The sequence below is a fragment of the Bacillus rossius genome, chromosome 7, assembly GCF_032445375.1.
Source record: "Bacillus rossius redtenbacheri isolate Brsri chromosome 7, Brsri_v3, whole genome shotgun sequence".
NCBI lineage: Eukaryota > Metazoa > Arthropoda > Insecta > Phasmatodea > Bacillidae > Bacillus > Bacillus rossius.
In genome coordinates, this window is record NC_086335.1 from 58,813,856 (window position 1) to 58,885,944 (window position 72,089).

General features: G+C 38.5%; 3 protein-coding genes and 1 long non-coding RNA gene across 8 annotated transcripts in view; 3 read left to right on the top strand and 1 right to left on the bottom strand.

The window, feature by feature from the left end:
* The first annotated feature begins 564 nt into the window (after positions 1–564).
* LOC134534126 (nucleolar protein 56) lies at positions 565–20,914 on the top strand. Its single transcript, XM_063372222.1, has 10 exons — positions 565–730; positions 2,124–2,328; positions 2,743–2,910; positions 4,728–4,926; positions 7,164–7,351; positions 8,376–8,628; positions 12,615–12,763; positions 16,175–16,296; positions 19,028–19,100; positions 20,653–20,914. Exons 1-10 carry the CDS (start codon positions 728–730, stop codon positions 20,742–20,744), a joined length of 1,452 nt encoding a protein of 483 aa, XP_063228292.1. The 5' UTR covers positions 565–727; the 3' UTR covers positions 20,745–20,914.
* Positions 20,915–22,574: 1,660 nt separating this feature from the next.
* Positions 22,575–47,830, bottom strand: LOC134534125 (uncharacterized). Of its 5 annotated transcripts, none has more exons than XM_063372219.1 (15): positions 47,783–47,830; positions 46,123–46,256; positions 44,347–44,517; positions 42,487–42,604; positions 38,089–38,317; positions 36,265–36,407; positions 35,357–35,453; positions 34,049–34,158; positions 30,286–30,418; positions 27,442–27,647; positions 26,867–27,061; positions 26,366–26,470; positions 23,727–23,848; positions 23,441–23,543; positions 22,575–22,746 (listed from the first exon to the last, which is right to left on the bottom strand). In XM_063372219.1, the coding sequence occupies exons 2-15, from the start codon at positions 46,239–46,241 to the stop codon at positions 22,672–22,674; spliced, it is 1,926 nt and encodes a 641-aa protein (XP_063228289.1). In that variant the 5' UTR covers positions 46,242–46,256; positions 47,783–47,830; the 3' UTR covers positions 22,575–22,671. The 5 variants fall into 5 exon arrangements, with proteins under 5 accessions (XP_063228289.1, XP_063228288.1, XP_063228287.1 ...); XM_063372218.1 differs by having other exon boundaries at positions 47,660–47,825; XM_063372217.1 differs by having other exon boundaries at positions 47,549–47,825.
* A 4,029-nt stretch (positions 47,831–51,859) lies between these two features.
* Positions 51,860–54,340, top strand: LOC134534461 (uncharacterized). The gene is made up of 2 exons (XR_010075499.1): positions 51,860–52,329; positions 53,328–54,340. It is a non-coding gene; the product is annotated as an uncharacterized LOC134534461 (long non-coding RNA).
* Positions 54,341–66,237: 11,897 nt separating this feature from the next.
* The window catches only part of LOC134534129 (testis-specific gene 10 protein-like), a 28,430-nt gene continuing 22,578 nt past the window's right edge, over positions 66,238–72,089 (top strand). Inside the window, exons 1-2 of the mRNA XM_063372224.1 lie at positions 66,238–66,525; positions 71,886–72,089. The exon at positions 71,886–72,089 is cut by the window's right edge and continues 125 nt beyond it. Coding sequence (XP_063228294.1) covers positions 71,913–72,089 — 177 coding nt within the window. The 5' untranslated portion in view covers positions 66,238–66,525; positions 71,886–71,912. The remainder of the gene's footprint in view (positions 66,526–71,885) is intronic.

Consider the following 72,089-nt stretch of genomic DNA (forward strand, 5'->3'; position numbering starts at 1 on the left):
GTTTGGGACAAATCGCACAGTGAAACATGATTTAGCAAGGACTGAATTATTATTTAATGAAAATTAATGTTTAATAAAAACCTGTGGAAAACATAATTAAAATAATTTGTTGTAGTGCGGCGGAAGGATATGCCACACCCGGCCGGATCCTTCCGCCGGCGCAGCACTCGTTAACGGCGATCGCCTCGACGCACTCACTACACTTAGCTGCGCGCACGGGCGCGTTCGGTGCACACGCTTCTAGGAGACGTTGATGAGGCATAGCGGTCTATGCGACATAGAGGAGCATTGGCGGTCGGCGTCAAAGTAATGGTCATGTTTGCATGATCACTTCTAATGTTTGTGAATTTTTTTTCTGTAAATTGTTTCCCTATATTTGTAAGAATCATTTAACTTTGAAGTGTAGAGTATGAATTGTGGAAATGTTCAAATTTTTTTGAAGTGATTGTTTTTAACGTCGTAGATTTTAATTCGTACTTACTGTCATCTGATATCAAGTTTCATTACTGCAAAGTTGGGCAGAACAATATGGCTATGTCGATGATCGTTACCTGATAATAATCCGACTATTTCAAAATGCATTTATGATACCACTGATGTTTTACTATGTGTAGTTATTCTTTGGTTATATCAAAATGTAATAAATGGCGTCGTTCACGTGTTCATAATAAATGAAATAGATTTAGTGTTTACATAAAATTTGTTAAATAAGAGCTGAAATTTTAGGATGGTAAGGAATGTGTGTTTTAAAATATATAAAATATGATGTAGTATTTTTTAGTGGTCTACGGTACGTTTCTGAATCTTAATTGCTGTTTTCGTACCTAGCTGACCTGGACTTCATTTTTTTAAAATTAAAAACGACTTAAAAAGTGTAAGTTTGGTTACTGCCCCGATTCCAGATCGGGTCCAAATTCAAGTACACAGTTAAGTACTTGGTGACAACATATTTCATCTACCCTTTTGGTGTTCTAGAGCAGAACATTTCGAATGGTTGTAATTTTTAGCGTATATGAAAAGTATTAAGCCGGAACTATATTAGCCTCTCGCACCTCATCCTTTCGTTTTTCATTTGCCGAGCGATTTACAACACTTAACTCGTCCGCCCAAAAAATTTTCTATTCTAACACTGCCAACTGTTAAGAAAACTTAAATTTTTAAGAAAATTTATGTTGTGTAATTGGAATAATTAGACCAGCTGTTCCCATTTTTTTTCGTCCAGGGAACCCCATGATCGGCTTTTCTTTTCGTGGAACATCATCTAATTCAAAGAAAGTTATTTGATAATAATTGTGCCTGCTTTATATGAGATTCGTTCTGACTCGCAGAACCTCAGGGTTCCGCGAAACACCTTTTGGGAACCGCTGAGTTTGACATTATTCTAAGCTATACACTTGTAGCTGATTAAACTTAATTTTTTCCATTCTGATAATTATTTATTATTTCCACATTTACCATGTATAATAATTACACTTATGTAATCCAGACAGTTTTTATTTAGAAATAAGCAGCCTTTAATATTTGTTTTAATGAAAGTTAAAGTTTATTATGGGAGCAGCTAAACAATAAATATGCTATAATGAACAGTTACCATTTCAGCCATTTATCCATTCATCAGTCAAAAGTACGAAGTTACCAAACTTTTGATGAACGAACAGCTGAAATTTTTGTGACCATCTAATTGGCTGCAGGTCAAATTGACGGATGGATGGTGGAGGCGATGGACTAGTGTAATTTCAGCTATAGTCTAGTCGAAATTTCAATAGTCTGTGCTCTGTGGCCTCAGTATTTCCATCTGTCAATCAGTTGACCTGCAACTTACGTTTTGCTGTAGTAAAAACCTTTTTTTGTCAAATCATTTTATAAGTGTGATATTAATTTACTGGATAAAATTATTTTTTAAAAAATATTTAGTTGCTGGGAAATTTTCACATGTTACGGTTGACATTGTTTGATATTACAATTGCAAATGTCAGGGATCTGTGCTGAAAATAATGACGTGCAATTAAGTAAAAATTCACTGTAAGGATATTGCAATATGATGTTTATTTGTTTTTTTCTCTGAGATGACTGTCATTGTTTCAGCTGGCAAATCTGGTGATTAGAAAATTGTATGTTTTCAGGCGGAGTTATTTGTGTTGTTTGAACACGCGGCAGGGTATGCCCTGTTCAAGGTCAAGGAGTTTGAGGAAACAGCAATGCTGCTGCCGCAAGTAGAAGAATCCGTCACGGATTACAGCCGTTTCAATAGCATTGTCAAGCTTGTTGGTTTCTCTCCGTTCAAAACTGCACTGAAGGCACTGGAGAATATTAATAGTATTTCCGAAGGTGAGTTACTTTTGTGTTTTAAATTGTTTTGGAGAGTATATTTTAAAGGTTTATTAATTATAATGTAGTATTTCGTATGGCGGAACATAAAATTTTTACGTGTAGTCTACTAAAAAACAGGTGTTTACGCAGAATTTTTTTTTTTTGCGGGGGGGGGGGTTTAGAACCTTTTTTCCCTGCTTTTTTTTCTTTTTCATTTTCTTTCTATTTGTTGGTTCCCTGGCACACTTCCCTGAAAGAAAATGTCCTCTAGATTTTCCTAGCAAACTTTTCCCTGTCAGATGGAGGCATGAGGGTTTTTCCACCTCCAATACATGACTAATTTTTTGTAAGGTTTTTATTGAGAAAGTTGGTATGATACTGGACTTGGTTATATATATATATATATATATATAAATATTTTTTTTTATTTAGGTGTCTTGCCAGAGGATCTGCAGTTGTTCCTGGAGACGTTCTTGCCGAAGCCGGGGAAGAAGGCCAAGTTCACTCTTGGCGTGGGCGAGCCGAAACTGGGGGCAAGCATCAACGAAGCCATAAGCATTCAGTGCCAGCACACGGGAGCGATCCCGGAGATCATCCGAGGTGGGTCACTCACTGGTGTTCTCAGGTCCAGGCAGTTATTGTTTAAGATGAGATTTCAGAAACGTGGCTGTGTCCCCAACTAAATAAAGCCCTGTGGAGCAAGTGGCACAATGGTTAGACTGCTGGTTGCAAGCCTGTAAATGTCTGCCTCACCTGTCACCCTGCTTCCCATGGAGTGCTTGGACGTTGTAAATCGATGCCTGATGCGTGCAAAATTAAAATTTGTGCAATATGATTCGTGCCTGTAACTTCGCAGTGCTGCATTTCCAGACAGATGTTCCTTAAGGGGCCCACCTAGTCAGGGGTGTATTAGTGTTAGTGAGGCGGGATGATAGGTTCCAACCTCCCAGGTGCTTCTAGCGTGTTTTCGCCTCTAAGTGGAACACTGTAAACTGGCGTGCAGTCTTCTCATCTTGCATGGTACAACTGTGAGATCTGTGTGGTGACCATAATGCTATATGACGGAGAAGGAAGATAGAGATGTACTGTAAGAATCTTGAGTGGTTTCAAGAGTCTATTGGATGTTTCATGCCTAAAAATTATTCAGAAAATACATGTTTTAGCCTTTTCACTGTTATATAAATACAGTTCGGAGTGAAACACAGAACCAGACCTACTTGTCCACCCTTTTAAAACAGACACCACTCGTGTATCTTGAGTAGTTTTCAGTTGAATAAGGGCCCTTAAAAGTCTTTAAATTTCACTAAGAATCCTTAGCTGGTGAAAAAAAAAAAGTGATATAATTACTGTCTCACCTGGGAAAGGACATCTGCCGATTTTTCCCATCATAAGAATACATACAGAAAGCACCAGAAAGTCTCAGTAGCTGGAAAAATGCCTTTGAAAAAACAAACACAGACAATTCACGCAACTGTCTCTCGTTCTTTCTTTCACCAAGACACTACCAAATGTTCTAGCAATGCAGTTACAACTTCCAAATAAATTCAAACGTAAAATACAAGTATAAACAATACGTAAAGTAAATAAAAAAAACTGAGAAATGCAATTGAACGAATAACAATCCAGCGAACCAAGTGAAAACCGGTAAAAATATCTAGTTGATTTGCTTTTTCTGGATAAAATAACTGAATATCAAAATTAATTGTGAGAATACGTATTTCTGATGATCGAACACAAGCATGAGGAAGATAGGTACAGTAGCTGGGGAGGGCAACGGACTATCGCAGGAGGAATGTGTTGACTCGATGTAAGCTTTTGGACATACACCATTGCTTAGCACTAAGATTGTGATAGATCAATCGTTTTCTTTTCCAACTTCCTCAGAGAAATATGTGCATACCGGGTCCATACCGGGCATTGATATTATCTTTGAAAGATTTGTGCAATGGTGAGTGCATGACTTGATGTAAGCTTTTGGACATACACCATTGCTTAGCACTAAGATTGTGATAGATCAATCGTTTTCTTTTCCAACTTCCTCAGAGAAATATGTGCATACCGGGTCCATACCGGGCATTGATATTATCTTTGAAAGATTTGTGCAATGGTGAGTGCATGACTTGATGTAAGCTTTTGGACATACACCATTGCTTAGCACTAAGATTGTGATAGATCAATCGTTTTCTTTTCCAACTTCCTCAGAGAAATATGTGCATACCGGGTTCATACCGGGCATTGATATTATCTTTGAAAGATTTGTGCAATGGTGAGTGCATGACTTGATGTAAGCTTTTGGACATACACTACTAAGCAATGGCGTATGTCCAAAAGCTTTCCATCAAGTCACGCACTCCCATCGCACAAATCTTTCAAAGATAATATAGGAGTGTGTTGGCATGACGTGTTTGCGCCCGCAGGCATTCGCGTGCACTTCCACAAGCTGGTGAAGGGCCTGACCGACAAGTCGTCCAGCATGGCCCAGCTGGGCCTGGGCCACAGCTACTCCCGGGCCAAGGTGAAGTTCAACGTGAACCGAGTGGACAACATGATCATCCAGAGCATCGCGTTGCTGGACCAGCTCGACAAGGACATCAACACTTTCTCCATGAGGATACGGTTAGTTCCCCCAGGTGTACACCGCAACGGGATCATGAGTGAGATACTTTGGCTATTTATGCTTCAAACAAAAATTTTTTTTTACTCGATTGCTGTGTAGCACTTGTGGAAATGTAAATTGTCAAACATGCATGTTGCATTAAAGATGCAACTTTTCGCTCTTTGATTATCTGAGATAACAAACTGTGATGCAACTGGAGAGTTGATCAGACAGTCGGTTGTTTTCAGTTTGTAGCGATCGGCGCTATTGAGTTTGTGCGCGTGGGTTCAGTTACCCACAGTTGGCTAACATGGTAGCTTTGGTGCTAGAGTAGGCGACTAAACACAGTTTCTGCTTGTGTTGATAATGGAGTTGTTTTTTAATAATGTTTTGCGTTACAAGTAGGGTCTATGTAGAATGTGCTAGCATTCAAAATGAACTCCAAGTACAGTGAAACCTCGTTTATTCGTTCCCGCATTGTAGAATTTCCCGGTTTTATTGTTTAATGTCCGTGGTCCCAAAAAAATCCTGCAAGAACAATGTTAAAAAAATCCCGTTTCCATCGTTTACGAATATTTTTTAACCCGGTTTAACGGGTTGAACTTTACAGGCTTTTTACCGATTTCACATTCAAATTCCCGAGAAATATTCCAGTTTACGCGTGTCTACACGACACGCAATACCAATATTTACATATGGCGGCCATTACTAAAAGAAAACGAATAAAGTGAGCATGACACTGTTGCTAACAGGTTCACCAACTTCTATAAAACAACAGACGAAAGCTAATGCTCGCACGATAGTTCTTGCTTTGTGCGATAATCGACACAACAATATAACCGTGGTCGATATACTGTACATATTAGCTCAACGTAAACACGTTTCTATTTAGCGGCAGTGAAATCCTGCGAGAAACATAGACGAAATTGTTCATCCTAGCGTTTCCGTGGCCGGCCGTATATGCACGAGATTTTCTTTGTTTACGGTAAATTAGCTTTACGCATTTAACTCTAATGCACGTGTGAAATTTGTAATGGTTCATTGTAATGTATCGGCCTACAAAAGAGGTTAAAACCATTAAAGAGCATTTAGAAATTATAAATGCCGTTGAAAAAAATCCAGGCGAAAAACGGGTTGATTTGGCAAAGCGCTATGGTATTCCTCCATCGACTCTTAATTCTATCTTCGCTAGATTTTTGAGACGTAATTCGCGTGAAAGTATTGTATTGGATTAAATGGGAACCAAACGGGACCTGAAGAATATAGTGCAAATAATGGGAAAACGTAAATAACGGTAACGTAAATAAGGGGTTTTGCTGTATGTGAACATTGTAAATAAATTTGCCTATACCTATATAAACTTCTTTTTTGCAATTTAAAGCAAAATATTGCAAAAAAAATTCCTCAAAAATTTTAAAAAAATTTTTCTTCCCAGTGGATGGCACATTTTGTTCATTTAAAAAAATTAAGGAAGTTTGCTAATAAACCATTAGTTATTGTTCAAAACTGAGACTACTGACCCAATGACAAATGCTTGAGTTCTATGTACTTGTTATATTGTAGAGCACAACATACCAGTTGCACATTTTCCACCATAACCGTAACTTAGAAATACACTAAATCGAAAAGAAAAAAATTTCAATTTTGAAAATTTAAGGGTATTAACCCCCCGCCCCCTTTTTCTGTTCCCCAGGGCACATTTTTCTTCATGACTCAACCTTTTGGACTGGAAACACTCCAAATTGCCCTTAGGGGCACAGTGGACCCCGGTGCAAATTCCCACCATGTCCTAACCTCACGGATACAATAAAAAGGAATTATTACTACCCATAGCTTGTTTTTTTTTTTTTTTTAACCATCTGACCCCTTCCCCTCCCCCCCCCACTAAGATCTTAAGCTATCAAAATATTGTATTGTCAGAGGTCCTTTATATGTATGCAAAATTTCAACACATTTGGATTTTGAAAAGTGGGTAAAAATGTAATGGAAAGATTTTAATGCATTGTCCATTTATTCATACATACAGGTAAAGCTAATATAAGCACATGGTAAAAATTATTTAGCTTTCAAAATTCAAAATTGATACGTTCTTGCAAATTGTAGAAGTTTTTGTAATGAAGTTGCACATGTTTAATTGCGGTTGTGTACACATTTAAAAATCAGCCTTTCGTAAAACAATAAGTAAGTAAAATTTTCATTTAAGGTCTTGAAAAAAGTGGTAAATTGGTTCACCTGGTATTTGTTGACATGATTGCAGGGAGTGGTATTCGTACCACTTCCCGGAGCTGATCAAGATTGTGCCGGAGAACTACATGTACGCCAAAGTAGCGAAATACATCGGCAACCGGAAGGAGTTGTCGGAGGATAATCTGGAAGCGCTGGAGGAGATTGTGATGGACAGCGCGAAAGCTCAGGTCATACTTGCTGCATCCAGGTCTTCCATGGGTAAGGAAATAAGTGCAGTAATTACACATGCAAATATATTTTTTTAATTCGATTAATTATTAATTAATTAATTATTAATTAATTAATTATTAATTATTAATAATTAATTTTGCATGAATGGTACGAATTGTACGTATGAACTGTTTCAACCCAGCCAAACCATAGGGATTGGAGTTGCCTGTCTTTGTTATACACAGCAAGGTTTTGTTTGGATTTGTTATTGCGTAATTCTAGTTTAAAATTTATGTTGATTGTACTCGTGTAGAGTGTGTAACATTGCAATATTTCTGCAACCTTCGTTTGAGGTTCTGGATTTAGGAGATTCTGTACCAGGTGTACAGATGTTTGGTTAATAGAATGTTTCGGTTAAGTAAGTTAAATATGAAAAGAAATAAAGAATGTGGAGAGTAAACTAAGCCATTTATAATAGTGCAGGCTGGCTTTTTTTTTCTTTCAGAAAATCACAAAATAGGTAAATTTTTTATTAAAATTTTTTCAGAATATATGAACTTATGGCCAGGGGAAAGTCAGAAAATTTTTATTTTAGAGTTGTGTGGACATCCTGTTTAAAGTTGACAAGAAATTAAATAATTGGAAATTATTACAGCTGCCAGCTGTTTATAAATCATGCATGTTACTAATAGACAAGCTTAACCAGTTTTCCCCACAGAATAGGGATTTACAGTACAGTCAGGGATTTCCCACAAAATAGGAATTAACTATTTAATATTTTCTAATTATAGAGGAGGATTAGCTGGGTATGATTTACAACTTATTCAGATTAATTTAAACGATACAATCTTGATTAGAATGTAATTTTTTTATTCGTGTAATTTCACATGGAACATAAATGACCAAACTTTTGTTGTTATTGGAGAGGAATTAGACCTTTAATAAAAATTAAATATTCTATTTGAAAATACTTTACTTGAAAGAAATGTGTTTTAGTTGAAACTATGTTTTTAGTCAGCCAACCCTGTTAGGGCTGTCATAGTGATGGAAAACAAGCAGTGCACTATCGCAGGCATGGACATCTCGCCGCTGGACCTGGTAAACATCGAAATGTTTGCGTCGCGCGTGGTGGCACTTGCGGACTACAGGAAGAGACTAGCGGTGTACCTGTCGACCAAGATGTCTGACGTTGCGCCGAACCTGGCGACCCTGATCGGGGACCAGGTCGGTGCCAGGCTGATCGCCCATGCCGGGTCGCTGGTGAACCTGGCCAAGTACCCCGCCTCCACGGTGCAGATACTGGGTGCGGAGAAGGCCCTTTTCAGGTGGGACGCGCTCGCTCGTGAGTATAGACCCGGAAAATTTGCGGATTCAATGACCTCCAGGATGGACTCCAATATCCTCTACACACTCGGGCGAATGCCAACTGTTCATTGGCTGCTGACTTGTGAGTCGTCTCGACTGGGTGGCCTGTGATTCGACACTTCTACGAGTGAGGGTTTCTCTAATTGGCCCTCAGTCCTCCAGATGTACAGTGAACCGATGCCACAACACGAAATGAACCCGCGAATTTTCCGGGTCTCTACTCATGAGCCTTGTAGCCTTTTACTATACTGTTGAGTCCCGGAAGTTTGACTAGACCTGTCCGGGTCACCGAAATTCTGGATTATTCAGAATTTGCCTTAAACTGCACATAATGCTAGTGTTTTTAGATGTTTAAGACTATAAAAATCCTGCCTCCCCTTGCCCCCCCCCCCCCCCCCCCTACTCAAAATAAAACTTTCCTTTAGCTTAATTTTAGTTTTAATAATACTTTATATGAAGGCCTGGGTTCTTAATCTACGAAAATTATTAAATCCAGCTTTTTTTTTTCCTTCAAAATCCAGACCGGGTTAACTGGCTGTCCGAACCAGTGGAGTCTGGATTGGCCTTGTATATAATTTTTTTTTAAAGCAAAGATTTGAATATTACGTACAAAAAGACATACCATCATTTTGTAAGATTATATTAAACACATTACTAGAGGTGGGACGATACCACACTTTCGATACTCTATTCTGTATTGTTTTTTCAGTTCAATACTTTCGATACTTCGATACTTTCGATACTCCAGGTAATAATATTTTCCCATTAAGTAACAATTATTACAAATAACATAAACTAGTTTTAAACTATATAAATTCCCTCTTTATTACAAAAATACAAACTGCAAACAACTTTAAATACTTGAGTATAAAAAATAGAAGTGAAATACAAACTATCTTCAAGAGAGTTAGCCCTTTTTTACCGCGAACAAATGTAAATAAAAAGAAAATCAAAAAATTTTTCTTGTTTTGTTTCATTTTACAAACAACTTAATGCAACAGAACAATTTTAAATAAAATTTTAACGTGAGAAACATAAAATACAAAACAATCCGATCGTAAGAAAACAATAACAAACGGGTATATTAGGTTCAAAGATTAATGAATGCACAAAATATGAGTTCCTTGCCTTAGTAAAGCACGTGCACCATTTTCATAATCATTGCTAGTTTGCGCCACTAGTCTCGCTTGGTGCTGGCCATAGATGCTACTATTGAAGTCTTTGTCTGATACTATCCATATCTATGGTGCGTTAAAGTTATTTTTCTACGTTTGCAAAGGTAAACAATGAAATTTTTCAAAATAAAAGCATTAAAACGTAGTTTATCAGGAGGAATATAACAAAAAAAATTTGTGAATTTTAGGACTTTTCTGCTTCGTAAAAACGTATGAAAAGAGAAATTAATTATTTTATAAGTGTATGTTCCAGGAAAGTAAACCATTGTAAATATAGTACTTTCGGCGGGACCAAAATTAATCAGCGTATGACACGGGAAAATGTATGAAACGGTAACGTATCATCGAGGTACTACTGTAGTTGTATTTTGTATGATGGCGACTCAAAACTTAATTCAATACAAATGAACAAGCATTCCGGTATCGAAAAAAAGTATCGAACTTACAGTTTCGATACTCGATACTTTGCGATACCGTCAAGTATCGAAGGTATCGAGGTATCGAAAATCCCATCACTACACATTACTTTTCACAGTAAGCTCAATGTAATTTCTAGGGACTGTAAAAGCACGTACAGTGAAACCTCTATTTAACAAATCTCAAGGGACCAAAATTTGTTGTGTTTGTTGTAAAGGGGTTTGTTAAATGGAGGTTTCGCACAATATATTTCTAGTCATCATAAAGCTTCACATAAATGGCTAGAACTAACTGTCTTTCTGACTGTTTAATACAATATGAGGAATTAAACATGAAAAAGTACATAGAATACACTTGTTTAATGGCGAACCATTTGATGCTTGGAAATTATTAAATCCAATCCCCAGTGCTTCCTGGCGTGCCTTTTCTTGTGAAATCGGCCCAGAGACGTTGATGTTTGATGCCCTAGCCTTCATTAGCCAGTCAAAAAATATCTTGTCCCAAATCATAATTTTTTACAGTACATACTTTCACACTTTTTCGATTTGTCCCTACCAGAGAAGCGTTGTTTTTGATCTGTTCCCGGTTGGATAATATGGGCTGTATCCGAATACATAGGGATGCGTCCTTAGCACACACATCCCTACATCCCTTAGCAAATGCAGCCACAATGTAGAGGACGCATTTCTAATGGATGGATAGTATCCGAATACTTTTACTGCTAGCACCACCTGTTGACTGTCAGTCGTAATAATGTTCACGCAGCCATTTTGTGTAGGGATATCTACGAATATTCAGCAAAACGTAAATAATAAATACCTACAAATTAAAAAATAATGTAACGTGTATGTTATATATGTTAGCGATCCAAATAAAATAAATTTTATAAATTGTAAACTTTAAAAATACTCATGAGTTTTGAATTATCCTTTAAGTTTAAATTCGTATTTTTATTATATTTATTAACGTCTTCATTTGTCTCTGTTTAAGTTATCACTTTCGCTTATAATGTTTTAAACAAATCTTATGCTGAAAATCTGAAGTAATATTATACACAAACAAAATAAAACCCGATTCCGAAGCTAATGGATGTAGGGACGTGTTAGTGGATGCGAGTGTCGCATCCCTAGAAATCTCGAATTAGTGGATGCGTGAAGGGATGCATCAGATTCAACACAAAGATGGCCGCGTCCACTACGATGCACTTTTAGTGGATCCCTTAGCTAAGGGATCCATTAGGCCAGTATTCGGATGCAGCCATGGTCGAAACTCGAAAGTGTAGACGCCGAGATGTCGAAACATTTAGCTATGTCACTTTTTTTTCCACCTTCATCAACTGAATTTAAAATTTCTAATTTTATTTTAACGTCAAGCTGTCGCCGCTTTTTAGGATTTAATTCATTTTACAGTAGTAACGTGTTGATTTCCATAACTATGTGTGGAAATAAATAAACAACAGTGAAAACTAAAAAAATGGAAATTGTACTACACCATAGTTAAAAACATTTACGTGTGCGCATCTTTAACCATAGAAACGCAGAATATACTAGTTCGTCTTGCCAGAGCGATGGTACGAGAGGTTTCCGCCACTAGCGCTAAATGTACCTGCCATTTTGAACAAAGTGTGGCATGTATACATGACGTGTGTTATCCATGATGCTTTGTTTATTTATTGTCTTCCGCGATTGTGCTTATTATTTTAAGGTTATACACGTATTTTTAAGCAGTGAATGCAAAAAAATTAGTGGATGTCTTGTAGGAGATTTTTATTTTTGCGTGTTTTTCAAAAGCGGTAGTTCGTTGTAATGGGAATTTCACTATTTCGGAACAAATAAAATTCGGTATTTATAGGTTAAAACAGCATTGATCTTATGGCGGTTCGGCGGGACCAAAATTTTATTTCGTTGCATGGGTTTTTTCGTTAAATAGAATATTCGTTAATGGAGGTTTTACTGTATTAATGAGAGTTTTGTGTTAGCAGGATTTTCATTAATGAAGTTTCACTACATTGAAGGATGGAATGAATTGGTAGGGGAAATGGGATTAACCGAAAGCAAACTAGACTACTCACATCATTGTACACCTTATTTCTTACTTGAAAAATCCTGTCTGGGTTTAGTCTTGCCAGGAATCAAACCTGAATAACCTTGGTGGTTAGGCGAATGATCGGATCACTCAACCAGTATGGCCCTGTAGCGGTAAAGGTATTTGGCTTCCGTCATGTGGGTTGGGGGAAGGGTCACTAATTTGTATATCTGGAAACATTCTATAAATCTTAAAAAGTTTTTCACAGCTATTTGAAATATACACAATTAATTTATAATGCTCTAATTTTACTGTGTACAATGTTACAGAGCGCTGAGGACCAGAGGCAACACTCCGAAATATGGTCTTCTGTATCATGCCTCGTACATCGGCAGAGCTGCGCAGAAGGACAAGGGTCGCATCTCAAGATTCTTGGCTAACAAGTGTTCAATTGCGTCTCGCATCGATTGTTTCACGGGTAAGAAGGCATAGGAAATCCTTACACTTTCCTGGATAACCCGCACACAATTTTTCATGAAATGTGCATCGGAAAACCTTATTCGAAACTTGACGACTAGGTTCTTGTCAAGCTCTGACGTTGGTTAACCAGTATTTATTGATGGATGACGGACATCTTGCACGTAGTTTGTGTGTGTTTTTATATGAGAAAGACGTTGCAATAATTACTGACTGCAGTTCTGATTATCTGCATTTGCTGGAAAAAACCTAAAATGATTAAGAAGGCTCAGGATATGGGAAATCGTGCTGCTGGAAGATAGTACACTGTCGTGGAAAGTTGTATAGCAAAAGGAGGAAAAAAAATAGTTAATGACAAAAGTGCATTTCCACTGAGGCAACAGGTGACATTTTGTCCCAATGTTGCATGCAACAGGTAGAAAAGGCAACAGGTTTCCTGTCATTTCTACATGGACAGTTTCCACTGCTGTTGCTCATGGCAGGAGAAATGTTGCCTGTAGTCTGCCTGTGTGCATTGCTTTTTACAAATACCGTATTGGTCCGAATATAAGGCGACCATTTTTACATAAACGAGAGATGCAAAAATTGGAAGTCGCCTTATTTTCGCACCCAAGACGTCAGAACCGCAAACATTAGTTCCAAGCTGAAAGCTACAGTAGAAACATTGTTTAACAAAACGTTCACGATTTTTTATATTAACTAAAACTTTGTTACCTCACATGGGGAAAAACGATAAATCCACCAAATATTGCAGTAATTCACAATTGTTTGAAGTTGAAAATTAAAATATTTGTTCTTGAGTAAAAACGTGAATGTTGAAGCATCTCAAAATGGCAACCTTTTATTTCACAATTCATATTTTTACTTTGTGTACAATCGCGTGTTAACATTTACGGTAATTTATCTTCAGATTTGTAACGGAAATATTTGTACTAAAATATCACAGTTATTTTCAGAACGATTGTTTACATTTACAAACATTTAGGATGTAATGTTTGGAAATTCACGGCTGCCAACTGTCTTTCCACAATATTTCTTTGTTGTAAAACGAACATTGCCGAACACGCACGAAGACACCATATTAACATGAATTTGGTACGTTGCTTCAAAAGCTATTTTAATAATCCACTCTTTATTTATGTAAAAACCTTTCATAATTATAATAGATTATTCTTTCAAATTCACAGAACAGACTCTCTCTGTCAGAGAGTAATATGGACAAATATACGCGGTCACGTAACCGAAGTTATTCATGGCCGTATGCTTCATCATGTCAGCTAGCCACTTAATTTGTTCCGGCAAGATGCATTCTTTGTTTGCTTTTTTTTACGTTAAACACACTACTAAATAGTAATACACCTTGTTCTGTGGTAATACGTAGCTTAAGTCAAACGGAAAGTTAAATGCTGTATTTTAAGAGTGATTAATAGCCATTGTAAAAATTTTAAATTCGTAGATACAGTAAACTGTGAAAAATGAACAATCACACATCGGTGGAACGGCGGTGAACGAGCTCTAGACAAATAAACAGCTCTGAAGATGACAATTATGCAGCTTCATTAGAGTAAACATACGAAAAAATTTCTAGTGTAATATTTAAAAATGTAAATATTTTCTAATTGGTTTCTTTTGACTTTTAGGGTAGGCCATTCAAACTTATTTTAAATAAGTAATGTGATAAATATAAATTAATTGTTATACATAAATGCAAAAACGATTTATCAACACAAAATGTCTAATGAATTTTCACATTAATTTCTACCAAAAATTATTTTTACATTTGTTTGGCCTCCTGAAACTGCAGGTCGCCTTATATTCGGGGTCGCCTTATATTCGGGCCAATACGGTACATGCAGTTGTCCATCAAAGTGGAAGAAATGATAGCTGCTACATTTTTGTTCTTAGTATGCTGTTGTAAAGCGAAAAAGGAAACACCATGGGTGGAGAAGAGATATATTTTTAAAGAGTGTACCACTTCAAGAAAATTCTGTGAAGAAGCTAATGGCCAATAGTTAAAAAATATTTTTTTAGAATAAGCGTTTGATAATATTCTATAACAGTGGTCTTCAACCCTTTTTGAATATAGGGCCAATTGTTTCTGTGGCTGAGGTGTTTTGCTGCCTGCATTGTACCATACACATGATATATTTGCCAACCATATTCATAAATATGACTTTTTTTATTTGTGATTAGTTTATTTTTGCATATGAAAAACAAACTTAAATCTAATTAATTACATTTAAATCAAACATATTTTATATTAAAGTAGGTTATACTCAAGGTCTGCCAAACCATTGTTTTTCAAAATTTATATAATAAAAATCTGAAATTTTAAAGTTGTGATAAAAATAAATTAATAAAACTATAAAAGTATTATATTTTAACTTTTCCATTTCAAATCATACTTAGGAAGGTACAATTATTTTAGAAGAAACAAGAAAATTGTCGTCTGGTCCCAAAAATTCACATGGCATGTTGCATGTTTCAGACTGTTGTAGAAACATGCGAGTCAAAATTGAAGCAATCTGAAATCAATTAGCAGTTATTAGTACCACAGAAGTAAGATTGTTTGATAATGCTAGGGTTTCCAACTACTAGAGACAGTTACAAATTTCTATGGTTTATCTCAAGAATTACTTCTCTCATTAAATAACTTATTTTTTTTAAATTTCCACTACTTCAAACCAAAATTAAGCTGCTGAACATCCCACAGTATTGGCAACTGTCTGCATTACTCAATAAAAGCTACAGTTTGTTCCTTGGATCACTTCACGTTACCTCCACATGTTGCCTGCTTCCCGACCAGAGTGGGGAGTTCAGTGACGGGTGACAGGATTCTCGGAAAGAGTGATAGGTTTGACACTGTTACACTGTTGCTTGCGTGTTGCGATATCTGTTGACCTTCAGCTTGGGGCTCAGTGACAATGTCGCATTCCACATGTTGCCGAAATGTTGCCTCAGTGAAAACACGCTTAAGAATTCATATTACAGAGTTCATTAGAGGGTCATAATTACCTTTTCAACAGGGATGATCAATTTAACTGAAACTAGTGCATCTGCATGTTTAAAATACATACGTACGTACAAACAAACAACTTGCAATTGCTTTGGTGTGATGTTACTGCCATAATATATTTGTTTTTTATTATTTAATTTTTGTTACTTATACTCTTGTGAAAAAATATTAAATTTTTCTCAAGTAATTTTTTATTAGTGTACTCAAATTAAATATTGACCCAGCAAAAATTAAAAAAAAAAAATGTTAAATTGAATTTTGATATTGCTGCACTTAAAAATGTAGTACTACATACATCTTACCATCTAGTGAGACATTAGTCTTCTCGTATTGTTGCTGGTTAATACATGTATTCTATGTTTTTGTATGAAATTGTAATTTTTAATTCATTTTCAGAGGAACCTTGTAATGTGTTTGGAGAGAAACTCCGGCAGCAAGTAGAAGACAGATTGAAGTTCTACCAAACAGGAGAAATACCGAAGAAGAATGTGGAAGTCATGCAGGAGGCAATCACTGAGGTGAGAACTTTTGACTCATTGGAAGAAAGGAAATTGTAGCACCTTAATCCTGGAATGTGTTGCAACTCAAAAGTGTCCTAAGAGAACAGTTTATACTGTTAAATCATATAAAAAATGTAGTGGTTTTTCCCCCTTACACTTTATATAAAATAAACTTTCATTTTAAAGTTTTTGCACATCGTAAAAGTCTCCTGTTTTGAATATCTTTATGTTGTTTTAGGTTTAGCTTAGTTATTCTAAGCTATTAGGGGTGTGCAAACATTAGAAATTTGGAACTCTAAACTAAAAAAAAAAAAAGTTAACTTTCAAGTGTCTATAACACTTTAAAAGCCACATTCAAAGCATTGCATAGTTCACAACTAAAATAAATTTTGTGGGTAAAAAGGTAAGTCACATTTCAGTAATAGCTAAATTGGTACTATCAAATTATTCCATATGTTAAGATAAAAAAACAGGGTAATCAATAAAAAAAATTGTAAAATGAAAGAAATTAATTTATAAAATTTTTGCATGTATTAATTTTTAGAATACTTATTGGTGGTAGTGGCATGAAAGCAAAATTATGGTAGTGTTGTTTTCAGGATTGATTATATTCTTTTGTTGTTTCATGTTTTGTTCTTATTCAAATAGGTACATATTATTTCATTTCTTCAAGACTGGATTGAATTTGGAAACACATAACATGAAAATGACTAGAGAATATTTGTGGATTCTATTTAACACTTATCAAGAACCCATTTACATTTCCTATTTTCTCTATGATCAATAGTTAATTCTGATTTTACACAAACTCAAGTTTTGAATCTAGCTCTAGTTTATTGCATCCAGTAGAACTTTTTATTCTGTTAAAATTTGTCATACAAACATACAGTTAGCCAAATTATGAAAAAATCTTTTGTCAATGAAAATTTTAAATCTCATATTTTGAATCTGTTCAAATGGTGTTTCAGAGTAACTGTAGTGAGGTTAGTTATAGGTAGAGCCAAGATTATATGGTTTTATTTTGAACCTGATTTCGTCATTTAAAACCACACATTTCGTCGTTATTTCGTCTTTTAAAAAAATATGGGTTTTTTTAAGCTATTCATGGTACTTACACAATATATTTCACGATTGTGACATAAAAAATAGCAGTTGGGCCTATTGTGTTGTTTAGAATCACATGTAATCAACATTTTAATGTTCTGGTTAAACATTTTCTCTTATAAAGTACCATATATTCTCAGGAACCGTCAAAAAAAAATCTGATATTTTGGCACCAAAACAAAAATAATTGGGGGAAAAATGGTAAAACTCACAATAAAAGCTTATAAAAAGCTATTATTTAACACGCAGCATATATTTTGTGTGGGTTTATAATAATCGTACTAATGTTCGTATAAGAAGAGAGAAAAAAATCGGACATTCTGCTTAAAAATACGGCAGCAGTAGATTGTGCAACGTAAGTGGGAGCGCGGGAATCCGTCTAGACAGGCTGGCGGCAACACAGGCGGCGGACGCATGACGTCATACGACTTACCTCTCCTTCCCCTGTCCAGACTTCAAGGTTCATCCCTCCCAGGCATACAAACCATCGTGGCTCTCTCCCCCTCCTCCCTCATTGTCCTTTGGCATGTGAAACTGTCAACATCCTTCCTCCCCTTCTCAATACTGCGTGCGACGAAAGCCAGGTTTGTATAGTCCATTTCTGGTAAAATGAAAAATTTTGAAGGGCCCCCGCGACAGCCATTTACCGTTAATTGTTTTGATACAATTTGTTTGTTAGTTACAAAACATTATTTCTGCTGGAAAGTCACTGAAACTTCAAAATTTCTTTAATGGAAAAATTTAGCAGGGCCGTAATAGTATTCATTTTTACCGCAAATGAACTATACTCGCCCTTCCTGCCGGACAACACTCGGCGCGTGACGCGCACAGCCACGAAAAACCTACGCGATTTCCAAACTACACTAGATGTCCAACTGGAGTCTGTTTACAAAAAGCATTTAAGAATTTGTTAATGCCCAACTGGTTCTTTTGATATTGGATCAAGAGGATTTAGAGGAGATAAAATGGCTAAAAGGCATGTTTTCGAAGTTTTAGGTGTAAAAAACCCGTTACAAATTTCTTGAAAGTATCAGAGGGAAATGCATTACACCTTTATCTTTATTTTTCCGCCATATAATGTTACGGTCGCCGCTCAAATTTCACAGTTATCTGACGGGAACGAGATGACCGTGCCAGTTCAGAGCCTTGCACAGAGGTTTTACCGCGCTAGAACTACCATTGAGCGTCGCTTATCATCCCGCTTCACTAACACACAACGCTGATCAAACGGCACCCTAAAGCTGATTAGAGGAAGCACGTAGAAATGCAAGGCAGGAAATTCTTCTAGCTTATCAACCAGGACCCGGGCAAGTCTTGACTATCAAGCTTTTCACATTAAAATATAAGAGACTTGTATTGTGTAATTTCGGTGTTATTTAGCGGTTTTTCTTAAAAATCGCTCTTTTTTTTTTGCATTTTCCATATAAATTCGTGATTTCGCGATTCACCATATAATCGTGGCCCTAGTTATAGGCTATTTAAAATCTTTTGAAAAGTGGCTAGGGTTCCAAATGTGTTCATGTGACAGTCAAGTGTGGTTAAAGCAATAAAAGTGTAGGTTCAAGCAGCACTAAAAGCTTCATGTTATGCTGTGAATACTCATCATAAGTTTAAGGCTTTTGTGGTTATTTTTATGATTATTCAGGCAGCCATTGAAAACAAGAAGAAGAAGAAAAAGAACAAGAAAAGAAAACGTGAAGCTGAGGCTGCTGCAGATGGTGAGATAATTTAATAACACACATATATATACGTGTTGGTTCAGCATGGATCCTTCTTTGTTGTAGTGCATTCTAGATGATCTGAGTTCATGTGTTATTGATAAGTGCATTCTTCTTCCAGCCGAGTTTTAAATTATAAAACTTTTTCTTCTATTATATTACAATTAGTGTTGGGCCTATTCCTAAAATATACAGATTCCGATTCCATGTTATATATTTATATTAAAGGGTAGGTTCTGATTTTTTTCTTTTTTTTTCTGACAATGTTCAACAGAATAATATACTTAGAATAAAAGGTTGTTTATAATTTTAAAAATTTAATTGCATTATGTTTCATTTTCTGTGCACAAATTACCGTGTTTTATCGCATAATCGCTGCACTTTTTATACTAAAACCACGTTTGAAAAGTAGGGGTGCAATTTTATTTTTGTTAGGTAAAGTTATTCATAAAAACAAAACCCATTCATGGAAAGTACGTTCATTTAAAAAGTGGAGTATACAAGAGCACACCAAACAATTTAAAATAAGTCATGCAATAAAAACCTTTCTTCAATTTGAAATAGAAAAACAAAATCTGTGACCGGAAAGCGAGCCTGAACATGCGAGCATGACTATGTCGTAGTACACACCACGAAAGAGTGCGGGCCATCAAATGTAGTTAACTCAGCACTCGACAGAGAGCGTGCGTTGCATGCAATCGGCGAGATATCAATATTGATATTCGACTACGTGTGCGGTACACCGCGGAAATGTAGACGAACAGATAAAGTTTATAACTATTATAACGTCTTTAAAAGAAACTTTACACATCAGACAACTTCGTATTTCCGTTAATCAAATAAGTGGTTATGTACGAATAAATATTAGATTTCTACTTTAAAATACAATGTTTGATATGGAAAAAAGTACCTGCACAAAGCGCTCAGAACCTAATAGCGGGACCAAAAACATCATGCGAAATTTACGAGAGGTTTTTTTTTTAATCCAAAATTTTTTGCTCTGAAATATCGGTGCAACAATTATTTGATAAAAGAGGATATTTAGGGGTTAGGTGACTTGTTTGTAGTCTTCTGTGTTACTGGAAATTGTGTGTAGGTTAACTGAGAACAGATTTATGATAATCAGAACCGTGCCGAGAAAAAAGTAGAACCGACATATCACTATCTTTATAGTGATTTGATACTACTAAAAGTAAACCATTTTAGGATTATGAAAATTCATACTTAAGTTTGAAATCCTTCAAATTAAGTTACACTACATAGGAGTAATACAGTTTAATTTCATGGCATGATTTATGTAGGTATCTATTATGTGTAAAAAAAAAAAAAAACCATTGAACTTATTTTTTTCTCAGAAATGACCATCTGACTAACTTTATCCATCTCTGACATTGGCAATTTTTCATGTGCATAAGTTTTATTGCACAGAGGAGTGAATGCAAAATTTCATTTCGGGTGGGAGTATATCCCTCCAACTTCCCTGCATTCGCTCCTGATTGTACATGAAGAAAAATCCATTTTGGAAGATAAATTGGAAATATTTTGATTACAGAAGCAAGTGAAGTAAATGGTGTTTTGGATGAAGAAGTAGCATCTCCACCAAAGAAGAAGAAAAAGAAGAAAAACAAAGAGAAGGACGAATGACACCTAAGTGTGATTTTTGTCTCAAGACAAGTTATTTAGTAGTCAGATAATTTTTTTCCTGTAAAAAAATCTGAAATCAAGATATTTTTATTTTATATTAACTATAACTGTGTTGGTGGAAACTTTATTTCCGCATTTCTTTGATTACATGTTTTACTATAGTGTGCTAATTATTCCTTTTCTTTCACCATTTTCTCAAATTCAAACAGGAAAATACTTAGGTATTTTAAAATTCCTAGTCTCAAATTTATTAAACAAAGTGGCCTTAATAGAGGTGTAAAATATATGTATTTTATAAACAAAAAATAATAATTCCAGTTCCTCATGACACGATGGGACAAGATAATTAAAGGTATGTGTTGCTATGCACTGTACAAAGATAAATTCAACAATTTTGATGCATATTATTGATACTATCAACTGATGTAGAAGTAATATTGTCTCTACATATTTTCTTTTTGAAATTTGTTTTCTGTGTTACATATTTATGACATTCTGTCACTAATGCTGTTCCTACTCGCACATTGACATACACTGGAGATAATACCCATTGAAATATCATTCTCTATCAGTTTTATGAGTTTCTGACATTTTACCAATAATAAAATGTTTTAACTTTCTTATTCGATGCTATTGGGTAATGTTATTATGTTATAACATAATGTTTGTTGTTGAATGTACCAGCATTACTAATATTTCATGAAACCAGACAGTAAATGTTTTTCTTTGACTAATGGTGGTCACGAAAAAACAGTAGGGGGGGGGGGGGGGGGATAAGTAGAGTGGAACACAATAGTGGTCAAGATCCCAAGTCATATTTTTTTGACACCTCTTGCTTAAACTCATGTTCAAGTGAATTGTGAGTTTTCAGTAAGAGGTGTCTGAGAAGTTGCTGTTGCTGTGTTGTACTCATATTGCTAATATTAAGGTATTAAGGCACGTGTAACTTATGCAACCGATGCTTTTGTAACATCTTATAAATATGAAGATTTGAATGTTGGTTTATGCTTGTTTCCATATATTGTTACTTAAAAAAAAAACTGTTTCATTATGGATTCTGCTAAACAAATTCACAGCAAAAGATAATAGTATGTCTGGTCTTTGTAATTAATATCAAGTGCATTTACACAATCTGCCAATTCCCTTAAGGTTGAGGGATTCTTATTTTTACATGGTTTGATATGCAATCAATTGGGATTGATGATGGTTTGCAATTTTCACACATTAATCTTCTTTCTTAAGTCGTTCAGTATACCTTGTTCAATAAATTATTAGAACTTTGTTTTCTCTATGATCTCCAGTCCAAAAAAAATACAGTGTTTGTACACCTTAGACGTGGTAGATTCTTGGAAGGCCAGCCCATCAGGAGTGCAAACTTAATAAAGGACATGTAACTGGAAGGGAGGTAGTGTTTCTGCCGCAGAGAGCCATCTGTAGACATGGGGTGGACACGTCCACAAGCAGTACCTTTCAGGATAAGTGCCCATAAACTGGCATTAGAATTGGCAGCAGACTCCCGTAGCTGAAGGTTGCAGGTATAGTGTTTCCAGGTGATATGGTGAGTCACGTCCCAGAGGAGGGGCTAATGTGCGCTATGCCGACTGGCAGGGCATGTTGAGTAGGCTGTGTAGGGAGGGGAAGAGGCACTGCTCGTTTCCCCTTAAGCAACAGGAGACGTGCAGGGTTTCAAGGTCATTCAGCAGCACTGATTCAGGCATATGCTGTACCATTGTCCACACCCTAGCTCTAATAGAGATGGTCAACTGTCACCACAGCAGTGAGGGAGGTGGGGGGGGAGGGGGGGGCCAGAAAATTGACATATGTCGGTAGTTACCTGCGTGACACACTTCACATGTATTAAAATAGAAACATTTTACACAGTGTCTGCATGATTAATAACAATACCACTTAATAATAAAAATATTTTTTATGGTGATCTCAGTTCCTTATCCTGACGGATGCTTCCGACCATTTCTAGCGCCTTTTGTACGATATCTTCATCCTAAGCAAAGAAATCACAAGAATCATAACAAGGCAACTTCTCGTGGATCAATTACTACATCAATGCAAAATAAGATTATAAGATTTTAATAAAAGTTAAGAGTCATACTAATGTGGCTCGTCCGGACCTCTGGTTTATCTGGACGGAATTTAAAAAAAAGTTTTACTACCAGTTGACTATTGAGAAAATGCATCCTGTTTTCCAGATGTATTTATGGAGGGGGGAGGAATTTTTTTTTACAGTTTTTATTTTATTGAAAACTTAAATTAAGTTTTAATTGGACTCTGTGATCCGGACAGGGTCTGCTCAGATAAGTGGGATTCTACTGTAGTTTATTCTTAACAAAAAAATTTAAAAAGACCCTCAATGAAGGAAGGTTTTAAGTTTTGAAAGCTTACTTATAAATTCTATTTAACACCATAGAATGGTGCAGTTTTTCTTTGCAAGACCCTGCGCATGGATCGCATCTATAATTTTGGACAAAAAAAATTCTTAACATTTTCACTGTATGGCTTTCACCATAAATCTGTCCAGTAGAATACAAGTGAAGTATTTATGGTGTGTGTCCCAACTTATTGCCACATAAACACCCAGTTTCAGGTTTTGCCCTTCCCCTTTTCATCCTTTATGACCCAGGAATACTTTTTTTTATACTATTTGTTTCCCTTCCAGGAAGCATAGTTATTTTACTTACTTTAATTTTTGCCCGAAACTTTTCAAAATCAGCATAAAGATGAGACATTATTTCAAGTGCAGCTTGTGCGTTACTCGCCCTCAATTCTCGTAGCTTCTCCAACCTGAGGGAATCAAAAGTATGTACATTTGAAATGTAGTTAAGATACAATGGGTTAAAAATACATATCGGTAATGTAAAGAAAAATTTAATTGGGCAAGTTTTAAACCTAAACCCACGTATGCATAAATTGCTAAATTTAAAATGTAATTCCTTAAATAAAATGTTTAAAAAGGCCAGGACTTACTCTTCAGTCGCAGCTTTCAGTTTGGCTCTCGCTTCCTCCAGTTCCACTGAATGTGCAGTTCCTTTATTCCTCTTTATTTTGTTGAGAAATTGCTGGGACTCAAACATATGTTCTGCTTCTCGCTATACATATATATATATATATATATATATAAAAAAACACAAAAAAATAGTATTTAGAAATACTTTCAGGTGCATTAATCAAGTACTTATTAATTTAAAAAAAAATTTATAATTACTTGTCAACTAACACTAGGGACAATATTTTACTATGAATGGCAACGAAAGCAAAATAACACCAAACTGTTAGCTAATTAAACATATAAAAAACAGAAATGCAAGTTAACTCATGAAATAAACATTCATACTTGAAACAAAACTTTACACAAATCACTGAAATTTGGTTCAACAAACAAAATAAATGGAATGCCATTATTTTAGCAACTATAACAAAATGTAAGAGCAAAAAATATATTGTCGAAGCTACTTAAATTTTCCAAATTATTGTCTCTTTTACAGTTAACTGATTGTTTCATACTTAAGAACACAATATTAATTTTTGAATGCCAGTAAACATGCTCTAGACATATAGGGCTATCACTTAATGGTTTGCTTTGACAAATATAGCTTGTGGAGCAATTTAAATGGCATTATTTAGATGGGGGGGAAAAGATTTTAAAAATATTTTCATTATATGATGGAAGATCACAAATTAAATGGATTTTTTAAAAAATAAAACCAATATCACAATACCTATATGAAAAAAAAGTTTAAGGGGAAAAAAAAAATACATAAATTCTCTTAATACCACTAAAATCTAACCAAAGCCAATTTTGAAAATTAACGAGAAAATACATATCTTCCTAAAGTTACAAATACTCCAGTCATCACTAAGTTGTCTTGTCGCATGCCCACACCTTGTCCAAAAGGGCTGCCATAATGTCCATTATGCCTGGAGACCAACAACCGCCTGCTCGCCGCCCCTCCAGTCTCTTAGAAAGAGGGTGAGCCAAACCAACCTATGGTGTCCTGACCACCACCAAAGTCCATCATCCCTTCTTAGCACCGTTCGCCCTACACCCCCCGGGGCAGTAAGCCCCAGAGCACCCCTTGTGCTCTCGCATACATATTTCAATCAGAGGTTTCCAGTGATTAGTGTCATGCTAAACTAATATAAAAGCTGTTCTGCATTTTAGTTGTGTACGAAAAACACTTTTTCCATGCCTTTACAGATCCAAACCACAGGGAAAAAAATTTAGATGCATGTTTTTCTTACAAAATTGGTTGTGTACTACTGATGTAGTTTGCTTCACTCCCTTGCTAAAAGCACTACCAATATCTGGTGCCGCCAGACGCCTGCCGCCGGTTGTGAGTAGAGCCAGTTCAGGTACTTCAGGGGCGCAACAACTAAATTTCCAAAGGGGGGGGGCAATATACCTTTTTATAAAGAATCATCGATCCCCCCTATTGAAGCGGGGTTCCGGGGGTCCTCCCCCGGGAAAATTTGTATTTCAAGGTGGAAACTGGTGCTATTTAAGCAGTTTCATTATCTAAAAATTGATTACACAGCACTTTATTTGCCCCTCGTTTTCCCCCCACTTCAAGGTTTCAGAGGGGGGGGGGGGGGGCAAAATACCCTTGCCCCCCCTGTTGTTGCACCCCTGAGGTACTTTAGAACTATCCTCTAGGCTAACCAGAGGTAGGCAGACGTGTTACGTATTGTTTTAAACACCCGCCACAGACTTCACGCCTTTCTTTTCTGTGGGACACTATATTTAACTCCATCTTTCAGCTGTATATTTCCCGTCAGAGCCCGGCCAACTCAAAAGAAGGAACAGGTACAAAGGCCTGGTGACCTGGGTTCGACCCTCACACCTTTCCTCGTTCCCCACCAACACAGCAGTGGGGTGATCCTCAGTGGCCGGAGTATCTAGCTACATCGGTCTGCTCAGCACACTGTGGAACCACCACCATTGTTGCCACGCCACAAACACTTGGGCGGGACTGGAAGTACTCAACAACATTGGTCCACCAAAAAAAAAAAAATAGTCACGCCTGAGAAAGAGGTGGTTGGTTAGGAACGCTACCACAGCAGACCACACCACGAGCCTGGTCGGCCAGACCACAGCAGCCGCAGCTAACTCTTGCATCACCTCTTTCCTGCTCCGATCACAACCGGAGGGGAGTAAACAGACGGGAAGCCTTCGTAGTCTAGTTAGCCAAAGAGGGGAGCTCTGCCACCGTGAACAGGATCAGCGGTACCCCCGCAGCCCTCGAGATCCCTGTTCCAGCAGTACCAGCGACTCGGAGCCAGAGAAAGGACCCAATCTCCTATCTGGACGGAGTTAACGTGGGTTCCCTTGCCGGTATCCCAACTACCACTGACTCCGCCAGAGGTGAGGTAGGTCGCTGGTCGCCCTGGTACCCAGGCCTGCTGGAGAAGACTGCCAGCATGCCACCCAAGGGGCCACGGAGGCGGCGACTGCCCAGCGATGCTCGGCCCGTGCCCCAACAAGGCTGGTGGCCAGAGCCTCGGCTCCCGGTCGGAGGAACCCGACATTCCGAGGCGGGACAGCGCTAGGGGAAGGTCGCCTCACCGTCCCATCACCCTCAGGTGGCAAGTTCAACACCAATACCCACCTGTTTTAAGTTCTGGTCAAGTTTCTCCAGGCTGGCACAGAGAGATTTTATTTTGACCCGTTCTTCCTCCAGTTCTGCATTGGCATTTTGTAACTCTCGTTTCACCTGCGCACATAAATGATGTAACAAGTTACTAGTTTTATATATGTATATATATATATTTGCAACATGACCAATCTTCACACTTTTAGCACATTTTAAAAATATGTACTAGAAGTAGGTGATGCTGAATATTTGTGTCTATTTCAACTTTTTTTTTTGCAGATTTATTTCATAGGTGGATTTCCATTTAAAAAATCTGGGACTTGATTAGATCACCAAATGAGTGATCAAATTAAATTCCTAAGTTACGACATTGCTGCTAGTGTAAGACTGACTCAAGGGCAACGATTGGTTTCCATCCCTCCCAGGGCTCGCCGCGGGCGGGGAAGGTAGTCGATGCACACAGAGAGAACCGAGAAGGCTCTTCTGTTTCTTTTTACATTATAATAATGCCCCTACCTTTTCCAAATTAGATGTGATTCCTGGCAACTGCTTCTTAATATCCAACAGACTTTTCTTTGCTGCGGATTCTATGTCAGACAGAATTTCAATAATCTCTTCCTGACTATCAGACTTAGTTTGCACGAGCTCCTGCACTCTGGGGTCATCAAACTTCTGCAGGTTCCTGCGGAACTTGTTGTTTTCCTCTGACACCTGTAATAACAGATTTTAACAGGTCAAGAAAAAAAAAAACCAAGCACACTCAGATGAAAAACTTATATTACATTCAGCCTATTGGGCTCAATATAAGTTTGAAATTATTCCCAAAATTTTTGCCAAAATCTAACATTCATAAAAAAAAAAGGTCCAAAACGTTGAAGACTGTAATCTATTTAATAAAAACACATTAAAACCACTCTATTGTAGTTATAACAAAACTATATAACAAATTTATATATTTTTTTTATCTATTATTATTTTCTTACAGTTGCAGATTTTTTATAAGATGTAAACAAAGCTCATATTCATAGTTAGACTTGATACAAATGTGTTTAGTTCTTGGAAGAAATATCAATTTCTTTTAAGGTGCTTACATTTCTTAACAGCTGTGAAATTTCCATGTCCTTCTTGAAGATTTCCTCCATGCGCTTCTGTTTCATGGCCTTCAAGTTGTCAATCTCCACCCTCACAGAGTTCATGTTTTTATCGAAGAGCTGCTTCTCTTCCAGAGAAACTTTCTGGGTGCTCAACTGCTTCATCTTCTGCTTGAGCAGACTCTGTTTAGCCTGGCAATCCGCCTCTGCAACATCAACCACCAACCTTACGCAACAGAAAACTGTGTATTGCAACCAGTTCCTATTAACTCACTCTCAGCTGCTATGTTGAATTAATTTTCTCATGTTTTTACTTTTTGTTTTAGAGCTTCTTTTTTTTCTGTCTCACTAAAGTAGATATGGATTTTTATGTTATGTTGTAAATTTAATCACAAGTTATGTACTACAGTTTATCTGTTAACCGTGAAAATATAGAGGTCAGAAATGTGCTCATAGTTACAGAATTCTTGATCGTTGTCACTTAGCATACAATAGCGCCTGACATTTTTAATAAAATTGACTTTTTGGTCCCAAAGCGTCCACGATACAATTTTTACGGCAAAAACCCTAGATAGCTGCACCATCACACAAAAATGGAACCGCCTAAATACACAAAGCAGAGTTACTAACTGCAATAGGCTCCATACTGAGGTAATAGGAGTGTAGTTGGTTACTTTTGCTTTATAGTAGAAAAGGTATTTAAAATGTTGATTTAAAATACACAACATAAATATTTGAAAATAAGCAGTTTTTTTTAACCCTCCTGTAAAGTTACAGAAATGTTAATTAGATGGTATTGTTAGCTAAGCTACGATATGTTATGTTAGTGAAAGTTGATATTCCGAGTCTTCACAGCTCAGTAATGGATACAATATCTGTAGTCTCCATTTCAAAATATTTCTTTATAATAGTTGGCAGTTACAATAATACCGAACATCTAACAAGGATGAAGAGAGAGAGTCTTAAAGCTCAGTCTTACGCAGCATGTTGGTTACATTTTCTTGCCATTAATATTATTTAAAAACTATTGTTGTAAGTTTATCACAATAACTCAATTGCATTTCAAGTTTCACCTGTCACCTCAAATTATTTAAAAATTATGTTTGCAAAACATTGTCTAACAGTGGTAAAAAGTCAAGCATTCAATAATTATGATCACTTATATTACATTTCACAGCTTAAAAATATGTTTAGAGTATTTGTAAGAGTAAATCACTGTGCCAGTCAAAAGTCACAGTTGTTGTTTAAATGGTAATATTACTTGACTACACCTGAACATGGAGTCAGGGAACTATTGGAAATGTTTATACAAATTGTCACAATACTAATAGTAGCACGGGGTCCAACTTCAAAGTTGAGAGTTCATAGAGTTGCGAATTACAAGTTTCAAGTATGCAAAAGTATGTTAAAGTATGAGAAAGCATGTAAATATTTACGAAGGTATTGGCAAATACACATAATCATGCACTGATACTGCCATCTGTAGCGTTAACTATGTCTCAAAACTTTTTGAAGTGAAACAAAAAATCTGATGGCATGAGGGGAATAGTTACGTGCGTGCAACCGATATCACGTCCATTATGTTTAGTTTTTCGCATTAACAAAATCATTATGCTCCGGAACGTATGTTAAACTAGCGGATAAAAACACTATCAACGCCGTGTCTCGTGTACTATGTGCGTACGGTAAAAAAAAACCTCCCGCTATTCCGTAGTTTCGATGTTAAAACAAATGCTAAAAGCCAAATATCGTGTTGGAATGTTGGAATTGGCTTAAACAGGAATTTTGTTGACATAGTTTACTTACCAATTTCAACATTTTTCAACATTTGCGGCAGAAATCCTTACGTTGATACACCGAAAACCATATGTTAAAGGATTAGGAATAATCTTTATTGTGCAAGGAAACAATATATATATATATATATAACAATATATATATATATATATATATATATATATATATATATATATATATAAAGTATCCACCACTATTTATTTACATTGCGTTTAGCCTTATTTTTGGGTAAGATCATAAGGCTCACTTAACTTCAATAGTTTCCGACCACAAATAATTAAATATTTTAACTTCATCAATGCCATCATTTTAACTACCCGAAAACTCTTTATTGCTGAAACTGAAAGTAACGTTTACATAATTTAATATTGAGATAATTATTTGGACATGCACAATCACATGATGATGCTACCTGGATGGCCAACCGATGCTATTAGAAATCTTAAAGACTTAATATTGTTAAAATATATAAATATAATTCCCAAATATCCTTTTTTTGATATGCACATTAAGTAATAACTGCATTATTTTTATGTGTTTAGGATGAAACAAATATTTATGTTATTACTTATTACCATTTCATCGGAGCACGACGCATATGTGCTTTTTTAAAATCATGTCACGTTGGCCAACCTGCATGAAATTGTTAAAATAAGATGTCACTGCCGACCGTCGCCGTAGATATTATTTTAATTATTTTTGCTTATGAAGTAACAAATATACGGTTCTAAACTCTGTTTTACTGTAATAAAGTGATATTATAATAATGCCAATCATCGTTACAATATTGTAATGAAGCCTCAAGATAATTGACAAGTTATTAATGATTCCTTCGAAAAAAATTCTTGGTGTTAACTTCAAACCGATTGGCAAGCTCCGATTCGACTTCGACATTTTCGAAGCTTCAAACACCTCTAGATTCTGTAGATTCTGACATCACTCTACCGGCTATAAAAAAAATGTCTCACTTCAAAAACTTGTAACTGTAATAATGAAATGTCAATCACATCTCCTCAGATGACATAATTCAAACCAGCAGTCACTAACCTAATTTTTCTTTCTGAACAGATAAGTCACATAGTTGCTGCTGTAAACTATTTATCTCTCCTTCCTGTGCTTCAAGTTCAGCTGAGATCTTCAGGAAGTCCTCTTGCAGTGAATCATGTTCCATTTTAATTTGCTAGAAGCAAAACATAAGTATTAAAATTACACATTTTGATAAATAGATATTATTTTATTACTCTTACTGCAAGCATTGTAACACATCACTCAAATTCTATGTAGCTAAGGATATATATACTATGTGTATGTGTGTGTGTGTGTACGAATGTTGGTATATGTATATATATTTCTGAGATTGATAAACTCCAACACCATTTTATATACATCTATATGAGATTGATAAATTCCCGACACCATTTGACTTGTATCATGAACGTTAGCACATCAAAGTGATTTTTTGTAACTCTCCACTAGATGGCGTTGCAGTGCATCAACTTCTAAACCGTTCAAACAGATCGCCATGGGTATATACATTTTTATAACAGAAAATCATAGGTCATAGTCATATAAACAGTGAGTATGTGTCATTTCTCTATGTCTGCCCACGGTCACACACTAAGCATCTCAGAGACTTTTATTTAGTGTGGCGTATATTTGCTTATTTGGTCCCATGATCGTTAGAATAATAATAATTTTAATTTTAAACAGTCCCCTATTTTTACGTTTTCCCAATTTTTTTACATATTTTCCCCCTAGTCTCTTAAGATATGTGAAAACGAGGTTATACTGTATATAGGATTTGAGAGGAAGATAGAGAGATCGTTTTATATGTGTACCAAATAATAAAATAAAATAATAATAAAAAAAACCTGATATGAGGCACTGCAATGCATGCCCGGCATTATCTAGATAATGAAATCTTTAAAGCATCAGCAATCTTTCAATATTCTACTTTTTTTCACTTTATAGATTCCAGATTACATACCAACCATCCATTTTTAAATATGTAGAGGTAAATAAATATACACTGGCAGAACATATGCTGGGTTCTGCCAGTGCTAGAAATTACTTTGCACACTCGATTTTCAAATTAAGAAAACAATTACTGTCTACATCTGATTTCCAAAAAAGACCCCTTCGTCTGGTGTTCAGCTAGGGCAATGCTGGGAATGCAGCTAGTATATAAATACATATTCCAGTTATCACAATTGGTTTTTCATGATGAACTTTAAATTTTTCTTATTAAAATTTTGTAGAACTAAATAGCAAGGTTACATACAGTGAAACCTCGTTAATATTATCCCGCTTATTACGAACGACTCGTTAATATTACCTATTACTATTACCCCGTGAAATATGCCCATTAAACACAATGAAGATTTGTTTGGTTAATACGAAATTCTCGTTATTATGTATAGCGAACAATAACAATTCCCTTCCGTATAAACAAACAGTCATGTTTACCGTTTAATACGAACCAAAGATTACCACAAAGATACGGCCCGGCCTGAGTGTCCGAAGTGTGTTTTTAACTCTTATGTTTACAAAATCACTCGTTCGTGTGTTCGATATGTTCAGAAATCACTCGCGTTTGTACAATATTCGATATATCGAACTTCACGTGGGATTGTATTTACGTTCGATTTTGTACTTCCTTTGTATACATGAATCTGTGCCGGACCAATAAAATCAAAATATATATTACGCCTAACCCGTTTAATATTTGTGTACGTTGTAATGAAAGTTTAAGTGAATTATCTTGTGAGAATTTTATTAAACTTTAGAATTTGTACGTACACACATAAAAATGGAGGCAAAACGTAAACGCAAGGAAATTGCATTGAAGACGAAAATTAAGATAATAAATTCAGTTCGTCAGGGTGAAAAAACGAAAACAGAACTTTCTGAAGAGTTTGGTATATCAAAATCAACCTTAAGTACAATTCTAAAGCAAGCAGATAAAATAGAAGAAGCAGTCAGGAAAGGTAGTAATCAAACTAAGAAAAGGATGCGCGTCGGTAAACATTCAGAATTAGAGGCCAAACTGCTGGAGTGGTTTCATCAGATGCGCGCCACCAGAGTTCCAATTTCCGGGCCTATTATCCAAGAAAAGGCTGATCAGCTGGCACTGCGACTCAGAATTGATGATTTCCATTGCAGCAACGGATGGCTTCAACGCTTCAAAGATAGGCATAATTTGGCCACAAAAACCATTTGTGGCGAATCTGCAGCTGTCGACCAAACAGCAACGAGTGACTGGCTTCAGTCAGTACAGACCATCGTAAGTAAATTTGCACCACATGATGTGTTTAATATGGATGAAACGGGGCTTTTTTACAATCTGTTGCCCAATAAAACTCTAACCGTAAAAGGTGAAAACTGCCATGGCGGTAAACACAGTAAAGTTCGTCTTACAGTTTTACTATGTTGTAATCAAGATGGCAGTACTAAACTTCGACCCTTGGTTATTGGCAAGTCTGCCAAGCCAAGATGTTTCAAAGATGTTGCAGCAAAAAACCTGCCAGTAGATTACGAGGCAAACAGTAAGGCTTGGGACACCACAAAAATTTTCCAGTTGTGGTTGTTAAAATTGGACAGGAAAATGGCGACTCTAAATCGCAAAATTTTGTTATTGTTGGACAACTGTGCTGCACATACTGCTCATGGTATGAAGTTGAAAAACATTACCTTACGCTTCTTGCTACCAAATACAACAAGTGTGACACAACCACTCGACCAAGGTATAATACAGTGCTTCAAAAGAAACTACAGACAGCGCTTGGTGAAATACCTTATCAGGCAGTGTGAAAAAGGAAAGACTGAGCTTCCTAGATGGTCAGTTTTGGATGCTATCCGCAGTATAGCCATGTCGTGGGACAGCATCAGCCAAAAGACAATTGTGCATTGCTTTGCAAAAAGTGGTTTTGGCCAGCAAACTGTTGAAGAACCTGACTTTGATCAACCTTTAGAGGATTGGCAAGAGTTAAAAGAACACGTGCAAGTTGATAATGACTTCAATGAGTTTGTTCATATTGATGACAGTGTGTACACCAGTGCAAGATTAACTGCAGAAGATCTTGTTGGTTCACGAGGATTACAGGAAACACCAAGGGCTGACGCTGTACAGTCACTTTGTGAGGGTGGTAGAAGTCAGGATAATGATGGTGATGACGACAATGGTGAGGTAGTGCATAAACTTCCAAGCAAAAGTGACACAATCAGTGCTTTGCGTACACTGGAAAATGTACTTGCTGCAAGTGATGTGCCAATTGACTTGATTGCAGGATTTGAGAAGATATGTTCTGCTGTAAATGATATTTACAGAGATAATTGTGTCCAGAAAAAAATTAATAATTTTTTTAAACCTATGTAAATATATCTTGCATACTTTGCATAAGAATTGCTATACACTCAACAGCAATTAACTGTACGGTAAATGTTAATCATTTTTGTCAAAACTTTGGAAACATATTAAATAAGAATACATACATACGTATATGTATACTAATTATCAGTCTGTTATAGTGTATTTTATTAAAATTGCTTCTAAGTGTATTTTGTTAGTGTGCATGTCAATATCTGGCTTCTATTACAATAATAATATTCCACATTTTTAGTGCTCTGACATGTAGGAATTCAATATTTCTTATCGAGTTCTTATTATACCTATTGGCTCAAGAACCTCATTAATATGAACCTCGTTATTACAAACTGAAATATTTTTCTCCCCTTCAGGTTTGTATTAATGAGGTTTCACTGTATTAACAGTTCTAAAAATAAAAGTGATAGTGTCATTTATTTTATTCACCTGAAATTTACTTTCTTCTTCATTATCCTGTGGGTCTTCAAACCTCTGCTTTATTTGCTCTATCTCTTCCGACAGTGCTTTTAGTTCCTCCTCGGAACACAGACCTTCATCTGAAATAACATTGGTACAATTATATAATGCTGAATCCTCAAAATAAAAGTTTAAGTGGTAGAGGTATTTGTAAAAACTAAATACATACAACAGAGCATAAATTGCTACAACATACTAAATGTGGACATTTAAGGTATTCATAGAAGTTTTAGATTAGTTCACAAAGAGCAAGAATTGCCATTAACTTTTTTTTTGGATCCTCAGTTTTCATAAATATGCATTCACTTACAATTAAATTTAACGGTTTAATCAGCAATAATTATATTTGTTGCACCACGACTGTTTTTTCCCATTTTACATTCTCCATTGTAAATTAAACTTCAGTAATGTAAGAATAAAGGTTGGAAGGGTTTATGCATATTGATTTTAGATACATTCAAAATCTTCACAATGCAAATAACAAAATACGAGCCTGCAATATCTTGCACATGCAGATGAACATTGTTTGCAATAATTGACGCCTACATATTGACGAGCCAAACCATACAAAAAAAAGTGTTTCATTTCTTTGTTAAAACTCTTTTTTTTTTCTCACACGGTTGATTCTGCACATGTGCTGCTGCACCAGCATTATTTATAACGGCAACAAAAATAAAATCGAACACTTTTGATGCAGTTTACTTTGACACCAACTGTCAGTGCTCCATCTGGTTGCTCAGACTGTTATGTTTCGTCGCTACGCACGCCCGGTCGAGGTGGCGAGAGTAGGATGCGGCATGTGGAACACGATCAGAGAAGCAAAGTACTAAGAGCAGTGTGTGCTGAAAGACCGCCGTAATTGACCATCATACAATTAAAAACTAACACCAAAAACCTGTATTTAAAAAAAAAAAAAGAAATTGGGTTAAATATAAAACCATAAAATCTTGTCTCCTAAACATTCATACATTCTACAATTCAAAAATTATCATTCAATTGGCAAGACGTGAAATGAAGCAGTGTTAATGAATACTTAAGAAATACAGAAGTACCATGATAAAATCACAAAATTATTTAAAAATAAATATATACCCTACCAGAGCCTGTAAAAATACCAAGGCTCCCAGGAATAGCAGGCTTGTTAAATGCATAAATATTATATTAACTTGCTCTAAATTTAATGTGTATTAAATAAAAATACTGTATAAATATTTTAAATATAACATTAAATTCTAACATATTACAATTAAAAAAATATACATGCTATTTGAAGCTTACTGTATTTTTTCTCAAGTTGCGATGTGGCAACTTCAATGTCGTCTATCTGTTCTTGATCCCACAAAATGTACGTGTTGAGGTAATAGTCGAACAGTTCCTGTGGGAGGAAGGAAGGTAAAAATTACTCTGAAAACTGGTTTACAATTTGCTAGCTGTACAAGAGACATGTTGTCGAAACTGAAGTCCTGTGGCCAATACACAAGACTGTTGAGAAGCGGGGACAGACAGGAGGCAACGGGCCGAGGAGGGGGGGGGGGGGGGGGGGGGGGGGCGGAGATCCTCAAGCCAGAGTACCAGGGGGATCCCGGTGGAGTCCCAAAACCTTTTTTAATGTACAAGTTTATTCTGTTAGGACAAAAATTACAAGTCTTTTGCTAATAGAATTCATTGGAAACCTTACAAATTATGCGATACGCGCAGATTAAGTTTACAGTATTTTTTTTTTTTTTAACTGTGGGGTAATTAAGTAAAGGGGAAAGAACCCAACAAAATTGTTTGCCCTCTGTCCCTTAGTTTCTCACAACAGCCCTGCACTATATGCCAGTGAAACGGGCGATTCAGCAACCCTAAAAATAGCACGTTACGTTAGAAACCAGAAAACGGGAGTGATGCCATTTGGACAACAAACCTTTGTAATAGACCCTGATATCGGTGTTCAAAACCTTGGAATACCACAGTTTCCATCTCTGTGACTCACCTGGATAATATAACAACTTAAATAAGACAGCATTATAGCTAAACCTACTTAACTCTTCAATAAATATTCTTTTTTATACAAAGCTCATCCTAACAAAAAAAATTTGACACACAGCAAAAATTCTATAATTATCATTATCATTAACTATGAAAGGTTATTGAAATGACTACAAGGCAATGCAACATCTGCACTATAAAAATAACATACATACCTCAGCGCTAACAACAAATTCATCATCTGGTTCTTCTTCAGACTTGCTAAACATGTGGGTTCTTACTTTATCCTTCTTTTCCACCAGGTCAACCAACCACGACAAAAGTTTCAACACGTTGGGCCATGAATGACTATTATTCGCTGCAGAAAAAAAAAAAAAAAAACAAATATAAGCAATAGTGAAAAACTTCACACAATTTACTTTTTTAAAACTTTGAACGCATAAAACAGGCAACTACAAAATCTTTGAAAGTTTAGGAGCCAGGCACAAAATCTAGGAGCCAAAGAAAAAAAAAACACACGCACAACACGCACGCACAACACGCACACGCACTACAACACGCACACACACGCACTACAACACGCACGCACACGCACGCACTACAAAACACACACACACACACACACACACACACTTTAGTGAGAATTTCTACTCAGATTTTATTTAAACACTAAAGTGCAAAATGGTAAGGCCCCAATTCCAGGCAGCTAATGCTCTGGGCAGATCATCTTTAGACCCCCCTCCCCCCTGTCATTATCCAGTTCCATCAAACATCATAACATTTTACAAAGTCAAGCTTGTTTATTATCAGTTGTTAAACAGCACATTATGCAACTAAATACTAAGGTTTTTCAAAGACATAGGCTGTTTGTGTCTTTTTTTGTTCATTTAAATTTAATAAATGGTTGGTGCAGTTTTATACAGCTGTTATAACTACTGTAATAAAACATCAGTTATAGTACACTGTATACTGTTAAACAAATTTTAAATCTATTCCTAAAGTATTTGATTTAAGTCATAATATTTTTATGTTCACTGCAATAGTTAGTATAAAATAACATTTCCCCTTGACTGTCCAAATCAATACCCTATTACACATATCTCTGTTTTGCTTTAAATGGTAGGATTTGACATGTATTTTTCAAAAATAACATCATTACAGCACATAAAAAAACTTTTCCAGTCCCTCATTTTTTTTTGTACAGCAATTCACCTCCTTCCCCCTAAAAAAAATGGCACTCTGGGCAAATGCCCGCATGGCCCGTTTGTAAATCGGAGCCTGTGAATGGTACATATCAATATCAACTTGGTACAATATCAGCAAATACAGTTAACTTACTACAAACTAGATACCATCCCAGTTTCTTGTAACCAGTCAATTCTGTACAACGAAATTGGCTGATGTTTTCAAAACCACTGTATACTTGTGTTGGTATCCCTGCAGAAGTTAGTCGCCAGCAAGGAAAAGTTAGGCATCATGACGACCTGGTGCTCGTGACTTGTAGAGCCCTGACATAAGGTATTTTGGCAAATGGCTTGCTACTACTGTAATGCTTTAGTCTGGGGGTTTTTCTCAAATTTATCAAGAACACATTACTTAACTAATTTTTTTCAATTTAATCTGTGAAACTGGTGTGTTATAAATTATTTGCTACCTGAACTGTAAAAAAAAAACTTGAACATGATTGCAGCACGCAACTTTGACGTTGACTGGGGCTTTGCCCGATAGGCCTGGTTGGAAGTATGTGTTTTCAAACAGCGCGCCACAAACTACCAGAAGACTGCATTTTAAGCTCAGTGCTTCGGTACAACAACAGCGCTATAGCGGACTGGAACTGAACTAACCTGGATCCTGCTTATATGTTAGTTTAGTAATAACTATATATGTTAGTAAAATTAAAAGTTTAATGATCTGAGGGTATTTTGACAAAAAAAAAAAAATTTTTTTTGTTGCATTTTCAAAATCCCCAATACACAGACTTAAACAGAATTTAAGCTCGTATCGCAGGGAACTAGGAAATGTTGGCGGTAGTGGCTAACCTGTGCGAAGCCAGGACTTGGTAACGTTTCCGGCGTAGCCCAGCGTCTTCATGAACTGCGGGATCTTCTCAGTGTAGTTGCTCATGCTGATGCCGTGGTGGGGATAGAAGCTGGCAAGCAAGTGGCTGGTGAGCCCCACAAACAGGTTCAGGGTCATGATACGCTGATGCAGGCCCGACAACGGAATCAGGTTCATGTCCAAGTCTTGGCGGGCAAAGTGGTCCTGAATCTGCAGGAAGGACACACGTTACCGTACTTACCCGAAAATAATGCGGACTCTGAACGTGAAGTGACCCCAAACATTTTGACCATGAGCTCATGAAAAAGATTTTGTGGGTTGTAAATCGCAATTAAAGTACATAGCACTTGAAAATTACGTATTAGATTTATTACATATTTACTACATCCTTTTTCAGCTGCCACTTTCAATAGTAGAGTGATTTATGTGGTCTCTTTTGAAACATCAAGCTGCAGTTAGAAGGAAAAAAAATTGTGTTTAATGAGTGTAGTTCAAAAGAGAAAGCAAAGAATGTGGTGATATACGGTGGTCGTCTGGGAGGGAGAAAGTGGAGGGGGAGGAAGTGCCTCCCCCCTCCACTTCTAGTGAAGAGAAGCAGAAAGAATCCAGTGACACACTCCAGTGGCACTCTCCTCTGTCCCACCTGTGCAGAAGCTCAGGAAGCCCCGGACTGAAGTGGCACAAGAGATGAAGTTTACAGGCAGAGCCTGTGCAGTTTTTCAACCAAGTGAGGTTCAGGAGGTGGTAATTAATAGCAGTCTGAAGTGGCATAAGTGACACATTTAGGAGGCAGAGCCTGAAGTTTTTCAACTAAGTGACTCACAATGGCAAGATGCAAGTTTGCGATTATAATGTGATACCTACTTTTAGTTTCCACAGTTTCGGTAAAAATCACAGCATTATACTCGGTGAAGGTTCTATGCTTTTTCTACATAAAAAGCTTGGTAAATATTTACAATCGCGGTAGATGCCAAAAAAAATGCTAAAAATCTGAAAATACTTTTATTCTGTGCCCTTTCACTTCCTCTTTTCAAAACAACCGGCGGAGGTAAGAAATTCCAAATACTTTAGGAGATATCAAATTTTTTAATTTCATCATATGTAGAGTCGCGGTAGATGCCAAAAAAATGCTGAACATCTGAAAATACCTTTATTATATGCTCTTCAACTTCCTCTTTTCATTAAAAGCGGCGGAGATTAGAAATTCCAAATACTTTAGGAGATATCCAATTTTTAAATTTCAGCACAAAACCAGCGCATTCCTGAGGCGTGCGTGCACCATTGTTTCTTGTTTACGTACGAGTATCTATTTTTTTTATTGGATAATGATGTCACGTGATTGTTCGTGATAGGCCAGAATTCAAATGAACAAATACGTGATTATTTAGTTCAATTATTGTTTAAAACGGTGTTTAATTACCGCCTCCAACTTACGTGAGTTTTTAACGTTTCTAATTTTAAAGTCTTATTTGTTATTTTGATATTGTTGCGCAAGTAATAAGTAACAAAAAAATTTACGTGAGTTGTTACTGTACATCCTTTGTTACGGGTTTGTTAGGTAAGGTCAGTTACATTATAAATAATTTAAAACTAAAGAATAATTAAAATTAATTCACATTATTTTTAATATCACCTTAGTTTTAAAGTATTTATAATGTAACTGACCTGACCTAATCGACCATTTTAGTTTACTGTTCACCCTCTGTCCGGGTTTGTTTGGTCACGTCAGTTACATTATAAATATTTTAAAACTAAACAGCCATTAAAATTAATTCACAAAATAATTTTTAATGTCGGCTTAGTTTGAAAGTATTAATAATGTAACTGACCTGACCTAATCAACCATTTTATTAATTACGCATTCACGATTCACGTATTCACAACACACGGCAAAATAACAAAAATGGCACCGCTCGAATGGTTCCACAGGTCTTGTATTGCAAAATTAAAAAATTTGATATCTCCTAAAGTATTTGGAATTTCTTATCTCCGCCGGTTGATTTGAAAAGAGGAAGTGAAAGAGCATAGAATAAAAGTATTTTCGGATTTTTAGCATTTTTTTTTGGCATCTACCGCGATTGTAAATATTTACCGAAAGCTTTTCTGTTGGCTATTTTAAAACTGCAAAACCTCTCCTTTTGAGATGTGGACCAATCATCAAAGCAGCACAAAGGTATAAACTAGGGATGGGTCGATTCGATTCTCCGATTCCTCGATACCACCGATTATTAAAAAATTTGGGTACTCAGTATCGGGTACTAAAAAAGGGCAAGGTAGGTTAGGAATCGGTTAAGTTAAGAAAATACAGTAGTAATATATTTTCGTCTGAACTTTACTTACTTATTTTAATATACATATATTACCTGCCGTATGCGCATAAAATTCCTAATAATGCTCATTATTATTAAATATTAATTTTATACGAATAAAAATAAATAAAAACAATGTTACCGGGCATGTTTAACCTCTAATTAAAACTCCACGATCGAAGAACATTATTCCTCACGCATGTATTAGACGTAAATAAATTGTAAAAAGACTTATTAATTTTATTTGCAGTTAAGAAAAGTCCATTGTTTTTTGTGAAGAAAGTGACGGTTATGAAACGAGATCACATCACATGTCGTCACCATTTTAGTTGTGAGCCATTCAAGGATGATGGCCTCCACAAAATCTCTGGTGGCCATAAAATATAAAGTCAAGTCGAAACGTATCGATTCGTTGCGTACGGGACAAATTGTATAATGAAAGCAACAATCGATTTTAAAACATTCTTTGGCCATACCGCCAACAGAGGCTCGTGTTTATTTCTTGCAAAGGAAAACCGTAATAATTACTAGAAAAACACTTTAAAATAGTTTTAGCAAAACAATATTTGTGCCAAATAAAGAGCATAAATGCGAAACAATTCACAGTAATCTCAATAGCACGACGGTTAATTACGGCGTAATTCACCGTCGTGCTATTGAGGTTACTGTGAATTGTTGCGCATTTATGCTATTTATTTGGCACAAATATTGTTTTGCTAAAACTATTTTCAAGTGTTTTGCTAGTTTGTTAGTAGAAAAATGTTCGCCGACTGTTGTTTCAAATTACGATGCGAATGGTCTGATATTGTATCAACATGTCTAAAGTTTGGGAACATTTTCGCATCAATAGTGAAAATGACAAATATGCAATTTGTAATTATGGTAGTGCGCAAATTTCAGGGAGCGGTACGTACAAATCTACAACCAATTTAATGAAGCATTTGAAATCCCGGCACACATTACTACCAGAAAAAATAGTCTTTGAAGAAAAACAAACTTTTGTTTACAGCACTGTCACCAACTAAGTCAAAAGGTACCACAGAAAAAAGTAGTGCTACCTTTGAACCCATTTTGAACAAAGATGTTATGTTATCGGCGTTATCGCCTGTTAAAGAACCCTATCTAAATGTTGAACTTCTTTGTGCACAGCCTAGTACTTACTAGCAAACAAACTTTATGTGAAGATGCCTCTTCACTGGTAATTGAAGAAAAAAACCTCAACATTTAATCCTAAGTTTATAATTATCCTTTATACATGTCATTATCATTATGTAATGCATTCAATTCTTAAGTAGTTTTAATTATGTGACCAGAATTACCAGGAATCGAAAACTGGAATGACTCGGAATCGAGAATCGAAATTTAGGAATCGGTACCGGTATCGGAATCGATAAAAATGTGTACTCAACCCATCCCTAGTATAAACTTACAGATAAAATAATACGCGAAATTTCCATGCCACTATTTATTAATAAAGATACAAACTTAGTTGGATTTAATGAAAAAATAATAAAAAAAATAACATATAAAAGAAAATCCTTGCATATTTTCAAATGTTCATTTATTGTCATTAAAAGTGCAACTAACCTTTTTAGGAACATTCTGAATTCATCCCTACATACCTAATACATGTATTTGCAAAATCACACTAAAATCTTCACAAAAACATCTCAGTTAATGAAATTTCACTACATATAAGCAAGCATTTAAAATCTACACTGCACTTCAAACAAGGTTGGCTGTACTAGGAAACTGATTTAAGCTTGTAAACCTGGTTACTTTATTCAATGAAAATTACAATAAAATACTTCTAGGTCTGAATGTAATTGCTTCTGCCACAGCTTTTCTTGCGACTTACTCAATTTAATAACGTTAAAGTGGTTTTATTATGAATAACTTGTCTACCATCCAGTTTCCTATAGGAAAGTCTTTTTATCTTTTCAAAAATTGAATGAAACCAAAAATTAATTTCCACACTCCATTAAACAGTGTATGGATCACTGCATGGACCACTACACTGTGCAAGATTTTCGATCATTAACTCCTTGGAGAATATTGTACAGAACTTACCTTGACAACCATCGCTGCCTGTTCGTACTTGTCAGTTTGCGCTTTCATACCTTTCCCGACTTTCTTGGTGGTCGAAAGCCAAGGCTGAATGCTGCCGATCGACAATGGAGTGTGCAAACTGCGCAAATAGAATTACAAGAGACATGCAAACTGATGAGAGGCAACCATATCTACTGCAGTTTAGGGTCACCAGGCGTTCTGCAAAACTGTGCATCCTTTTATTAGTTTTCTCTCCTGCAGTTACCATGAATTTACAGCTGGAATTAGTGAATGAGGAAATGGAGGCTTGATATTGCGTCAACATCAGGGTCATTAGTATCCGGGACAAGATTATATGGTGCATTGCGATAAAACAGAAATAACAACGAAAGCATATCACCAAATAATACACCATCTAGCACTAAAATGCAAGTTACATCATGGAATCAAGTAGCATTTATAAAACTTAATTCAAATTATAAAAAAAGTAATCATTTAGTTTTTGAAATTCAAGAAATTGCATTATTTCCAGTAAAAAATTGCACCAAAGTACATGGATCAGAAAAATTAATTTAATTTGGTTTATTGTGCATCTCTTATTGAATTAGTTTTAAGTCATAAAAGCTCCCTAATTTATTTTTATTGTTCTGAATACATCTGTTTTACACCAATTTATTAAAAATTATTTGACCATAAAAATGCATCATATAAATTTTACCCTTATTCTGGTGGAGTATTACAAAACAGCTTTTATAAAAGTGAAAACAATATCACAGAAATCCTTTGTTTTAAAAATTAAATTTGACTAAAAATAGAACCATAAAAATACTTGTCCCTAGTCATTAGAGATGACAAAGACCGATAAGCTAAGACTGAAGCCTAATGATGGAATTAACAAATGAAGAAAAACTGGTACGTAAATGCAAATAAATATAGTAAAAGCTCAATCAATGCAACTACATGTGGGGAGCTCTGAAACCCATTATAACTTTTGTTGGAAACTGTTTCAGAATCTAGTACTTCTCATGTGTAAGCTCATTCGTCGCCACTGATTTTCTTCTCAAATACACAAACACGCACGTAGGGTAACATGCGACTCAACATTTTATGTCGTCTTTCACAATCAAGCTCTCATGCAAGAGGTAACTCTCTACCGTGGGATTTCATAAGCATTGTTATGAATGCGAAAGACAAGACCGCGATGCGCGCCAGGTTTGGAGCTGGCAGGCAGCCCTGCAAGGCCACTGGAGTCACGCGCCGTCCACTGACGTAAGGCATGCCACGCGCTTCTGGCCGGATTACAAGGGTCCTCGCTATCCCCCTTAAATCCCCGCGCATCGTTCTGCCTTGGCGCCGTTATCGATCGCTGAGCGGCCTTGGGAATTCCGCGGGCTCCCCGCGCAAAGTGGCGGGAAGGGACGCCACCCTACTGGACTGTTCGGGCATGGAGTCGGCCCAGGATGACGCGACTCGTCACTGCTGCTCTCGTCGGTTCGAGAAGGGGCACCTCAAGTACTTGAACAGCGACGCTGGCCTCCGCAGGAGTGCCGTGAGTTCCGCGAGTGAGGCGAGAGTCCCGCGACGGTTCCGAGCAGATTCCGAGCAAAGGGAAGTGCGACATCTGCGAAGAGGGTGAGAGGACCCATCTCCATGAACTTTGGTCCATGCCATCCGCCCCAGATGGCAGCACCGTGGTTACACATTTCCGTTGCATTGGATTTCCGTACAACTCACGAAATCACTCCTACCAAATGCAGTACACCGAGAGCTAATACGTTTACACATCAATAAAAAAAAAACCAAAGGATTTGTTGGCGACAGGTTCAGGAAGTACATCCCTTCATGAACACACAACACTGAAGGCACACTCATAATACTCACGTCTTTCGCTGTGTCGACATCACACGCTGCTCTTTCCAGCAGCTTGGTGAGTCTGGGGTTGCAAAAGCACTCCTGCTGCGTCGTGAGGGCACACGCTCACGTGACTCCAGAGACAGGTGTCTCATCGTTCGCCCCAAAGGAATGCGAGACTTTCTCTCTGTGTTTCGACTCCTGGAAGAAGAATAAAAGAAAATGTGTGAGCGGAGTCCACGTGCGACAAAAGTAAAACTTCTTGCTTATTATATTATTGAGTATAGGAAAAATAAATATCTTTGGCTGAGGTCCCAGATTAAAAAAACAATACAATAATATGAGTGCTAAATTATGCTATTACGCCAGTGTGCAAGTTTGCACGTGTGCAAGAATGTATGCAAATATTCAGCATCATTTCTACCTCTCCCCTGCCATCTACCCCTCTCCCAGTTTCCCCAATACATACCTAACTGTTCCCTTCACGCAATCAGAATTTTCGTATCGCTCGAAAATTGTAGCCCCCTCAGCACAGAAATTTCACTTCAAAAAAATACTGCTTTGAAACACAACTAATTACACTACAAATCAGGTTTCATGTAGTGCAGAGTTGATTTACTCCTAATTGTCTAGTATATTAATGTAAGAAAAAATTTGCATAGCTTAGTTAAAACTTTTTTTGACAGTTCTGAGTAAAATTCTCTCAGATGCCACAAAGTTTTGGAACTGTATAAGTGAGAATTGTTTTGTAACAAAAGAAATGAGCTTTCCTATTTGAAATGTATCAAAAGTCAAAAATGCTATAACAAGTAGCAGTGCATGACTTCATATAGGATATCCAATCTTTCCATTCGTAAATATGTCAAGTCACAACAGGCTACACCAGATAGTGGTATGTAACGTCAAACGGGATATCCAGGTACATATTGGCTGTCCTAATCATCTTATTATTTGTTTACTTTAACCACAATCTACATGTAACTTTGTTTTAATACTTACGCCGCTTGACTACATTTCATCATTACAGTCTGCTAACATCCTTTTACCTTTCTGCAACTTACTAGTTCAAATTTTTGTGATTTTTGTTCCGATTGTGTTCTAACCTTTTTTGTTACATTTCACTGCCATGTCGCTTGCAACTTAAAATTCTTTAACACTGTCTGATAAAATTACTGTAGCAAAATAAATATAGTTCCAGATAAAACAACAGTGTGCAAGTAATGTTAAAATAGTATTGCAATGGTTACGCTAGACTGCCAATTGCTGGAAAAGGTTGATGTTTCAGGTAAAGAAATTACATAATTATAGATTTTCATTTTACACAATGAATAAAAAAATGTAATTTTTAATAGCTTGTTTCCAAAAGCACCCCTTCCAATAAAATTACCCATAACTAGGTATTTCTTCTAAAGCCAAAACATATTAAAAAAATTTAGTAATAATGAGTCTCTTTGAAATAAAACATAATTCTCCAAATTGTTACATAGGTATTCAATTACTTAACAGTTTGTAACCTTGTTTAATACATTTTGCAACACAACTGACAATCAGATAATCATAATTCTTTGTGTAGAACATCACGCAAATTATATAATGAATGATAACTACTCAAAAATAAAGTTTTTTTTTTTTTTTGGTAATTAAATTCTTGCAATATTGCAATGCCGGTCTAAAGAGGCATCAGTAATAACAACATTAGGCAAGTCATAAATATCCTTAAATGTTATTCCAATTTTAATAATCCAAGCAAAATTACCACAAAATTTCTTTCACTGTGTTAACATGCGAGGCAAAAACGAAACTTACGGCCTGTTGCTGCTGCATGTGGCACCCGAGAACTCAGCTGAAAACAGACGAAGCTGCCTGGTAGGAACCGGTGCAGACTTGCGCTGACATCGACCAAGCAACGACTTCTTTCTTGGCATTGCACCCACTGATTTCTAGGGGGAAAAAAATCAATAACATAATTTGGGACAAGATACTATACATTACTATTGGTTGGAAAGATTGTAGGTGAAATGTATGATCTCATGGAAGTTTCACAATGATAAAAAACTTAAATGGAGAAACAAAGAAAAATAAAGTATTTAACATTAGTAACAATGAAAGTCTACGACACAGTGTGGAAACTTGATTCTGCCATCACTTTAAGAAAAAGCTATAATGCAGGAAGTGGCTCAATTAAAAATGTGCCAGTGTGAGTGACTCCTGACCTCTAATTGCGTGAGCATGTAACTCAGTGTGAATAGTTGTTTGGTTTGATGTTACCACAGTGTAGCAAGTTTCTATTGGGGTGCTCACAGTAGCCAAGTATGAAGGGAGCCTTAATGTCATGTTCTGCAACTGCATTCATTATTTGTATGACAGCCCTTATAGAGAAATCTAAATGAAGCCACCCTTGACTGTATCAATATATATTTAGTTTATTTTAACTCCACCTAAACGCAAATACATTCGCTGCCGGTTACCATCCATTTGTGTATGCTACTAATGGCCCGTCTACAATAGCAATGTCCTAAACTGTGTCCGAAGGACACTCGTCGCTGATTGGTCCACATGACCCTCTGACGTCATGCGTCATGTGGGCGAAGGTCCGAACCTACCTGGTCCGAAGACATTAGTCAATTTTAACTTTTTGTCCCAACCTGTGTACTTCGGACACAGAAAAAGATCAGAACACTCACGAAATTTGAATTTTCGGTTCCCGTTTGAAAACGTGCTGTTTGTTTTTGTTATTGAAAGAAATGGAAGGTGTTGTAAGTCACTTATAACTTACATAACTTTCATAAGTTCAATCTCAAACTACAAAGCATCAAAACAATAAACAAAAACATTTGGTTTGGCACATTTACTGCGCTCTGGTGACAACTTTAGAAATCAATACATTCGGACATCAGACACAGCAATTGTGGATAGGGCAGTTTTCGGTAAGACAATGTGACGTCACTCACATTCGGATAAGGACCACGCACAGGTTCGGACTACTGTAGACGGGCTCTAACAGGCGAAACTGTAGGGTTTATTGGTCTGCTGCTATACAGAGTACCATTAACCCACATGGCTACATCACAACAAAAACAGATATTAAGGAGTTATGTATTAGCTCATCACTCTTTAACCGCGCCAGGCCACGGTTTGAACTAAGCTATACTTATTCAACCACATGTTGGGTGAAATCAGTTATCCTGACTTCTTTTTCCTCAGGACCTTATTTACACTCCACGCAACGCACCAATGATAAACATAACTTCCTTGCCATCGCGTTTCACCCTTATTTGCTTGTGATTCGCGAACAAGCGTTCAATAATAACTATACGAAACATATCAAATGGATTACCATTACCTACAAAAATCCAATAAGAAATAAAAAAAATCAAAATTTCTATCAATTCTCTGCTCTTAAGTTTCGACTACATCAAACACTATCAATCAACAACCATATACTTTCAACAAATACAATATTTGCCTTCAATCAAAATTTTGGCGCCTGCTACTTAATTAGAAAAATACTGAAAACATAGAAAAGAGAGTATATATGACTGAAATGAAGTTTCAACTAGGGATGGGGAATATTTACTATCACGGTGACTTTGTCACGGCGACTGCAATGTCACGTGTCACGGTGGTGACTTTAGCTATAAGTAATAGAGCCAATGTCACGTCTCTTCGCGCTTGACGCTGCGATGCGGGTCACGGGTCACGTGTCGCTACGAGTGTGTCACTGCGGTGCGAGTCGCTGCGGCGTAGGTCGCAGGTCGCTAAGAGTAACGGCGCGGTTGGCATGTCACGGTGTTTCACTGGCGCAAGTCGCTGCGGGCGTGTCACTGCAGTGCGAGTCGCAGGTCCCTAAGAGTAACGGCGCCGGGAAATTAATGGTGACTTGCCGCAGCAGCGACACGTGACACACGAGTACTTTCTCGGCGAGGTATGCGACACTGGTGTGTCCAGTTACTCTGTTCAAAATCATTAAATGATTCACAAATTTTTTGAATCTGAACTAAATGTTATTGTCCAAATTGAAAAAAAAAGCCAAACAAACACTGTTAATTCGGTGAAGTAGGATAGTGCCCAGTTTTCGTGTTTTGCGTATTATTAAAAATTGTGATGATTAATGTTATATTTTAAAAAAAATATTTTATTTAAAAATATTTATAAATAATACTGTGCCGTTACATGACTGTCCCACACACAGAAAGTGTTTTGTTTTTATTATAAATAACATCTTATAGTTATTATTATTATTTGTTGATATTTTTATGTTTTATTCTATTGTTGTGTATTTGGACGTATCTACGACTACCATACTCTATGGCGTAGCCCAAGTGATATTGAAGTTCAATTAGCAAGACCCCTCTAGGGAGAAATTGACTTAAACGGCAAATTGAACTTTTTATACATAATTTGTATAACAAAACTTTCATTGTTGAAAAATCCAGTTTTAAATTTAAGACATTTTAGCATATTAAGTTGTTTTGTTAAGTGTCTGTATTTTGTTTTGACGTGATAATTGAGTCAACAATCAGTGTGCCTCGGCCAATGAGAGGCAATGTTACTTAAGATAAGCGTCATTACTAAATTAACGGAAAAAAGTCTTGGAATAACGACGGCGTTGGCTAGATAGCCCGGGTTTAAATTCCCTGAAAAATGAGAAATATCTACAAGCTAAGTAGATCATCCTATTACTAGTGCCGTCACCCGACCTCTGTGAAAGGTCCGGGGGGTACCTGACGGGCGCTACGGGCGTCGCGATGCTCTTGTTGTCCGGAGGGGCGCCAGGCTAGCGGGCTGCTAGGCCGTTGGTGTGGGGTCGTGGGTATTCTGCCCCCGCGTGCCCCGCCAGGAACACGGCTTGAATGTAACCTGAATGGTTCTACGCTTGACTGTGAAGGCCGCTCGGCCGTGTGTAGGACGGGGAATTACAGAAAATGATATACGAGTTGGCGAGAATACATTTAATTTGTGAGTTTCACCGGGGGTCCATGTGGGTACACAGTACACTCTACAAGTCCGCTCCGCGGTTCAGTCCCGCTACAAAAATTCTCACCAACACTAAACACAACACTACGTGACAATGGTTACCGCGGCAGTCTCGCGGGACGTGGGTCGATGCTCGCTGGAGACGGCCAGCGCCGAAAGTTAACGGGTGCAGGGGGGGGCTCCATGAGCGGGCTCCTAAATTCGGCGAAACACTTACGTGTGTGCAGCTGGCAGGCATATGCACGGCGTCCTTAAGTATAAACACTTTCGCTGGAGTCGGCCAGTACCGTACGTTCTGTGATACAATACGTAGCAGTATCACGATAAAGACGGTCGGGATAGGCCCGGTTCCGTAAAATACGCGCCGAGTCGACGTGGGCAGCGATGAATTAATAAGAGGTTTTAAATTTAAAGATTTAGTACAGAATAAAATAATCAAAGAAATAAAACTTGGATGCTGCCCACGGACACACGTCTGTTCCCGGCGCAGAGTGGTTTGAGACTGCCGAACATGGCCGCCTCGCAAGGAAGAGAAACTTTCTCTTCTTTGTGAGTCGGCGTCAAAAAACTTATATTAATTGAATTTACTCTATTACCAGTTAAAACATGTTCCAGGTGCCCAATTAAAATGTAGCACCTGGTAATTGGGTGCTTAAGGCTTAACAATGGTTTTAATGCATTTAATTATTTAAATTGTGACATCAAGTTGGCGACTGTAAATTTACTAACATATTGTCCCACTGAATTTTTTTAGAGGGATTTCTCCTATTCTGACTTGATCATAGTCACGGGCATTTTAATTAAGGACAGTGGCCGCGGTGACTGTTAATGAGGTTTGATGTCTGCTCCGTGCGTGGTGTACTCGCCCGGAGTGGCTACGACGCACTTATTACATGTCGGGTAATTAGTAATTTCGTACTAATGGCTTTTCCCTTAATTGAATTATGGGTTCGAGCCTCCGGGGTTCCGTACATTTAAATATCATTATGTCTATTGGGGTCACGCCCGAGGCGCTCGCCTGAGTCAATCCGGCTGGGCAAGGGGCGCGCTCCGAAAACGGAATACGGTACTGGCAGTGCGGAGCACGGGCTTAAAGGCCATGGTCGGTACGACGTCACTAGGATGTTTTAAATCGTCGTCTAAATATAAGTTACATATTGTTTAATTAGGGCACGTCCTGTATGACGTGTATTTAGGAGTGAATTACCGTGAGTAAAATTCCGACTCATGATGCTATCCTAAGTGAACTGTTTTATACATACACGTAATTTGATATAGCCGACGAACACATAAACATTGAATTTTTGCTGAACACGTTAAAGGCTTATTGAAATAAACATTTGTTAAAGCCAATTGCGTATCCTGATCTACACTTTAATTAGTTTTACACCCAGAGGTGAAATGAGACGGAGTTCTCACGATGCTAAACCGCAATTTACACATTGAATTCAGCCGCGGTACATCAAAATTAACTTAAATTACGAACATAAAAAAATAAACATTAGGTATTATTTTTATTTCACACTAATTTACGATTCTAGATTGAGAGCAAAAGACGTAATTAATTTGAACTGTATGAACTTTTGTTGTGTATTATCATGTGTGCAACATAACTCCAGCTATTTAAGTAAACATGATGGTATACCACTGGTCCAACCAATAAGCATATATATTTTATTTGATTAAAGATTAATTGTTTTTAATCTTATGTTACCTTTTTGTTATTTTACAGTGTATATGTTTGTTTTTCCTTAATTATTTTAATTTACATGTTGCCAATCTCATGCTAATCCTAGATTTGTAGTGTGAAATTATTTTAACTTTTTTTTCTCTTATGTACCACATTACATAAGGATGGCGCCCAGAGACATATTTAAATTTAATCAAAGAGTGTATACTCGACAGAGTAATTAAAATCCAGAGAGAACTACTATTAATGCCTATTATTTAAAATATTATAATTATTTCTGACAACAGTTTAGTTCAGATAATAATTCAGAGAGTTTATGAACTAAACACTGCACATAGTAGTATCAGTATTTGTATTATTTATAACATTATTATTGCTGACTACACTTCGTAAAGCAACCAACCAATCAAGGAAGTGCCAGCTAAGTTCAGAGAGTACACTCAATATAGAAGATAATTATTTCATTTTAAAAATGCATAGTTAATAATTCCAATAAACTATGAACTAATTTGGTTTATCATTCATTACATGTTGTATGTCACATATATAAAAATATACAATTATTAGGAGATTATGTTACACTATATTTATTAATAAAAAACTCCCGTTTTACATTTTAGCAACAAGGTCACTAACAGTGACAATGTCACGGTGACTTGACCCTGTGACTTTCATGTCACTGGTGTACTGCAACATGTTATTTGTTTTGACAGATTAATTATTATTATTTACGATTTATTTATTTGGTTTGCTGTATGTCTAATGTTATTTATTTTCAGAAACGATAATTTATTTTTATGTGTATCTATTAGAAAGTGACTCTATGGATTTTTCTGAACTATTTGAAAGTATGTATTGTTGAAACTTTAAAGGCTCAGTCAAACAGAAGGCGGACTGTCCGCGCGGGCGGAACGACCGCAGTCCGCCGCGGACTAGGGAAGCCAGACAGAATGCGGACAAGTCGAGGCGAACCAGTGTGAAAACAGTTGCAGTGAAACAGTGTGATATTCAATTCTCTGTCTGGAATTCGTGTTTTCTTGTTGTCATTTCAAGATGTCCAGCAGTTCATCTGACGAAGAAGAGTTACTTCTTATGTTCGCTTTGAGTAAAGCAAAAAGAAAAAGAAAATGGGTGCATGAAATAAATGAAACAAGAGAGGTGTTCGGCGAGTTTCACCGATTATGCTGTGAGTTGAGTTCATTCGAAGACCGATTTTTCACATATTTTCGAATGTCTCAAGAACAATTTGACAAATTGCATACCCTCCTTGAACATAAAATATCAAAAGTGGCCACTAACTGGAGGAAACCCATTGGGACGAAGGAAAGACTAGCTATCTGTTTAAGGTAAGTAATACAATTACTTATTTAAAAATAATTTTTCTCTTTAGTTTAATTATTTGTACAATAACTTTACACTACATTTTTTTACATAACACAATACAATATCCGTAGACAGCAGATTTTGAAATTTACCTTTACATGCATTTACATAATTTTACATGTGTCCTTGGAATGTGTCGTACCATTCTTTTGCCGAATCGCCAGAGGTTGCATGGATTCCAACAAACGGTGGCTTGTTGGTATAGTTCAGATCGGTGTAATCCACTACCCCGGAGGAGGTAGCAGTACAGTTCGGTGGCCACGATGAACTACTTGAATTTAAAGGGGAGGATGGGTGTGAAGTTTCCAGTTCGCGAAGTTCAGCCCGGCCAAACATTTGAGCCATCTCCATTTTTATAACTGCTTGTGTTCTAGGTAAAAACCTTTTAAATGTCTCCGCATAACTTAAGAACAAGTGGTCAATACGGTCGAGGTTGTTCCTAGGTTTGTTGTCCTTTTTGTTATTTAGATACTTTATAATCGCATGAACATCTGTGCTAACGTCCTTTGGTTTGGATTTTTTCTGGGGCGGTGGAATTTGGGAATCATCTGTCGCACAGCTACCCTCGTTGCTAGCTTCTTCTATCGGATCGTCTGTTTCACCCGTCTGTGGTATATTTGACGCGGTTACCCGTGGAGAAACTGTATCTTGAAGGAATTCCAAGTTTGCCGCCCAGGGCCAATTTTTAAACTTCTTTGCCGAACCTGTAGCTCCCTTCAAGAACTTGAGATACTTCACATATGAATCCCTCAAATTCTTCCATTTGAGTTTAACAGCTTCACCTGTACAAAACAGTATACAAACATCATTTAAGCAGAACGATAAAATCAAAAACAAGTTTGAAACATAAGTAATAACTAAAACTCACATTAATTTTAATGTATAATAAATGTTACAATAATTAATTCTAATATATTATTCTATTTATGAAACTGTTCATGCTTCGTTTGTATTGTTTCAGGTATTTGGCTACAGGTGATTCCCATCACACTATTGCCTTTTCCTTCCGTGTTGGACGCACTACTGTTTCCAGCATAGTTAAAGAAGTGTGCGTCGAGATATGGAACGTTCTACAACCGTTGTACTTGGCTACTCCAACAGAGGAAGTTTGGAGGAAATCTGTAGTTGGCTTTAGAGAACGATGGAACTTTCCCAACTGCATCGGGAGTATAGATGGGAAACACGTGGAAATCAAATGCCCTAACAAGAGTGGATCAAGTTATTATTGTTATAAAAACTTTTTTTCGATTGTTCTCTTGTCCATAGTTGATCTTTACTACAATTTTATTGTCGTTGACATAGATAGTTATGGTCGGCACAGTGATAGTGCCATTTTCGAGAACTCCTCTTTCTATCGCGATTTTGTTGATAACAAAACAATTCTTCCTCCAAAACCATTACCCGGGACAGAAACCCCCGTCCCTCATGTGTTTGTAGGTGATGAAGGGTTCAAGTTACAAACTTATTTGATGCGTCCGTTCCCAAGAAAGGCGGTCGTTGATAATATAGAAAAAAGAAGGTACAATAAACGACATTGCAGAGCACGACGTATCGTGGAAAATGCCTTCGGCATTTTAACTCAAAAGTGGCGTATATTTTTTAGACCTATCGAATGTAATGTTGATACAGCTGTACACGTTGTCAAAGCTGCTTGTTGTCTTCACAATTTTATTAGAGCTAACACAGAAAATGTCACAACTGATGAGCTAGAATTAACAGACGATATAACAAATCAACCCACCAATGCTTTCTCAGCCACTACTCCATTGAAAGAACGATCTAGTGATGCTGCCCATGCTGTACGAAACCATTTCGTTAATTACTTCAACTATTTAAGTTCGTGAATCATGATGTAAAAATTGTAAAAAACTTGTAAAATATTATTACATATTTATATTACTGTTGCATTGTATGATTAAGCTCTTTGTAATGTTTCGTGTTAATTTGTAAAGTATAAATAAATATGTATACATAGAAGATATCACATTAATGAATACATAAAATACAAATATGAATAAAAATAAAATAATATACAAACAATATAATATGAATATAGTGAATACATATAAAAACAAATTATCTTACTACTTTCATGTAGTTTATCCGCGATATCCTTCCATGCTTCTGCTTTCTTCACTACATCTTTGTAGTCAGGATGACGAACATCATACAAATAAACACACTCCCGCACAAGATCTATTAATTTTTCCGTCTCGTCAGCCATTGCTGTCCGCGCGAACTTTGTAGAAAATGACAACTGCTCCTCTGTCCGCTGCGGACTAGACTGGTCCGCTGCGGCAGATCGCCTTCTGTTTAACCAGGATGATGCAATCTAAGGTTACACTGTGTCCGTGGCGGACGGGCGGCCAGGTCCGCGCGGACAGTCCGCCTCCTGTTTGACTGAGCCTTAAGACAGTAAATGGTAAAGTTAACGCCGTTATTTTATAATGTAAATTATTATTTTAATAATTTTTTAATTAAATTGTACGTGAAATTTTGTAATCCGCGCTATTGTTGCGTGCGGATTTCACGTTTTATTAAGGAAATTTTGTAACTGATTTTGGTTTTCGGCCAATCACGGGCCGCCATTTGAAAGTTAATTTTACTGGCTTAATTTAAGAAGCTAGTAGTAGGAAAGGGAGTTCTATAATGGTCAGCTAAAGGCCCTGTCACACTGTCAAATTTTAGCTTCCAACACCTTCCAATATGTTGGATACAATATCTTTGAGGGTTGTGACGTCACGTTAAACGTTACTATCGCAGCCATGTTTATTTGAGAGATTGAATGTCTAGAGTTTCCTTCAAATATTTTACGTATAGGGCTGGTTCTAAAATATGTTGGATGTTGGATGGGATCAGCCAATCAGAGTATTCTAAAATAAAGCGGCCGCTTTTGTTTCCGTTTCCGAAGTGTAATAGTTTAAATATCAGCAATGGCGAATGGGAAATAAATGCAGTAATTGAATTAATACTATTTTATTTCCTGCTGGAATATGTAATTGTTATTGCATATTTTCCTCCAATTGAATCTGTATCTACGGAAGTGCAGGTTAATATATTTGACTAAAAGAAGTTACTGTAGTTTTGGAATATTATGGTCCTTAAACCAGAAAACATCTATTCAACTTACGATCATTATTTGACTGCTATACCAGTTTTGCTTATGTTCAGGTATTGTTGATACACTAAATTAAAACAGCAAGCATTGCGTACAAAATGTGCCATCAGGAATGAGGTATCAAAACTAGGATATGCATTTCGGAACTTTTACCTACAAATCCAAATTAATAACACCTAAAATAAATTTTAAAATATCTCAATTCAGAGACTTAATGTAACTAAAATTATTTTGGCTTACCCAATCAATCTTTCTTATAAGTCATTGTTCTCCTTATTTCACAATAGCTGCTACTCTGTAAGTATTGTCAGGAATTTTCTGGAATATAGACTCATAATTTCCTGACAATAGATGGTACTGACTTATGTTAAAGCAGCATCTCTGAGTAAGCAAGTAGCTCTGGTGATTTGCAAGAAAGGCCTAGAAATATTAAAATTCTGCCTACGTGTTCAATTATTATTATTTAAGTTTTGAAAGTAATACCATTTTTCGTGAATGTAAATATTTGTGTAGCAGATCCTTGTCAGTAAGCCTATACTTCCCAGGCTGTACGAAACAAGCATACCTGGTCTAATATCTCGTTAAAAAATTATTTTAAAAAGATAATGTGACTGAGGTGAAGTTAGCTTAAAGGCTCATCAGGTTGAGGTTTGTAACAGTAAATACACTTAATTCAAAATGAAACAAAATTGCCAATTTCTAAACACAGCAAAAATTAACACATTCACTTTAAAGTATAGGAACAATTTTGATGAAATACAAGTGAAAGAGTCCATACAACAGCAGCTAGTTGGGTGAGAAAATAAGCGGGAATGAGAAGGGATATGCCTACTTGCAGATTTACATTTAATTATATGTTTTATCCTTACAAAACATACCTTTAAATATAGTTTTTGAAGAGCACTATAAATTGCACTACAAATTTCAGGTAAAAATTTTGAGATGGTGTTGTGTGGAATACTTGTAGAGAACTTAAATGATTCCCCTGTCGCCAAAAATCTTAATGAACTGCCAGCCTCTGCTTTGCTGGTATAGACTGGCACAAATGAGTATCCTTCTTTGCAATGCGAGACTCCACAATTGAATGAAGAAGATCAAAACTTTCAGAATCCATTATTACATAGTTCGGAAATGAATCGGCATCTTCGTATCGAAGTTCATGACAAAAAGGGGTAAAACACCATTTGTTTGCCGGGAAAGTATCCACTGTCTCGTCCACCATCTGCGTTTCCTTTTCTTAGATTTCTCTTCTAGTTTACTGAGACTTGCTACAAATGCAATTACAGCTACAGCTTTTGAAACACTTTGATGCTCTTAATGCAGGCATTGCAAACAACTGGAAAACGTAAATTTTAAACTGTGTATGATCACAATATACCTAAATTGGAATATAACCTACTTAAAAAAGCCAGTGTTCCTTGACCCAAAATTTGTTTTTGATTCTAAATACTGTCATTTACAGTTCTCTACAGAATGTTTGGTAAAACGAGCTCACTCAAAGAAAATTGATAGTGTGAAATGACTTCAAATATATTTTACATCGCTCGTCAAATAATATTGAATACAATATATTTGAAGACGTATTTCATCCATTAAGGCCCTGTCACACTGTCAAATATATTCTATCCAATAAATTGGACAACAAAATTTGAAGGGTGATTTTGGATGAAATACGTCTTCAAATATATTGGTATTCAATATTATTTGACGAGCAATGTAAAATATATTTGAAGTCATTTCACACTATCAATTTTCTTTGAGTGAGCTCGTTTTACCAAACATTCTGTAGAGAACTGTAAATGACAGTATTTAGAATCAAAAACAAATTTTGGGTCAAGGAACGCGGGCTTTTTTAAGTAGGTTATATTCCAATTTAGGTATATTGTGATCATACACAGTTTAAAATTTACGTTTTCCAGGTGTTTGCAATGCCTGCATTAAGAGCATCAAAGTGTTTCAAAAGCTGTAGCTGTAATTGAAATTGTAGCAAGTCTCAGTAAACTAGAAGAGAAATTTAAGAAAAGGAAACGCAGATGGTATACGAGACAGTGGATACTTTCCCGGCAAACAAATGGTGTTTTACCCCTTTTTGTTATGAACTTCGATACGAAGATGCCGATTCATTTCCGAACTATGTAATAATGGATTCTGAAAGTTTTGATCTTCTTCTTTCAATTGTGGAGTCTCGCATTGCAAAGAAGGATACTCATTTGTGCCAGTCTATACCAGCAAAGCAGAGGCTGGCAGTTACATTAAGATTTTTGGCGACAGGGGAATCATTTAAGTCCCTTATGTTCTCTACAAGTATTCCACACAACACCATCTCAAAATTTTTACCTGAAATTTGTAGTGCAATTTATAGTGCTCTTCAAAAACAATATTTAAAGGCATGTTTAGTAAGAATAAAACATATAATTAAATGTAAATCTGCAAGTAGGCACATCCCTTCTCATTCCCGCTTATTTTCTCACCCAACTAGCTGCTGTTGTATGGACACTTTCACTTGTATTTCATCAAAATTGTTCCTATACTTTAAAGTGAATGTGTTAATTTTTGCTGTGTTTAGAAATTGGCAATTTTGTTTTGTTTTGAATTAAGTGTATTTACTGTTACAAACCTCAACCTGAGCCTTTAAGCTAACTTCACCTCAGTCACATTATCTCTTTAAAATAATTTTTTAACGAGATATTAGACCAGGTATGCTTGTTTCGTACAGCCTGGGAAGTACGTATAGGCTTACTGACAAGGATCTGCTACACAAATATTTACATTCACGAAAAATGGTATTACTTTCAAAACTTAAATAATAATAATTGAACACGTAGGCAGAATTTTAATATTTCTAGGCCTTTCTTGCAAATCACCAGAGCTACTTGCTTACTCAGAGATGCTGCTTTAACATAAGTCAAGTACCATCTATTGTCAGGAAATTATGAGTCTATATTCCAGAAAATTCCAGACAATACTTACAGAGTAGCAGCTATTGTGAAATAAGGAGAACAATGACTTATAAGAAAGATTGATTGGGTAAGCCAAAATAATTTTAGTTACATTAAGTCTCTGAATTGAAATATTTTAAAATTTATTTTAGGTGTTATTAATTTGGATTTGAAGGTAAAAGTTCCGAAATGCATATCCTAGTTTTGATACCTCATTCCTGATGGCACATTTTGTACGCAATGCTTGCTGTTTTAATTTAGTGTATCAACAATACCTGAACATAAGCAAAACTGGTATAGCAATCAAATAATGATCGTAAGTTGAATAGATGTTTTCTGGTTTAAGGACCATAATATTCCAAAACTACAGTAACTTCTTTTAGTCAAATATATTAACCTGCACTTCCGTACATACAGATTCAATTGGAGGAAAATATACAATAACCATTATTCCAGCAGGAAATAAAATAGTATTAATTCAATTACTGCATTTATTTCCCATTCGCCATTGCTGATATTTAAACTATTACACTTCGGAAACGGAAACAAAAGCGGCCGTTTTATTTTAGATAACTCTGATTGGCTGATCCCATCCAACATCCAACATATTTTAGAACCAGTCCTATACGTAAAATATTTGAAGGAAACTCTAGACATTCAATCTCTCAAATAAACATGGCTGCGATAGTGACGTTTAACGTGACGTCACAACCCTCAAAGATATTGGATCCAACATATTGGAAGGTGTTGGAAGCTAAAATTTGACAGTGTGACAGGGCCTTTATCACCCTTCAAATTTTGTTGTCCAATTTATTGGATACAATATATTTGACAGTGTGACAGGGCCTTAAGAGAGCTGTAACTTCGTGACGTCGGCGATAATAAATCCTACGAATTAGCTATTTAGCAGTAGGCATCCCGGATAGAGGATGAAAATTATGTATCTTTAGGGAGTCAAGATACTAAATTAGGATTTATCTAAAAAGATAAATAACCTAGGAGTGTAAAACGTGAGTAAATAATAGTGCCAAAAATTTGTTTCCTCCACTTATGCACATCGTCACGTAACTCCCGTTTTCCGTCACATCGCTGTCAGAAGAAACAAATGTAAATATTGATTATTTTTTTTACGTAATTTGACATTATCTACGATTTTAAATAATATTTTGATCCGAATTTAACTGGTTTACACACTATTTCATCGACTCAGAGGTCCTATAGATCGAGAGGCTCTGAGCTCTACCGACGACATTTCGAACCTTACTAGCCGAGGTAAATTTAATTAAGATCCCTAAAAACATATATTAAAACTGTGTAATTTCGACGAACCCGAATAAAGACTTTTGAAAAAACTTAAATGTGCCAACCATAACTCCTGAGGATTGAAATTCATGTGTGATATATGATGCCAAGTACCAGTCAGGTTTTTGAATATAATTAGTAATTAAATAAATATAATTAATAAGGGTAAACATCGAATCCATTTTTCATTTGCAATAAATAATTATATATTTTATTTGAGAGTATTATGTTATGTTATTTATAATTTCATTCACCCTAGTGTTTTTCTGTGTATATTTGTATCTCTATTTAATTAACACCTAACTGTGGCCTACATAATATCAGCACATACAATCGGAGAGCCACATAAGTAATATCAATTTTTCTACACAGTTTGACATCGTACCGACCATGGTCGTTAAGCCCGTGCTCCGCACCGCAGGTACCGTATCCCGTTTTCGGAGCGCGCCCCTTGCCCAGCCGGATTGAATCAGGCGAGCGCCTCGGGCGTGACCCCAATAGACATAATGAAATTTAATGGTACGGAACCCGGGAGGCTCGAACCCATAATTCAATTAAGGGAAAAGCCATTAGTACGAAATTACTAATTACCCGACATGTAATAAGAGCATCGTAGCCACTCCGGGCGAGTACACCAGCACGGAGCATACAACATACCTCATTAACAGTCACCGCAGCCACTGGCCTTAATTAAAATGCCCGTGACTATGATCAAATCAGAATAGGAGAAATCCCTCTAAAACAATTCGCAGTGGGACAATATGTTAGTAAATTTACAGTCGCCAACTTGATGTCACAATTTAAATAATTAAATGCATTAAAACCATTGTTAAGCCTTAAGCACCCAATTACCAGGTGCTACATTTTAATTGGGCACCTGGAACATGTTTTAACTGGTAATAGAGTAAATTCAATTAATATAAGTTTTTTGACGCCGACTCACAAAGAAGAAAAAAGTTTCTCTTCCTTTCGAGGCGGCCATGTTCGGCAGTCTCAAACCACTCCGCGCCGGGAACAGACGTGTGTCCGTGGGCAGCATTCAAGTTTCTTTCATTGATTATTTTTATTCTGTACTGAATCTTTAAATTTAAAACCTCTTATTAATTCATCGCTACCCACGTCGACTCGGCGCGTATTTTACGGAACCGGGCCTATCCCGACCGTCTTCATCGTGATACCGCGCTGCGTATCGTATCACTCACGTAAGTGTTTCGCCGAACTTAGGAGCCCGTTCATCGAGCCCCCCCTCCCCCTTGCACCCGTTAACTTTCGGCGCTGGCCGTTTCCAGCAAGCATCGACCCACGTCCCGCGAGACTGCCACGGTAACCATTGTCACGTAGTGTTGTGTTTAGTGTTGGTGAGAATTTTTGTAGCAGGACTGAACCGCGGAGCGGACTTGTAGAGTGTACTGTGTACCCACATGGACCCCCGGTGAAACTCCCTAATTAAATGTATTCTCACCAACTCGTATACGATCATTCTCCGTAATCTCCCGTCCTCCACACGGCCGAGCGGCCTTCACAACCAAGGGAGAACGAGTCAGGTTACATTCAAGCCGTGTACCTGGCGGGGCACGCGGGGCAGAGTACCCATGACCCAACATCAACGGCCTAGCAACCCGCTAGCCTGGCGCCCCTTCGGACAACAAGAGCATCGCGACGCCCGTAGCGCCCGTCAGGTACCCCCCGGGCCTTTCACAGAGGTCGGGTGACTGCAAATGGCACCCTTACGTTGGGCCTAAATACAGACAAAAATCACGAAAAACGCACCAAGTTTTGACAAAGGGGACAGAAGACGGCCATTTTGAACGCGCGCTGTGGAATTTGGTGCTCAGAGGAGCAGCGACAAAGGGACCACCCGGAAGAGCGCGTCACCGCCCACGCCGACCCTCGCCAACTTTCACTTTCACCCCCACCCCTACCCTTTGGTTCTACAGCGAACATCCTCGCCCGCGAACCCCTCCCCCCCCGTCATGAACCTTCACATCCTCGCGCTCTACGCTTTGTGCGGCTGTCCGGGCGCTCTCGGCCGCCGCTACACACGGCTATCCGCATCCCCCCTTCGCAGTGGCCAGTCTCGGCTCTCCCTTTTGTGCGGCTGTCCGGGAGCCTCTCGGCAAGCAGCCCGAATCAGGGCAAGCGCCAAACCCTCTCTCCCCTCACCAACCGCCGGGAGAATGTTTGTCAACAGAGCCACGTGCGCGCGCCGGCTAGATATCCACATCAAACCCTGCGCAACGCGATGGCGGACAGGATCAAGACCGAAGAGCTTCTGGAACTGTGGCACAACAGCACGGAGACGCAGTCACAGGTGAGAACACCACCAGTGAACAACACCCCCTTGCTGGGCCACCACACACCGGCGACCCCCGCACCACCGACCACCCGCACCAGCGACTGGAGCTCGCACACCGACCATGCGACGCACGTGCCGGAGACGACCGAGGCCAAATGCGCGTGGCTCGTCCTGGAGGACCTGGCATGAGCCCTGCTACCCAGCAGAGTGATTCTGCCGGAGTTCACCGGAGCCCCGCATGAGGATCCGAGGGATTTCCTGAGGCTGTGCGAAGAGCGCCTAATCAGGTGCTGGATGCACCAGTCCGAATAGACAGAGAGGGTTAGCGATCAGCTACGAGGGACCGCCTGGAGCTGGTGGAGCACGTGGGGAAGATTCGCAATGCCGTGGAGCGAATTCGCGAACGAGTTCAGCCACCGATTCGACACCGGATCGCCCCGTGTCGAGTGTTCCGCCCACTTCTATGGGACACGGCAGAGGGACGACGAAGCAGTCGAGGCGTTAATAGCCACGAGAACACAACTGTTCCGCCGCATCTCACCCGGCACCGACCTGTCCGGGGTCCTGCCCGTCATCACGAGCTTGATGAGAGACGAGCTGCAACCCTTCCTGCGATGCTACCACGCCGGTGGCGTAGCAGATTATATGCAGGAAGCACGCGAGACAGAGCGCAACTTTCAGCGGGGCCGCAAGCGCGGCCCGCCGCGAACGCCCGAGGGAATGACAGACCACCGGATGCCCGGCAGAACACGGCACCACGGGACACGCCCCTAAACCAGCCCAGAGGACCACGAGCCTTTGAGGCGCCGCCATCTTGGCGTGTGGAGCGACCGCCGCAGGACGCCACGGAATGGGAACACGTCCCTCTGTGTCACTTGGGGTACCCGCGCGGCGAACGTCACTGGCACAGTGAGTGCCCGCGGGGATTCCGGGCGACGCGACCCGCCACACCGCCGCGCCCACCCTCACCGCAATGCGCCAGCCCGCCGGCCCCAGGTATAGGGCGCCCTCCCCCCCGCACCCGCCCACAGCCGCGCGCTCACAGGACACGCCCTCCCGACCTTGGGACAGCTGGACCGTCCGCTGGACAACTTGTTCCGCATCCCCGTGGAGGTCAATGGATGGCCGGCCGCCGCGCTCGTCGACACCGGAGCGAGCGACGTCTTCGTGCGGCCCTCGCTCGTGCCCGCAGGTGCGTTACGACCGGGCGGCGGCGAGCTACTCTTGGCCACCACGACGCACACCAGGCGGATGCTGGGACACGCCGAGATCGCGGTGAGTACCAGAGAATCGGACAGTTGTGTATCTGCGGTGGTGGTGCAGGATTTGCGCGAGGAGGTGGTGCTGGGACTCTCCTGGCTAGCCCAGCAAGACGCGGTCTTAGCGCTGGAACCTCCCCGCCTCATCCTGGGGCGGGCGGAGAGATGTGTAGTATACGCCCTAGGACAGACGCCCCTCCACCAGGACACGGTACTGGCCCTATTGGACGTGCGCATCGACGTCCCCCCCGCTCACTAGGCTGAGGTAAACAAGATCCTGCCCCCCACACATGCCAGCACAGCTACCGACGGGCTTGAGACTCCTCCCGACGCACACCCTCCCGGAGGACCGGAAATGAACACAGAACATGACCCCCGCGAGGTACCCTGCTCCACAGCAGCCCCGACTCAGGGAAAGCCCCCGAGAGCTAGCCCTACACGTGGCAAGAGGAGCCCGCAGGGACATACACCACACCACGCCGGCAGAGAAGGGGCCGACCCCGCCGTTCCCGGCACTGGGTAATGAAGGTCGCGGGGGAGTGCCCCGAGGAAAGTAGCTCGCGAGAGCACCCCCGACGGCAGCGCCGATCCCCGGCCCACCTGGCCGAGTACGTCCTGGGCAGTCTCGTCACGCCACCCCACACAGCGACCGAGGCGGCGTCCGCCTGCGCCGACACTCCATGCACCGCGGCGCTGCCTCCCAGCCCAGCTGCCCATGCAGTGACCGGGGCAGCGTCCGCCTGCACTGACACCTCACGCGCCGCGGCGCCGCCTCCCAGCCCAGCTGCCCACGCAGCGACCGAGGCGGCATCCGCCTGCATCAGCACCTCATGCGCCGCTAGTGCTAAGGCGCCACGCGCCATGGGATCGCGTGTCGAAGGGTGCCGGGTGTGCTAGGGGGTCGTCGTACCGCGGGAGCTGAAACACGGGGCGGTGACGGGCTTCCACTGGGGGGGGGGGGGGCGTTTGATGTCGTACCAACCATGGTCGTTAAGCCCGTGCTCCGCACCGCCGGTACCGTATCCCGTTTTCGGAGCGTGCCCCTTGCCCAGCCGGATTGAATCAGGCGAGCGCCTCAGGCGTGACCCCAATAGACATAATGAAATTTAAAGGTACGGAACCCCGGAGGCTCGAACCCATAATTCAATTACGGGAAAAGCCTTTAGTACGAAATTACTAATTACCCGACATGTAATAAGTGCGTCGTAGCCACTCCGGGCGAGTACACCACGCACGGAGCAGACAACAAACCTCATTAACAGTCACCGTGGCCACTGGCCTTAATTAAAATGCCCGTGACTATGATCAAGTCAGAATAGGAGAAATCCCTCTAAAACAATTCGCAGTGGGACAATATGTTAGTAAATTTAAAGTCGCCAACTTGATGTCACAATTTAAATAATTAAATACATTAAAACCATTGTTAAGCCTTAAGCACCCAATTACCAGGTGCTACATTTTAATTGGGCACCTGGAACATGTTTTAACTGGTAATAGAGTAAATTCAATTAATATAAGTTTTTTGACGCCGACTCACAAAGAAGAGAAAGTTTCTCTTCCTTGCGAGGCGGCCATGTTCGGCAGTCTCAAACCACTCCGCGCCAGGAACAGACGTGTGTCTGTGGGCAGCATCCAAGTTTTCTTTCTTTGATTATTTTATTCTGTACTAAATCTTTAAATTTAAAACCTCTTATTAATTCATTGTTGCCCATTTCGACACGGCCCGTATTTTACGGAACCGAGCCTATCCCGACCGTCTTCATCATGAGACCGCGCTGCGTATCGTATCACTCACGTAAGTGTTTCGCCGAACTTTCATCGAGCCCCCCCCCCCCCCCCTTCCAGCACCCATTTACTTTCGGCGCTGGCCTTCTCCAGCGAGCATCGACCCACGTCCCGCGAGACAGCCGCGGTAACCATTGTCACGTAGTGTTGTGTTTAGTGTTGGTGAGAATTTTTGTAGCGGGACTGAACCGCGGAGCGGACTTGTAGAGTGTACCGTGTACCCAAATGGACCCCCGCTGAAACTCCCAAATTAAATGTATTCTCGCCAACTCGTATATCATTTTTCGTAATTCCCCGTCCTCCACATGGCCGAGAGGCCTTCACAGTCAAGGTAGAACCATTCAGGTTACATTCAAGCCGTGTACCTGGCGGGGTACGCGGGGGAAGAATACCCACGACCCCACACCAACGGCCTAGCAGCCCGCTAGCCTGGCGCCCCTCCGGACAACAAGAGCATCGCGACGCCCGTAGCGCCCATCAGGTACCCCCCGGGCCTTTCACAGAGGTTGGGTGATGGCAAAGTTCTATCTCTAAAGTCAGCCAATGCCATTAGCAATAAAATTGCAGTGGGTAAAATTAAAAAAAGTCTGGGTTATTCCCGGCCCCATAAATGACCTGGGCACACTAGGAAGTGAAAATCAAAATACATTGGTTTTAAATCATGTACACTAATCACTGAGTTATTTAAAACATTTCAATATTCATTCTCAATTATTAAATTAAATAATACATCACATTGCTAGAAATAAATTTTAAACTTATTGTTATATTTGGGCATTTTTTAATTTTTGGAACCTTTATAAAATTTTATCACAATAATATTCGTTATAAAAAAAAATATTCTGAAAATCTTTTAAATGAAAGAAGCATAATTTTATTTTTATGCATAAAATGTTTGACATATTAAGACACTCATACTAACATTATTTGAGCTATTAGTTTTTTTTTATTAGGCTATAAGGTTTTACCATTTTTAAGAATCGATTAGACGGAAATATTCATTTTCGTTTTTGCTAGGGACGATTTTGATTGGCCGTTTGCATCCAACATTCATAATATTTTAAAACTCAATTTAAATGCAAAATATTTTATTAAAAAATTCAAATAATCCAATTTATACAACTTGGCTGTGATGTCATAAACCTTCAACTTTAATTGACATAATATATTGGAAAATTTTGGGACGAAAATTAGACAGTTTTACGGGGCTTTACCCACTAAACATTTTTTTCTGTGGTTTCGCAAAAAAAATTAATTCTCTGCCTTTATAGAGAATAATATATATTTATTTATTTGCTATTATCTGGTGTTTACTTTCCGTAATGTAGAAACTTGCTACAGAAATTCGTTTTATTAAAACACTTAAATTATTTATGTCACTGGAAAAAATGTTTGTTTTTTTACATAGCCAGGGAATACACAAGTTTTTAAAAAATAACCATCGGTGATACTTGACAAAGGTAACAATATCATATATATACAATTGGTTATGTAAAGAATTGTCAATTGTATTTTACTTATTCTTAAAAATACATTAATGCAAAATATTGTAGCATTTTACATAAAAGTAAATTAAAAATTATCTTAGCAAATTTTTATTTTAGAAAGAAATGTAGCTAATTAAAATTTTAAGGTAATTGGTTTTTCTATGTGATAATAAATGCGGTATCGTTACAATGTTTTGGAGAGTTTATTAACATAAACATTTTTCACATCCAAAATTTTTTTTTATGTGAATGTTCAAATTTACATAGTCAGAGTGGAAAACTTTTTGTGTGGAGTGTGGTTAGCCATGGTGGTCAGAACATGCACCTTACACCACAGTATTCTAATTTATAATTAGGGTGGTTTGAATTTTCTTATAGTGATTTTGTCAGTGACAGAAAAACAATATTTTGCTTACACGATGAAGTACAGCTTTACATATTGCATTAAAGCATGAATTCAAACTATTTCTTTTCATGCTGTGATTTTAATTATTAGCCTTGTAATTTTAAGTTAGTAGGTTTAGATTCTGATGATTTAATCAAACATTTAGTAATCTATACACTTAAGAGTTGATGTCGTCTGGCCGAAGGCCACCCTAAAGCCCGACCTGCAACCGCCAGTATCCGACCCCGCTAACGGAACGCGCCCCTAGCCATGGCCCACCCGAGTCAGGCGAGCGCCGCTGGACTTAGGTATTTTCAACGCCCTTAACGTAATCGGCAAGACAAACTAAATCTGTTACACAGTAAATTCACTAAACTTTAATGAACCCGCCACTTTGAATTAATAACACCGTGCAACACAAGTGCGACGTAGGAGTGCCCGGGTCACTCACGAGTAGTTTTCTACTAAAACAGCTGTGAGTGCAACCCTTGCGGCCTTCAGCCTCAATTCAACAGTTTAAAATGTGACGTAATTCAAATCACCCAAATTAGCATTTATTATTCGCCACTGGAGTCGTTATCAAGAAACAAACAGTCTCCAGTATGACTCTAATAATTCAAACTTATTTTACACAAATTTATTAAACGTCATTTCTAAAACATATTCATATTAAATAAATCATCATGTTTTATTGTGTAAATTTAGAGCCACTTAAATTTAGTTAATTATATAAAATTGTACGAATAACGGAACTTTATAAACTCTGATGCGACAGGGAGCTCACCCCTCCCCTCGCGTCAGGGCCAGACGCCAGTACAGCGCGACTCGCGGACAGGGAAGGACGCACGTCCCACGGGGAGCCATCATCTCTTTGTATCCATCGAACTTCAATCTGGTAATTATAGTCCAACTTCAAAACCTTTTTTAAATACTCCCCGTGTGCGCCCGGGCTTTTTCCGGTGTAGGGCCTAACCCAGCCGCGTCAATTTAACACGCCCCACACAACGCATTACGTGGGGCCGTGCAATATACGGTACGGGCCGACTCCCGCCACCACAGACTTTTGATTAATCGACAAGTGCACAGGCACTGGCTACATCCAATCGTAGACGTGTTCTTAATTTAATAGCGAGCCGCGGTCCACGCAGATGGGCCCGCGCGTCGCCGTTTACCAATTACGAGATTAGCCGACTCTAATCAAACACTCTCCCTCGACTGCAACTAGCGTGAGGGCATAACGTTAGTGGCGGCGCGTCAGAGCACCTAGTGTGTAATGGACAATGTATTTTATGTTAGGGAATTCGTGTGACTGTAAGTGTCGTGTAGTTTGCCAATGTAATCAAAACCCACTCCGCACCCCCTGTGCGCGACGTGTGAACTACTGCAAAATCATGTACATTATTTCTAAAAACCTCACCCATCCAGCTAGGGATCATCGTCCTATGCTGTGTAGGGCCAGTGGGGCAACAAGCATTAGGGATCCCTAGCATCATCATCACTGCCGCAGTTCCTAGTGGACCACGCAGGGGCTCTCGAACCTCACGACCCACCTCGTGGCTAACCCCCACGTTAACCTGGCGCCCTCCCGGGCACGTTTCCCCGCAACAGCACAGCCTTCCCGCTAGGAACACCGCCGAGTCTTGAACACGAGAACCCGGGCGACGGCAGATTATTCTAGAGAGAAAATTTTCTATTGTATGAAAAAAATCATAAAGGGCAAATAAAATAAATGCCACTCCTCCTTGGCCCTTAATTAAAGCCTGGGCCACCCTCTGCAATATTATATCTGTCATTGTTGTCAGTTAAGTTATTTTTTATAATCTTAATCGAGGAAGACAGATTATGCGGAATGTAAAGTGTAAATTATGAATTTCTGTTTTAATCAGTTGATTGAAAAGCCTGGCTACAAGAGTTTTTGTATCGAGTTGTATTCGCAATATCAACTTCCACTCCAAGGATATGGAAGTGGCGTCCCAGTGACCTTTCTTCGAGTCAAGTGATGACACTCCCGCTGCCTGATTAAGTTTTGACAAAATATTAAATTGAAAATGATCTTATGGGCAAAATAAAGGGAAACAGACTGAAAAGATACTGCACTTTATTAAGACTGATACACGTGACGTCGTCCGGCCGAAGGCCACCCCAAAACCCGACCTACAACCGCCAGTATCCGACCCCGCTAACGGAATGCAACCCCTAGCAATGGCCCACCCGAGTCAGGCGAGCCCCTGAGGACCAGGTAGAACCAAGGGACATGCTTAATTAATCAAACACCTAGACCCCAATTCATTAAAAATCAGACCTAATTTAATAGTAATGCCACTTTTTATTAAAACCCCCGCCCAAGGAAAGTGCGACTCAGGAGTGCCCGAGTCACTTACGTGTAAACTTACATTAACAAGTTTTTGAGTGCCCCCTTTGTGGCCTTCAGCCTGAATTATGTGTTTATGCTAGGGTTATGTCAGCCATGTAACTGCAGCCTGGCGCACCGCAAGGCGGGCTGCTCCCATGCCGGCCGATTTCCCCTCACCTCCTCCGTGGCCCGCTAGCAGGCGGAGGAGGGCAGTGGCGAACCAGACGAAGAGCGAGTAGACGTGCGCTCCGCTCCGCTCGGGAGACGCGTTATTTACTCTGAGTTCGCAGTCAGTGATAACGTCACGGGACTGTCTCGGCAGCCGAGCTGCTATTATCCGCATTCGTTATACCGCTGGACTTTTCTCAGTTTTACGGATCTTTTCGGGACTGTTGCCGCATACGTCATAGGCCGTGTATGTGCCTTTTCGAACCACTGAACTCTCTTGGTCAGTACGTGTACTTACTGGACCTTTATCCGCATACGTGACGGGCCGCGTACGCGTTGTATATCTACCCAGAACTTTCGTAACCGGTACAACTCACTACAGAGTTACCCTCTCTGTCGTTTCGGGTTGAATCTTGAGGACGAGACTTATTTCTGGGAGTCCGGGTCGGGGCGGGGAGGACGCTCGTTCCGCGACGTGCCGTCCAGGCTGCGGCAGGATTTCTTTACGGAATTAAAAGAGGCTCGTGAAAACGGACATCACGTTGTTTCCCCTACCTACGCAACGTTCCTTCCAGGTCCCGTATTTTCCGGTCCCGGCCACGTTGGCCTGAACTCACTTCCTCACCGACGAGAGCTACATGGGCAAAGCAGGACATTTCGCAGACAGGAAATTAGGGACCATAGGCCGAGGGATGTCAAGCTAAATAGAAGACACGTATATTAAAGAGTTAGTACACAATGACACTCAAGACTTGCTAGAAGCTTTGAATATATATACTGTATAGAAGTCGCGAGTGGATAGGATTTACTCTACTTTTTCAGAAGCGTATGATGAGCAGCTTGGGAACTTCACCGCTGCAGTGCGCTGCCGTAATGCCCTGTATCGTCTTAGTTGTTATTTACACGTTAGAGCTCAGCACTGTCGCCTGCTGTCATTACCCGCCCCCCCCCCCCCCATCCATTATTCACTGCAGCTCATGGTCGTTCATCGTGAGGGGGAAGGGGTGTTTGAAGAGTTCGACACTTGTCCGCTAGGGACCACCACAAGTCGATGCCCTAGAGATGGTGGCGATTGCGGCGGTGAATTAACCAACTACCTCAAAACCGTATTAGAAATTTTAACCTGGGCTGGCGACTTCTATACAGTATATATATTCAAAGATAGAAGCCTTTAAAAAATGATTCACTGGTGTCGAAACCTGGAAAATGCGTGGCTCAAGTCCACTGTCCGAATGCTTTGAACGTGAAAGTTACGTAATATGCAGAAATATCCCGGTTGGAATTTAAATGTTTAAGCGCAGAACCGCACGTAAGAACGTACGGCTAAGTGGGGTCGGGCGCAGAGCTAATTGAAAAGACTTGGTAAACTTACGACTATGGCGATGAACTGTAAGTTGTGCGAAAACTGTAGGCTCTGCGTTCGCAGAGCGACCGACTCCTGTGAGCTCACGACGGAAACTGGCGCTAGAGCGCCGCGCGACCTCCAGCCAAGACGCGTGTAGTGCGGGAAAACAGTTCCCAACAGTTTTGGACTTAAATGTTGAATTTGATATTACATGATCATTTTACAATACACGCCGAGACGACGTGAGCAGCAATGAAGTACAAGAAAAGGTTTAAATATTAAAGTGACTACAGAATGAACGATCGGTGGAACAAAGTGGAAGGATGCTCACGGACACACGTCTTGACCCTGCGCGGAGTGGTTGGAGACTGCCGAACATGGCCGCCTCGCAAGGGAGGGAATCTTTCACCTCCTTTGTGAGTCAGCGCCAAAAACTTACATTAACTTAATTTGCTCTATTATAAGCTAAAACACGTTCCATGTGCCCAATTAAAAGGTAGCACCTGGTAACTGGGTGCTTAAGGCTTAACAATTGTTTTAGAGTACTTAATTATTTGAATTGTGGCATCAAGTTGGCGACTGTAAATTTATTAACACATTGTCTCCCTGTTAACTGTATTAGTGGGATTTCTCCTAATCCGTCTTGATCATTGTCACGGGCACTTTAATTAAGGCCAGTGGCAGCGGTGAATGTTAATGAGGTTCGTTGTCTGCTCCGTGCGTGCAGTGCTCGCATGGAGTGGCTACGACACACTTGTTTAATGCCTGTGAATTAATAATAGTGTCCTTGTTTCTTGTCCCTTAATTGTTTTTTGGGTTCGAGCCCCCGGGGTTCCGTGCCCTTAAGTCTCTTTGAGTCCATTGGGGTCACGCCCGAGGCGCTCGCCTGACTCATTCCTGCTGGGCTAGGGGTGTGCTCCGAAAATGGGATCTGGTACTAGCGGTGCTGAGCACGGGCTTAGAGGCCATGGTCGGGACGACGTCAATAGTTATTATAATTAATTTTAATGAATTATACACAAACCTTTTGATTTAGTTTATAAATTTAACCTTAAATGAAATTAAAAATAACTGTTTTACAGGAATGATAACCAGAAGAACTTAGTGCTATGGAAGTTCCAGGGATGTCGGTTCAGTCTGTAATAAATCGTCTCGAGAGGCAGCGTGACGTGGCACGGGCTGATGTTGATCGATTGAAAGAAGAGCGCGATTCACTGCGCCATCGCCTACGCGTGGCTACAGACATGCAAGTGGCAGAACACGCACGACTAGAGAAGACTGCCATG

Excerpts from the sequence above, each read along its gene's own strand:
- LOC134534125 (XM_063372217.1), bottom strand. The coding sequence starts at position 47,575 with ATGGCAAGGAAGTTATGTTTATCATTG. Across the intron at positions 27,062-27,441 it reads TTTCACAGCTGTTAAGAAAT|GTGTCAGAGGAAAACAACAA; the intron begins GTAAGCACCTTA and ends CTGTTATTACAG. Across the intron at positions 23,544-23,726 it reads CTGAAAGCTGCGACTGAAGA|GTTGGAGAAGCTACGAGAAT; the intron begins GTAAGTCCTGGC and ends TGATTCCCTCAG.
- LOC134534126 (XM_063372222.1), top strand. Across the intron at positions 2,329-2,742 it reads TATTAATAGTATTTCCGAAG|GTGTCTTGCCAGAGGATCTG; the intron begins GTGAGTTACTTT and ends TTTTTTATTTAG. Across the intron at positions 19,101-20,652 it reads AGCTGAGGCTGCTGCAGATG|AAGCAAGTGAAGTAAATGGT; the intron begins GTGAGATAATTT and ends TTTTGATTACAG.